General features: G+C 42.9%; 7 protein-coding genes across 8 annotated transcripts; 1 reads left to right on the forward strand and 6 right to left on the reverse strand.

Annotated features, from left to right (window-relative positions):
* Positions 1–884: 884 nt before the first annotated feature.
* Positions 885–1,933, reverse strand: LOC121053261 (RING-H2 finger protein ATL39-like). Its single transcript, XM_040519904.1, has one exon. It carries the CDS (start codon positions 1,730–1,732, stop codon positions 1,202–1,204), a length of 531 nt encoding a protein of 176 aa, XP_040375838.1. The 5' UTR covers positions 1,733–1,933; the 3' UTR covers positions 885–1,201.
* Positions 1,934–5,020: 3,087 nt separating this feature from the next.
* LOC121053328 (RING-H2 finger protein ATL66-like) lies at positions 5,021–5,739 on the reverse strand. The gene has a single exon (XM_040520212.1). It carries the CDS (start codon positions 5,737–5,739, stop codon positions 5,200–5,202), a length of 540 nt encoding a protein of 179 aa, XP_040376146.1. The 3' UTR covers positions 5,021–5,199.
* A 3,385-nt stretch (positions 5,740–9,124) lies between these two features.
* On the reverse strand, positions 9,125–10,087 carry LOC107305359 (RING-H2 finger protein ATL39-like). The gene has a single exon (XM_040520037.1). The coding sequence runs from the start codon at positions 10,052–10,054 to the stop codon at positions 9,380–9,382; it is 675 nt and encodes a 224-aa protein (XP_040375971.1). The 5' UTR covers positions 10,055–10,087; the 3' UTR covers positions 9,125–9,379.
* A 3,711-nt stretch (positions 10,088–13,798) lies between these two features.
* Positions 13,799–14,509, reverse strand: LOC107305376 (RING-H2 finger protein ATL39-like). Its single transcript, XM_040528421.1, has one exon. It carries the CDS (start codon positions 14,507–14,509, stop codon positions 13,799–13,801), a length of 711 nt encoding a protein of 236 aa, XP_040384355.1.
* A 6,033-nt stretch (positions 14,510–20,542) lies between these two features.
* LOC102709794 (developmental and secondary metabolism regulator VEL1-like) lies at positions 20,543–22,186 on the forward strand. Its single transcript, XM_006645566.1, has 2 exons — positions 20,543–21,020; positions 21,210–22,186. The coding sequence occupies exons 1-2, from the start codon at positions 20,543–20,545 to the stop codon at positions 22,184–22,186; spliced, it is 1,455 nt and encodes a 484-aa protein (XP_006645629.1).
* A 5,410-nt stretch (positions 22,187–27,596) lies between these two features.
* On the reverse strand, positions 27,597–28,716 carry LOC102710079 (RING-H2 finger protein ATL39-like). Its single transcript, XM_040519910.1, has one exon. It carries the CDS (start codon positions 28,633–28,635, stop codon positions 27,964–27,966), a length of 672 nt encoding a protein of 223 aa, XP_040375844.1. The 5' UTR covers positions 28,636–28,716; the 3' UTR covers positions 27,597–27,963.
* An 11,348-nt stretch (positions 28,717–40,064) lies between these two features.
* On the reverse strand, positions 40,065–42,890 carry LOC102710360 (transcription factor PCF5-like). 2 transcript variants are annotated; one of them, XM_040520147.1, is made up of 3 exons: positions 42,642–42,890; positions 40,723–42,508; positions 40,065–40,594 (listed from the first exon to the last, which is right to left on the reverse strand). In XM_040520147.1, the coding sequence occupies exon 2, from the start codon at positions 42,175–42,177 to the stop codon at positions 40,813–40,815; it is 1,365 nt and encodes a 454-aa protein (XP_040376081.1). In that variant the 5' UTR covers positions 42,178–42,508; positions 42,642–42,890; the 3' UTR covers positions 40,065–40,594; positions 40,723–40,812. The 2 variants fall into 2 exon arrangements, with proteins under 2 accessions (XP_040376081.1, XP_040376082.1); XM_040520148.1 differs by lacking the exon at positions 42,642–42,890 and having other exon boundaries at positions 40,723–42,628.
* Positions 42,891–50,944: the final 8,054 nt, after the last annotated feature.

Genomic DNA, 50,944 nt, shown 5'->3' on the forward strand with positions numbered 1-50,944 from the left:
AGCCGATGGAGGTGGAGAGAGAGGGAGGGGCAGAGGGCAGGAAAGGCTCGGCCACTTTTGCGAAAAGCGCCGCAAATAAAGAGGTCAGCGAGAGACGGACAGGCCCTCCCCTATGTGGTTTCCAGGTTCCAACCGCTCGTACAAACTCGCCAATCAGCCGGGCACCGCGCGCGCACTCGCACGCAGTAAAAAAAAGCACGAAAAGCTCGTTGTGAATGCACAGATTTTTTTTTCTCCCCTTTTTCCAAGGAACACGACCACTCCACTGAACAACGACGAGCAAGCGAGCGAGCGCTGAGTCGATCGGTTCCATACTTCCATTCCATTCATTCCGCTTTGCCTCTCGGAGCGGTGAAGGAAAGGAATCGCGGCGGCGCGCGGACGCGGTTTCGCTTGGAACTGGCACGCACGGAGAGATCGAATGCGAGCGGAGACCGAGAAGGGAAATAGTTTTTACCACACGGGTTTACATGTCATATAAATAGTCATAAAAAATATAAAAAAATTTAATAAGATAAATTAGTGTGATTTATATCACTCCACAAACATGCAAATTTAAATTCAACTTCTACATATTGTAGCAAAAATAACAAACAAAACTAAATATATGCATATTCATAATTGTTTTTGTTATTTTTGCTACAACTTGTAAAAGTTGAATTTAAACTTGCATGATATAACTTATATTAAACTATCTTGTTAAAATTTTTTTATAATTTTTTATATCTATTTAGATAGTATGCAAGATATCTCCGTATCAAGAGGGGTAGCTGACGGATGACGCTGGGGGGAGCGGAACCGTGCAACGGAAACGTTCGTTCGCGACCGCGGAAGTGGCCGCCACGGGACAAAAAGGTGTAAGGATGCGCGCCCGCCGTTGCGCGCGAGGACACGACTGCTGCTAGATCCAGCCCATTCGTTGAAGCGAAATTCAGCGCAGCTCAGCAAGGTTGGTGCGTGGGAAGAGCCGGAATTTTGTTGTCATATACTACTAGTAGCAGTACTACACTATAATCTCTCTGTACACGTACGTACGTACACGCACGAACCAATAAAATCTCAGTTGATTAACAGATTAAGCTGCCTCCTCTCTACATCGATCCTAGCTAGGTCTCTCACTCGAGTCACTGTATATTCCCTCAATCATGCGTTGACGGTTCCCGAGGCGGCGGTGCATCCGGAGGCACGGCGCCGGCGCGCGCTAGACAGGTGGAAGTGGCAGTGCCTCTGCCGCGGCCGGCGGCGTGTCGGTGGCGCCGGAGCTGGCCTTCTTGGCGGTGGCAGCCGCGGCGGGGCCTTCGACGGCGGCGCGGCACATGGGGCACGTGGAGTGCGCGCGCAGCCAGGCGTCGACGCACTCGGCGTGGAACAGGTGCTCGCACTTGGGCAGCTGCCGCACCTTCTCGCCGGTGTCCACCTGCCCGAGGCACACCGCGCAGTCCACCGGCGTTGGCGGCGCCGGCGCCGGGGCTTCGTACGCGAACGTCGGGAGCGCGGCGATCGCGGCGGCGCTCATGCCGTTGCTGTTCGACGCGGGCGCCTCTTCCGCGGACGCGACGCCGCCACCGCGCAGCTGGCGGCTCCGGCGGCGGCGGGTGCAGGTGTACCAGATGGCGAGGTAGACGAGGAAGGAGAGGATGCCGATGGTGAAGGAAAGCCCCATGAACAGCAGCCGCGCCCGGGTGCTGTACTTGGAGTTGTCTGCGAACAGCCACGAGTTGGGCGTGTTCATGTTAGAAGCCACAACGACCTCGAAACTCCTCCGGCGAAATGGCCCGCCTCTTTCTTGGCTTCTCACCGTCAGAAAGCAGCAGCAGCAGCAGGCAATCCTTGGTTTGTGCTCGGAAGCGGGAACTCCGGTGAAGTGGAGTGGAAGGCGAAGAAGCTGAGGGGTTTGGCGATCGAGTTGGCGGCCAAAGCAAGCAGTGTGGAGACGGACGGTTTCTTTGTGTTTGGGGTCGCGTTTGCTGGGGCGATATATAAAGGAGACGGACACCGGGGGTGAGGGGGTCACTGCGGATGGCAGCTTCAGCTGCACGGCGCGCCGGGGGGGTCGCAACTCGCAACAAAAGGTGACGTGAGGTCGGTGGGGCCGTGGGCAAGTGAGAGCGCGAGATATTTATGCGACGCCATCACGGTGGGCTGCTTTGCGCGATGCCCTTTTTGTGGGAGGATTGTATTTTTTTTTACTCCCTCTGTTTTATGTTTAACTATGCTATTTGCTATCTACATTTAATTATTTATCTTATCTACAATTTTATGTTATATATATAATAGATTCAAAGGTATACTTAAAAGTATCTTTAGTAACAAAATAAATCATAACAAGACAACTAATAATTATATGTCTTTTAATAAAACAAATGATCAAATATATATTCAAAAGTCAATTGTATTATTTCGTTGATAGACAATATATCTAATAATAACAAGATGTTTATGATGAATTTCTGAATTTCAAAATATATTGGTCTAGTCTTTTGAGATGCACATAGGAGTAAGATGTGCATGTGTTGTATCTATGGTGAATGAGTGTGTGGGTTTTATATCAGTGTATATGTTTGTTGTGTTTTGTATGGCTATTGTGATTTTTTTTGGTGGTCCCGAGACCACCAGGATCACCTCTATATCGGCCAGTGGCTAACTGTAGAAAGTATGGACTTTTATAATTTTATCTTTCGTTTTCTTTTATTGCAAGGATGTCATTCAAATAATAATTCTTATGGTAATTTCATAATTTTTTTAATGACAGTTTTGTAATAATGATTTAAATTGACGATAAATATGTAATTGTCCCTAAAAATATTGTCTAATCAATACTGGCGTTGAAAGTTATTTTTAAGAAAAAGTGTGGTATGAATGATCGCCACATCCCTTTGTTATTTCGAATGCACCCTTAGCTTAATCATTTTTTGCTGGCTGGAGCTGATCACCAAGGTTTGCACGTTGGAATCGGACACTGCATTCCTGCCAGTATGACCAATGTGTGATCTCTGTAGGAACTAGGAACAAGCCATCGTGAAACTATCATAAAAGTTGTCGATATTTTTGGCATTTCTCATTAAAAAAAATTAGCACTTTGGTGGTCATAATTTAACAAGCTGCATTATTTGTATCACGATAAGAAAGGTTCATTGCTTGCATCACTAAGCATTAGTGGAAGCTCTGCAATTTTAATATTCCAGTGCGCAGTCTCACTTAGTACGCTTTTTGGGCTTTAAACCTTTTTAGCACACAGAATTAACTAGCGAGCGCCGAGCGGTCAAGGATTGCATCACTGCAAGCAGATTTAGGAATCAGTAGTTGATTTTGAAGTACTATAAATCTCAATCTTGCTAACAAAAGGCAGCACTAAATCTCAATTTTGAAGTACTATATATCTCTCATCGAAACGGCAGAGCAGCAGTGCAGTGGCATTTTCACCCTGTTTCCAGTACTACCGAAGCGTCAAATCCCTAATGGTCATGTGTCTGCTGGTGACTACAAAATGGACAGTGATTGATTCAGATTTCAGTCTACTGTAGCTGTTAGGTGCAGCCGTGCAGCACCTGATGGCCCTGGATTGGCATCACTGACGACACGTAATCATCCGTGTGTCAAAAGGGTTCAGAAAAGGGCAGTCGGTATAGCTGGGAAACAGTTTTAACTACACGGGTGTATATACCCGTATGTTTGCATGCAATCTAAATAATTATTAAAAAAATATGAAAATATTTAATAAGATAAATTAATATGAGTTATATCACTCCACAATCATACAAGTTTAAATTTAACTTCTACAAGTTGTAGAAAAAAACAAACAAAACTGAAACTAAGTATACGTATATTCATAATTGTTTTTGTTATTTTTGCTATAACTTGTAGAAGTTGAATTTAAACTTGCATATTGGTGGAGTGAAATAACTCATATTTTTTTCATATTTTTCGATAACTATTTAGATGATATGCAAGTAACGGTATATCTACACCCGTATGCTAAAAAACTGCCTCCAGTATAGTCTTTGGTTTTACATCGACACGGGCTTGAGGCCAAGGAGCTCACGCAGACTTGACAATTGACAGGTTATAGAGTGCAGACGAGCAAAACTGACAGCTAGTATTCTGATGGTAATGCTTTCTTTGGATTCATGATAGCTCCATGAGACCATGATACATGCATGCCTGCTTCAGCTTTTAAGTGATTAAGAATGACACAGTGATGAACACATCTGTATCATCATGCGTTTAGTCCTGTCCTTTTCGGACGTTAGCATGGCAAGCACACTGATGTCGGGTGTGCATCGTAGTACTGTATTTGTTGAGTTCAGGATTCCTGTGGTTCTAATCAATTCAGTGAGATGCCTTTTGTTACTAAAAGAAGAGAATAAACTACTAGTAGCACGCAGTTTAACCACAAACACAGAGAAAAGAATGAAATGACTTGAAGGTACTTATAGGGAGGGTTTAGCGTCTCAGATACTATTGCAATATGCGTTCTTCTGGTACTCAGAGATTCAGATGCTGCACTAAATCTCTGCCCACAGGAAGATCTGCACTAAATTCTCTCCCAGCTAAATGAGCCAAACAAACAGAGGCCGGTAGGGCATGTTACTAGTAGAACAGTAGTAGGAAAAGCACTCGCAATCTTGAGCAATATGCAATGATTTGATGCTAAAGGTGAGGGTTAAGACCCCCTTCTTCTGAACCTGTCCCCAAATGTTCACCTTTTCTCGGTCAAAATCGCTTCTTTTCCTCAAAGAGAAGCAATGGATCGTGCACCCACGTCCCAGCTTTCCGCCCTCAGTTTCTGGTTCCGCCGATTCGTTTTGCGGGTTTGCGCACAGGCCGCCGGTTTGTGCCGTGTCGAAGTGGCGTGGCACGCTGCAGCTGAACGTTGACAGCACAAGTTGGGATGGATGCCACTGGGTACAGTGAGACACATATGGGCTTATTCATTAGAGGTTTCTGGGCCTTTAGGCTAAAACCAAACTAGGTTTTAATTACGTAAACGGGCCAAACAGTCCAGATATGCCTACTTGAATGGAAATATGGAATGGAATTAACAATGGCTAAATGAGAAAACATTTTCTGTACGTATACATCAGATTCGACACGATCAAATGAGAAAAAGAAAGAAAATTTGAGCTAGCACTAGAATGAACAGAAGGGATTCTGGAAGTGAGATTTCTCACCCCGCACGCTCTCGAGTCTCGCGTGAGATCAATTTGCGAGCACGTCACCGGGAGACACGTGCCTGGCCCGTGAAGCTGTCGGCCTCGCCGGCACAGGCACGTCCGCGCGGCACAAGGGGCACGTCGGCCGGAGGCGCAGCCAGGCGTCGACGCAGCGGGCGTGGAAGGCGTGCGGACAGCAGGGGAGCGCGCGCACCGTCTCCCCTTCCTCGACGGCGCCAAGGCACACCGCGCACTCCGCCGCCGCCACCGTGGCGCCGCCGGCACTACCTCCGTGGCGGCGCGAGAGCACGAAGCACGGCAGCCGCGCAATGGCGGCCGAGTCGAGGCCGCCCGACGACGATCCACCGCGCCGGTCGCCGCCACCGTCGCCCAAGCCCAGCCCGGCGCCGACCGCGGCCTGCAGCTCGCTCAGGCTGTCGAACAGGTGGTTCGCGTAGAGCACCGCGGCGTAGCGGAGGACGACGACGGCGATGGAGAACGCCACGAGCTCCAGCGCCAACCCATCGTACTCGCTGATCAGTGCGCCCACCGCGTCGACGCCAACGTCCACGGCCACCGTCGCCATCGCCAGCGCCTCGCCGCGGTACAGAGTATCGAGGTGTGCCGTGCGGTCTGCAGAAGCAGGGAGCTTTCACTGGGAGAAATGGAGAATTCTTGGAGCGCGCCTACGGAGATATCAGCGGTCGCCGCGCACGAATCGGGCGGGGCGGGCGCTGCTGTTTGGCCCGCGGATCGGGCAGGGCGGCGGCGGCGGCGCAGCTGGTTTCCGGCTCTGCCTTCGAGGGAGGCGACCACGCACGCCGAATAAAATACCACCACCACCACCTCTCCCGCTTGGGCGGCAAGCCGGCAACGACCCGGTTCTGGCGTCAAGCAACGGCAAGGCGGGTTGACGTCGAACTGTTCGGCCGTTGGCGCGGTTGGGCAGCCATGCCGTCACGGTGCCATGACGCTCGCTACCGGTGGCGGTGGTGCGTGCAAGTGCAACGGCGCGAGTAATGGCCGCATGGGGGGTGCACAGGACGGGACAGTGTGTAGAATCCAGTACCACTAGTCCAGTATGGGTCGTGCTAGCGTACTACCACTGGTTTGGTGGGGCCTTTGCCAGGGTGCGGCGAAAAACTCGGGAATCCTGATTAGTCCAAAGCACAATCACATGTGTAGTGGCGCTCGTCTATCTAGGGTATATCTGAAGAGCATAAAATATCTGTGTAGTATTTGGTTACAAAGTTATTTTTTTTAGTTTTTTTAAAAATTAGGTTTTCTAACTTATATTTTGTTTTCTAGATTCTGCAACTATAGAATCTTTCACCCTCATCTTTTATGCTTCTTCCCATGTTTACAAGCTAAAATTTAGATTTTTAATATTAAATTTATAGTTAATTTTGGATTTTTTTTTATCGAAGTTACATTTTCAATCTTAATTTTTGGATCACTAAGAACACATATATAAAAGTTTTACTCATAAAATATTTTTTATTTGTAAATATGTCGGTTGACTTTTTTAGGAAAAAACAAACAATAAGTGCCTTAGAATCTAAGTGAGAATCTAGACAATTTATTGAACTGAAGATTTTAGGAGAAAGTGTATCTATCAAAAACTCTCAAACGGGTCCAAGGTCCATTAGAGGATTAGGTCCCATGAGACCGGCTAAGTACTATTACATACGACTATAGCTCCTATGATAAGAGGGTGCCTCCTCAATCATCGCAATGAACAAAGCCTTAATTCGACACATGAAACGAATCTTTTCTCCAACTGTTTCAGTGTATTTTGATTATTCGCTATAGGATACTGGTATAGCTAGATCCACAAAACAAAAGTCATTTACGGTTTATAACTGAAGCAGTAATATCTTACTAACAAAAATTTACTCGAAAGCTTACATAGTAGAGTTATTTCATATTACTTGTACGCTTGAGTTTTGCTTACCATTTGAAGATCTATAGGAATGTGTCACAGTCAAAAATGTCGGTGCCAAGTAGACATTAAGATAATTTACTGGCTAACCCCGCTTTAACTTGGGCCGAATTCAGATACAGGCCCAGGCTTCGCTTAGCTTTGAGCTGTTACGTACGTTGCCTTGAAAGAAAGAAGTCTATCTGTTGTTCCCCAACTATGGGTCATGCGTTCTCAAAAAAAAAAAAAAAAATGGGTCATGCTCATTCGCATCCATCAATAGTAAATCCGGGATCGTCCACCAACTTAAAAACTAGTACTCCTCTGTCCCGAAATAAATTATTTTTTATTTTTCCGTGTCCAACGTTTAACCATTCGTCTTGTTTGAAAAATTTATATAAAAACTTAAAAAAATTAGTCACGCATAAAATACTATTTATGTTTTATCATCTAGTAAGAACAAAAATATTAATCGTAAAAATTTTTCAAATAAGACGATGGTCAAACGTTGGACACGGAAAAACAAAAAATGATCTTATTTCGGGATGGAGGTAATACAAAATTGAGTTACTTGGTAGTATTGAGAGAAGTTTCAGGCAAAATGACACATATATAGCTTGTTGACTTAGTATTTATCCTATGTGTATGCATATGTGGCATTTTAGTAAAAAAATAAAAAAAATCAAAAACAAGTGTGATATGCATGTAAGGATTCATGGAAAAAATTCCAACAAGACCATATGTTAGACACCTCCACCTCGCCCCTCCCTCTCTTTCCCCTATATCTCTCCTATTAGGAGAGGTACGCTAGCGGGTGTACCGTTGATGTCACCTTTTTATTGAGCAGTAGCAACGAGGGCCAATACCGATAGGTGCCACGTTTAACATTTCTCCTCTTTCTCCTTCCATCCAGTATGCTGTCATCGTCCCCTCCCCCTTTATCATACCCACATCAAAGCTCAATCTTGATCTCATCGAGTTTAAGGCGACGATGCCCCTTCCTCGCATCTATGGGCTAGCGAGGAGTACCATTTTAGCAGAGCAATGGAGCCAAGGGAAGGAGATGTGTTGATGATGATGAGAAGGCAACCGACTCGCACCTCGACGACACTAGCCTCTAACCTCAAGAGTAGCTAGTCGGCACCCACTTCACTACACTAGCTCCTCCAAAGAAGCAACTAACACCTATCTAGATGTCCTTAGGCTCTCCTCTATTATTACAAGCCATTTCGGTCCATCCTCGCCTGCTCCCAACGTACGTGACCGTTCGCCTCTCCACCTCGAGCACTCCTGCCCCACTAGGCCTCTCTTTGCCACTTGTAGATGTCATCGACTCCTCTCTATTGTGCTAAAAGTCACTGCCACTCCAACGTCACCTCCATGCATCGCCGCTCTTTGGTTTGGTTGCTGTGTTCCCCCACTTGTTTGGTCACTGGTGGAGAGAAAAGGGTGTATGAAGAGAAGATGAAGACGATGACAGGTGGGCCCATTGTTTTTTCTAAGGAATTTATATATAGGTCCTACTTATTTTTGAATTTTAATTTTAACTTTCTCAAATTAGAATGATATGGAATTGCCACTTAGACGCGATGTCACACAAGATCAGGTCAAATTGCCACATAAACATCACAACATCCAACTTCCCTCCCAAAACTAGTTTCTAGGGATGTAAATTTATCCACTTTTAGCAACTAAGAGAACCTTTGTATCTGGTATTGCAATTGACGAAGGAATGAATCTTGGCTCCTATTCGATGGATATAAAGTTAACTTTTTCCCTGAAAATCTATTCAATTCTGGCCGGCTTACGGCCGGTAAGCATGTATAAGCTTAAGCCTACTTTGATCAAGCCTGTATCATATTACAGCTTCACTGATCCATTCAAGACTTTCTGACTATTCACTTAAAAATTTTAGATCATTCGTCTTATTCTAAAATTTAGTGTAAATATAAAAATTTATAAGTAATACATAAACTACTTGTAATAATAAAAAAAATAATAAACAAAATAAATAATACTTTCAATTTTTTTAATATAACGAGCAGTCAAATATTATAAACAGAAAGTCAAAATTTCTTATGATCTAGGATGAAGAGAGTAGTATATACTTATGCTTCTATTTACATATTACAAAAATGCAAATTCTAAACAGAATCAAACTATCGTTTTCTTCTTTTCTAACGACCGCTTGCGTACAATCAAACGGTTCAAAAATCCCCTCCTTAATGGGGCGCAAAAAAACTACACAAAACTACCGAAAGGAAAAGGAAAAGATTCAAAGTGCAAACGCGAACGCGTTACGCTGTTATTGCGCCTCCACGTCCCTCTCGCCATTCTCCAACATGGCCGCCGCCGGCGACGGCGGCGCAGCCTCAGCCTCAGCCCTCTCCGCACACCTCCCGTCGTGCAGAGGCTCGACCACCAGTACCACCACCTCCCCCCGGCACACGGGGCAGGTGGTGTGCCCGACGAGCCACTTGTCGACGCATCCCCGGTGGAAGAGGTGCATGCACCTGGGCAGCTGCCTCGCCACCTCGCCGTCGGCCATCACGCAGAGGCATATCGCGCACTCCCACCGGTCGCACTCGTCGCCGGTGCTGCGGTACTCGAACTTGGGCAGCGCGGCGATGCCGTCCTCGCCGAGGCCACCCGGCGGCCGTTTCTTCGTAACGCTCACAACCGCCGCTGCCGCCGCGGCCGCCGCGGCGGCCACCACCGTGACACGGTTCGCGGCGCGGCGCATGAGGTAGCACCGTATCACGCAGAGCACGAACAGGATGACGAGCAGCGAGGCGAAGGAGATGGCGAGCACCTCGAGGTAGGAGGTGGTGGAGCAGCACGCGTGCGGGTTGCTGCCGCGGCCGCCGCCGCCGCGGTAGGACAGCCGGGACAGCGCGAAGCATGACTGGTCGACGGGGAGGCAGCCGGTGGTCTGCTCGTGCAGGCCGGCCTTGGCGGTGGCGTCGTCGTCGTTGCTCATGGCATGCAGCCGCGCGCGCGGGAGATTGGTGGATCGAGTGCGCGTGGCCGGGGCAGAGAGCGATCGAGCGTGTGATAAATAGGTGCGTGCCTTTTTCTGGGGTTTTAAGTTTGTGGTGATGGGAGCAACCTGCGGGGAGGATGAGACAGAATTAGCTTGGCGAGTGATTGATACTAGTGGCTATACTAAATATGAACGTGTGAATCGTGCTTTCACTTTGCTTCCGTAATCCGTTGTGCCACTGGTATATTCTTTCCGTGGAGGCTATGTACTCGTGATGGATTCTTATCCCTCTAATAAAATCGAGTATGTGTTTTTATTATTATATGGATGTTAATATTGTGAGCAATTTTATCGTTCTTGAATATAGATTAAGAGTACCAAAATTTAGTGTAAACTTTGGATTCTTATCCCTCTAATAAAATCGAAGTCTGTGTTTTTATTATTACATCGATGTTAATATTGTGAGCAATTTTATCGTTCTTGAATATGGACCAAGAGGTATCAAAATTTTAGTGTAAACTTTGGTACCTCCTAATACCTAAGGTGACAAGATGTACTAAGATTTAGAAGAAAAAAGTGATATCTCCTTATACCTTATTAAGAACTGTAAAATTGCTTTAATATTGTATAGTAGTAAAAGTTATGGTCCGCTTAGGTTCAATACTACAATAATTGAGTATCTTTTAGTAATTTCAATGACACGTCAATTATTAAGTTTATATATAGGTATTTACAGTCCTTGTAACCAAGTAATGCACACAACCTTATACATTAAGGAGCAAACATGGGTCGCGCTTGTTAGACATTCGGGGACTACATGAACAACGTTTTTTTTGGCTAAAGCTGGCAATAATGTGGGCATGTGGCTAGGTGTTAGAAGTATGAGAGACAACATAATATGTATGCGGGAGATGGAAATATAAAGTATAACCTACCCAAAAAAAAATGTCCATCCTTTGTCCATTGCGAGCTATCATATGATTAAAAATTGATGTGGGGCTTATTCTCGCCGACAATAATAGCACTATAACTCAGAGGTTATTTATTATCCTATCATGTTTTTTATCTAACACCGTCAATTTTTGGGTCTACGATTGACCATTCGTTAAAAAAATTTGTAATTATTAATTATTTTATTGTGATTTTTATTACTAAAGAAATTTTAAAAATGACTTATAATTTTATATATTAGCATAAATTTTTTGAATAAGATGAACAACCAAATGAATCGAAGGGAGTATTGTGCTCCCATAATGTATCTTATATGGCAATGAGGACGTATTTAATGTCTATTGTCGCTTTTTCGTTACATTGTGATTCTTAACTCAATGTTGAGGTGGAAAGTGCCACAAGATTTACGTGGAATGTCCAATGAGAAATTATTTTCCCCTATGAAAACTGCATCCCTCACTTCTTGCATGTCAAAGAAAAAACTTAATACGTAAAAATAATTAGATAGATCAATAAATTTGGTAAATTCCCTCTATACCCCTGGAAACTCACTCAATCCCTTCTATACCCTTGAAACTTACTCAATCCCGTTTATACCCTTCAAAATTTCAACATGATCCCTTCCATATCCCCGCCGTTAAATTTTTCTTCATTTCACTATTAAGTTCATGACAAATGTCTTTAATGCCCTTGAGTTTGAATATAAACTTGAGAAATAATTGAAAAAATCATTTGAGTGCATAATATGTTCATTTTATGTAACTAATGAGACTCAATAATTAGTATAGAAAATTTTGACATAAATTTTACAAACAAAAAATATAATAAATTATTTTTTATATGAAATTTAATAGGACAATAGATTTTTTTTCTAGGGCACTCTAAAAAAATATTGTGAGCATTGGTAGTCCTATGTTCATATGACGCTCCTCATTTTTCATGATTTTTAAAAAAAAATAAAAACATATTTTTATTTTATTATCTAAAAATAAATTTTGTCATAAATAATGAATCACACAAGAAACTCATAACTATTAATACTCATGCAATAAACTTTTACATTTTAAATAATGTAATTCATCAACTTCTATACTCATCCAAAGGGTAAAATGGTTAATTTTATAGAAATTAGATGGTCAACTAACGGTCAACTGATGGCAGGGGCATGGAAGGGATCAAAATCAAATTTTGGGGGTATATAAGGAAGCAAACAAAATTCAGGGGCATAGAAAGGATTAGCTAAAATTTTAGGGGTACATAAGGGATTATCCCATAAATAATATACTACACGTTCGGACATGCAATAAGTTTTGGTTGTGCATTTCAATTCTCAAAAACTATTATATTTTAGGACATAGGTCATCACTCTACAAATATGTACGTTTAAATTCAACTTATAACATGGAAAAAATGCTTGTCATACTACACGTTACTCAAAACCATATTTTGTTATTTTTGTTTTTATTTATAAGGTGAATATAATCATGCATGTTTGTTGGATAATTTATTAATTACATATTAATCTATGCTTTTAAATAATTTAATTTCGTATAACCTTTTGCATGATATGCATGCAATGCACAAGGAGACGTTTCTTTGACGAATAAAACTGCATCATGCACTCTGATGACCAGATAATTTTTTAGAAAGAAGAAAAATACATGATGATGAGAATGAAACGGAGAGGGTAGGAAGAGTACACAACCTTTTCTAATTTGATAACTTAAGTTGAAGTTAGCAAGGCATGTTTCACCACTCCATATGTTTCAAGGTGGTAATTGAGCTAATTAATTTAAGTGAATAATTTTGACACTCCAAGATCTTGTTTCGAATAATTTTAAAATGGAGGTCTCTCCCTAGATCTCTCTCTCTCTCTCTCTCTCATGTATATATATACATATACATATGATAACTATATACTTCGAAGTTGTAAATATTATATTTTTATCTAATCCCTGCAGACTTAACTCGAAAAACAAATTATTGATTACTGTTGGTTTTTTAGGAGTTTTCTTGTTTAATATATTGGGCGAAACCTTTGTCCACCAAAACAGCAATTTCTTTTTTCATTTGAAAGATATATACCATATGAAAGCATCATAAATTCAAATACTTCAGATGAATGTGCCCACAGATGAGTTAACAAAATCATTTTGCAGCTAGAAATGCCTCGTGGATGTGCGACATGCTTGATAGCTGAGCATCAATATAGTTTTGCTAGTGGTGCCATAAAGAAATTTGCATGACTTGGTCTTACAATACTACAAGTTACAAACACCTTTTATTTACCGGAATATATTGGAGAGTTTTCAAAGAGGATAAAACAACGTGTACGTGTCGTGGTTTCAAGTTAACTGATTTCTTCTTTGGTCAACTATGTCTAAAAAAAATATTTCAGCCTTGGTCAGGATGAAAAACGAAATGTAAATGCACGTACGTGCTGCCGTGTGAACACCTTCTAGAGTTTTACTGTTTATCCTGTTTGGATCACATTCGATGGAATCTCAATCTGATGGACGGATAATTCAACCGATCGATCCGCATGCACTTCCTCTCCAAATGACTCCAGGCCCATTTCTTGACGTGTGTTTATAGGGTTGAATGTGCACGTATGTGTATAGATTTGCTGTATTTTGAAAAAAAAAATTCAAAATTTGTAAACCTGAAATTTAATCAGAATTCATGAATTCTATGTGTTCGCAATAAATGAATATACAGATCCTGCCAGTGGAGTATGTAGGTGATATGTTAATCAATATGTCATGTGCGGGGCTCACCGGAAAACAACAGCTACTTCCTCTCCAAGTCCGTTTCATGACCAGACGCCAGCACATCGAGCTGCTCCGGTGGCGCCGACGCGGCACACGACGCCGACGACGCGCCCACCATTTCACCCTCCAGCATCTCCACCGGCACGACGACGGAGATAGCCACGCGCGGCGTGACGACGTCGGAGGACGTCTCCTCCTCCGCTATGCGCGCCGCGGCTATGTCGTCGTCGGCAAGCTCGTCGGCCGGCTCGGCCTTCCCACGGCAGACCGGGCACGAGGCGCGGGACGAGAGCCACAGGTCGATGCACTCCACGTGGAACATGTGCCTGCACAGCGGGATCTCCCTGACCGCCTCCCCCTCCTCGACGGCGTTGAGGCAGACCGCGCACTCGGCCGGCGCCACCGAAGCCTCGCCGCCCTGGGCGGCTGCTCGAACGTAAGGGAACGACGGGATGCGCGCGATGGCGGCGGCGTCTAGGCCGAACCTGAGCGGCGTCCGCCGTTGCTGCTGCTGCTGCTGCTGCTGCTCCAGCTCTTCCAGGAAGAAGGCACGGTCGCGGCGACGGCGGCCGAGGTGGATGGTCCGGAGGCAGAGGAACATGGTGACGAGGAAGAAGCTCAAGGCGAACGACGCGGCCAAGGCGCCGAACAGCGTCGTGGTGCTGCAGCACCCGGAGGCGCCGGCGGCCGCCTCTGCTCCCGGCAAGTACATCGTGCTGTTTGACGACATGCTGGACGGGTCGTGGAGGGGAAGGAATTTGTGACACCGTTCACTACTAACGAACCGTATATAACGCAGGGGTTTGGTTTCTTTTCTGCTTAAAAAACGACATCGTGGCAGCATCAGACGGTCAAGATCTGTCAATTCTTGGCTGATTTCCGGGTATAGAAGATTGTGATTTGTGCTCCGGAAAATTCCGTGGAACGTTTTTAAATTCTTGCAGAGATGCCCCTCGCTCGTTGCCCACATGTCATTTTTGTCACATTGATGTTGATATATTTATAAAATAGTACATCACATATTAATGTATCTTATCAAATATTTGAAATAATTATGTTTTTTTATCATGTTTTGATGTCTAGAGCTTTTTTCCCATCCTTGAGAAGGTACCATGAGATAATACTGTTTTCTATGTAAAATTTGGTACCTTCTGGTATCTAAGAGCATCTCAACAGCTTATCTATCTCATCTTCTATCCTGAAAATAGAGGATGCAGACTACAAATTGAGCTCCAACATAACGGCTATCCTATCATCTATTTTTACATGTCATCCATATTAGGAGAGAGAACCTTCATATTTGTATGGTCTCTCTCCATCCTCCAAAGAGATATAAAGGATGTCATATATGGATGATCTAGTGGAGTACACAGAGATATAAAGGATGAAATTAGTTTAGATGATCATCCAAATGAAGATATGAATGACCAAATTTAGATGAGTTGTTGGGTACCAAATTTTACATAGAAAACAGTGGTACTTCCTTAAGAGCATCTCCAAAAGCTTACTAAAATTTGACTCCCAATAATCTTGTATTGGGGGCATCCTAAAAGTTTTTAGGCCTAAAGACCAACCCCTTCTCCAACAATGCCCCTGTTTTTTATGCCAATATTTTAGTTGTTGGGATCCGTCGTTTCCTTGATTCAGAAATTACAAGTGGAGTGGTAAAAAGATTGGAGAATAGTTTAAATTCTTCTGTCACAAATAAATATGTTAAAAAACTAAAGAGTTCTCTCTTCAGAACAAAAATAACAAAGCAAAGAAGAGAGTCAAAGAAGTTCCTAATTATGGTATGTGTGTGATTGTTCAGCCGATCATGGTGATTGGTTCAAAAAAATGTGCTTATCTAAGACTAGATTTTAAATAATTAAAGCAAAGCAAATTTTAAGGTATTCAGTGGCAACAGAATTTCAGATAGTTGTATTACAGTAGTCTTCTCATATCATATGATAGAAGTTAAAAATGGTGATGATCTGTGCACGTGGAGACGTGATTGGGAATGCCAAGCCTACACCCATATTTGGCTTCATTTGGCTTCAGTTTTGGGAGCAGTACAAGTTTGGGAGTTGTTTTGGAAAGTTGTTGGAGCCTGATTTTTATCCTTCACTCCCAAATTTTAGTTTCAGGAGTGTTTTTAGACATCTCTTGGAGATGCTCTAAGGATAGAAAAATTGCTCATGAATTTAACCTTGTTTGCTCATTTGACCCTTTCCTTCTTTTCAAAGATAAAGTTGTTGTCCAACCCTATTCCGTAAAGTCAAATTAACAATGTTAAACTCAAGGTCAGAATACTATTTATACAATTACTTTTTTTACCATACTTTTTCAAAGTTTTGTTTGTGCCAAGATTTGTACTAAATTTATCAAGGTTCAATCAAAAAATTGTCTAATTTGTTAAATAAACAAAATCTTAAGTAAATAGGGTAAAAAAGGCTAGGGCAGAAGTGACATTTTGGTCCTTATTTTAACACCGTTAACATGACTTCACGAGATAGATGATAGTTTTATTTTCAGAAAGTGGGGTCAAATAAGAAAATTTAGGTAAACATGGCCAAATTAGTAGTTATACATCAAAATATGGTAAAAAAAACAATTGCCTCTAATTATTTCTATAACTAAATATGATAACATATAAATGAGGAGAGCACATCCTCTCCTCTCGAAAGATTGAAACACATCCTCTGGGAATAATACGATAGGAGACAAGGGATGAAAGGATGCCATGAAAAAATGTCTACTTTTGTCTCTATTAACTATCATGCAAGTTTGGTTATGCTCTTTCGACGTTAAAACCTGGTAATTTACCTCACTCAACATTGACAACAGTTTCATCATGTATGACACTTATGTGATATAGATATTGACTTGGTCTTCTGCCTATATGGCGCTTACGTGTCATTGCAACAAAAAACGATTGAACCCAAAAGTTAGTGGCTCCCACTCTTATTCCTCCTTTCATCCATCTCTACCACATTGCCTCACACTGTAACCATCTCATGGAGGAGATCACCTAGTGAAAGGTCTGAGACAACTTTGACAGACAACGAAGAGTTCACTGGGTAGAGCGTTAGGCCTGAGACAAAGGAATATCACGTCCAAGCTAGGGACAGTGCTCCACAAGGCCATGAAGATAATGGATGTGACGATGGTGGAGATATGACAAGGGGATCCTAGCGCCAACGGTTCATCGGCCTCCTTGAGCTCTAACCCGGTGATGGCCTCGGCCTCCTCGCACCTTGGCCGCCATTGCTACTCTTCTTGGGTGGTGGTGAGGCGAGTAGAGGGTGTTGCCACCCCTTTGGGTACTCATCACTTCAACACATTAGTAGTATTAGGACATGAGTTCTTCAAGGGTGTCGCTGGTCACTGGCTTTTAGGATTGAATTCCCCCATTTGCCATCATGGCAACATGGTGATTTTCCTCATCCACACCACTGTACAAGTGTGGTAATCTGCTCATTGGAGCTGCGATTCCCCACCACCACGGGGCTCAGGGCGCCAGGAGGAAGAAGTTGTCGCTTGCTGCTGCCATTGCTTGAGCTCGAGTTCCACATCCACATTGCCCCCAACGATTGTGTCCGACTGTGGATGCTAGTGATTGATCTTGCCAAGATCAAATCTGGTGGGGGGGGGTGGAAGTAGATCCAGGTGATAAGCGACACCGACATCTTGTAGGCAGTGGCACTTCGCATAGAGATGGGATCTAGTGCCAAACAGCATTCACCACGGTGTGTCAAGCTCACATATCTGATCTGTCCTTTTTTTTTAAAAAAAAACATTATTCCTGCAGATATATGGATCCTAGCGACATAGTGCTAGCTGATATAATTACGTGGCAATATCTCAATCCTTTTTGACTGACATAGATCCAAAGTATGTCAAAACAACTAACGGAGAAAAAACATACGGTGTCAATAGTTCAGACAGAATTCATATGTGTTTTTGTTATTGAAAAAACAAAAATCAAACTCGCACGATAATTGACGGAGGCAAGTGGACATTTTCCACAATCAACGTACTGCAAATTAAGATCAATCCGAAATAACGACGTGTGCCAAGCTGACGCGTTAGATTGGGCGCATTCACTGGGGACGGTAGGGGCTAATCTTTACCTTTTTTTCGTGTCCTTATCAAACTGATAATGATATATATTTTGCTAAAAAGTTTATATGAAGTTATTTATAAATTTAAATTAATTCATTTTTCAAGTTTGTAATAGTTAATATTTAATTATATTCCAATGATATTCCTCGTTTGCATGCACTGTTTAGTACAACTCCTATAGTTCTCTCGAACACGCCCATTGACACCTACGGTTTGGACCAGTTCGGTTATGTTTCGTTTGCTTGTGCCAAATCCAAATTTCGCGTGAGGTCTCATTGGGCGCACGTATGTTTTAGTCCAGTTTGCGTTCACGTGGGCCCATCCAATGGGTGCTCCATGCCACGATGGAGTTTGGACCGGTGCCTAATTAGTGGGACCCCAAGGGTAGTTCGGTTGTACTTATCATTTGTCCGTACTAATGTGACACCGACAATCTAGTCCCACTTATTAGCTGCAAATCAGGCTTCACCTTTTACTTAGATTGATAGAGAAGCGAGGAATGATCAACTCTGTTACTTGTTTCCATTTTAGTATCATTCACAGTTTGTTGATTCTCGTTACCTTTTTTTTCTGGTGTAAAACTAAATACATAAATAAATGAGAAGAAATAATAAACGAGTTACATTTGTTTGTTTGCTACTGATTTTACGCGTATTTTTTTACCGCGTATGGCTACTGATTCATAACCGGCAATTGATGCCATTTTTCCAGTACAACGTATGTGAAATTGTAAAATAATAATAAATATTATCATCAAAAGAGGAAGGAAAGTAACGGTAAACTATTACCCCCCAAAAATGGGTAAAGCCAGAAAAATTACGGTGCAGTGCTGCATGCAAACGTTTCTACTGTGCGTAATTAACTAGTAACTGCCACAAACTGCTGACTTACGTTGCAAAGGTTGCAGCGGTTCACCGGAAGATAAAGATGAGTTAGTTTTGCCGGCTAAAATTTATCTAGAATGCATGTGACACATTGGAACCAGATAGAATGGAATGTGGATTCGGCCTATTTTGTATTGCTTGTGGGGAAATCCTCTTGCATGAAAATCTTGTGTATTGAATGGGAACAAAATAGGATTTAGGATATGTTTGGAAGTAAATAGAGGTACTAGAAGAATTATTAAGGTTCATAATGTTGGAGTTATGTTGATATTCCAAAACCCACATTTAGATGGGCAAATATGGATAATTTTGAACTATTAGAAAATGTTGTTAGAAAACCATAAAACTTCAAATATCATCGCTTTGCATTGGAATAACTTTGATGCCACATTTTTAAATGATGTTAGGGCGCGCACTACATTATGTTAGAGTGGGACACTAACTATAGTTAAACTATTGGTTATAATTAAGAAACCGCCAACTTTTCACGTAACGGACAATTGTAAATAAATAGTCATGGACACTTCGATCAAATAATGGTATGTCTCCTTCCGGGAAACCCTAACATCAATAGACGAACTTAGAACTTATAAACAGGAACTGCGGTTTCATGTTGATTTCTTGGCGGAACTAGAGTTTTCTTATCACACTTGGTTGATTCACCCTATGATAAAATTGAGTGGCTTTAATGTGCTAAAAAACAGTGGGGGACAAACATGATCATGTTTTCATTTGAGCTTACACATAATACTATTATAGTTCATGAGAATGTCACTGACAATATGGACCCACCACACCCATCCAGAACAAGGCCCATCTGTCAGTGACAATGGGTAGGTTTTTTATTATTTTGCATGTTTATCAAATACATTGGATAAAACCTTCTTATTATAACATCCCACATTTTCCCTATATAAGCAGGGTATCTCCCCTCTTTGATCTTCATCGAGTTCATTTTTGCTAGCCACATATCTCTTGAGAAATCATTTAGTAGTTTCCTCCATCTCCTGTTGGATGCTTGTCTCACCATGAGTCCATGAATGGCCTCCAGCAAAGTAGCTAGCAAGATTTTTGTAGTTGTCACTTAATGGATTTCATTCTCCATCAGAGAACTCTGTAAATCTCTACGCTGGTAAGTGCATTCCATTCTCCATTAGAAGATCATATATGCCTTCTTCACCATGAATCTATGCATAGCTGTATATATGAAACACAGTTTCTTTTTATAAAAATGGTAGATGCATCTTATTATGTATTTGGCTATTTGGGACGTAGTCAATCACTTAACCTTAAAAGCAATTAGATCTAGAATATTTAAGTTGGATCTAACTATATTTTCTTCAAGATCTAGCTATTTTTACAGATCTAGCTGTATTTATTTTTAGGACAACTCTTCAGTGTATTTTACTGATAGTATTATAATACCAGTAGAAAAAGAGTTTTTTTTTGTAATTTGTTAATTACTTGATTAGCAGTATTTAGTAATTTTATTTTTTTGCAATAAAGATCACAACAAAACAAAAGGATGATATTACCCCTTTAAATTTCTAATACGCCTAATACTGGTAGTATAATTTAATCATAGTCATCCGATAAAAATAGATCAACGGTATGGATTAAATTCTACTACCAGTAAATTGCACCGGAGTAAGCCCCTTATTTTTATAACAATCCTCTCATTTAATTTCCATTAATTTCAGGGTACTTTCTTACAGTATATCCAGTGGCAGACTAAACTCTTTCCATATAAATCACCATCGACCCAAGCCCCAAGCATGCCGAGGGCGAGGAGGGCGAGGAGGACGGGCTCGGCGTACGTAGACGACGAGAGGGAGCGCGACATCACCTTCTTCAAGCGGCGGAACGGGCTGTTCAAGGGCGCCAGCGACCTCTCCATCCTCACCGGCGCGAGCGTCGCGGTGGTCCTGGAGGACCAGAACCGTGGTAAGTTCCACTCGCTCGGGACCCCGCTTGTGCAGACCGTCGTCGATGCCGCGCTCTCTCGCGACATGGAGCCGACGGAGCCGTTCGCCGGCGAGCAGCTGAAGGGGAGGCTCGTGCCGCTGGAGAGGGAGCTGGCGAGGCTGAAGGATGTAGCTGCCATCAAGGAGGAGGAGACGCGGGCGTCCAAAGCTCGGTACAATGAGGCCAAGAAGGAGGAGGAGGACGACGATGAGCGGGACGCGCTGTTGAAGAAGCTGTTCTTCTCCAAGCAGTACAACCTCAGCTTGGATGAGATGAACGAGCTGTACGGTACGCTGGTACAGATCCAGAAGGAACTCCGCGTGCGGCTGCCTCCGTTACGTCGCCGTGCCGGCGAGTCGTCGATCCAGGGTTCTAGCGTGCCACCACCTCCACCTCCACCTCCGCCGCCGCCGCAGCAGCAGCAGCTGCCTCAGTGGCCGAATCTGCTTGGTCCACATAACCAGCTGCTTCCTGTAGAGCCACCGCCATTTGTTGCTGATCAGGCACCTCCACCTCCACCTCCAGCAGCAGGAGGGTCACTGTGGATTCCTGAGCTGCCTCCACCTCCACCGGCGGGGTCGCCATGGGCTCGTGTGTTGCCGTTGCAACCACCACGGTTTTCGGAGATGGAGCCAATTTTCCATGCATCACAGCAAGCACCGGCACAGGACAACACACAGCTTGCGCCACTGCCTCCTGTGGCGGCTCCATTGCCGCAGCATCCATTTCTACTTTCTGATCATGCACCGGCTCTCGGTCCTGTGCCGGCATCGGTGCCATTGCAGATGCCCGTGGAAGCTCACTTTCCACTGGAGTCTCCTTTGTTCCACTTCCACGAGACGTTTCTAGTGCCTGAGCAAGCACAGGGGCTTGCTCCTCTGCCGGCGCCATTGCAGATGCCCATGGAAGCTCACATGCCAATGGAGGATCCACTGTTCCAAGAACCATTTCTAGTGCCTGATCAAGCACCTGTGCTTTCTCCTCTGCCGATGCCATTGCAGATGCCAGTGGAAGCTCACATGCCACTGGAGGCTCCATGGTTCCAAGAACCAATCATAGTGCCAGATCAAGCGCCGATGCTTTCTCCTCTACCGGCGCCATTGCAGATGCCTGTGGACGCTCACTTCCCGCTTGCAGCAGAAGCAGTTCAGCAGCAGACCCAAGGCTATGAAAACTATGACTTCATGTTTGATAATGCGGGGCTCTCGCAGCCGCTGGTCGCCGGCGCCGGCAACGATGGCGATGCAGCTATGGGCAACGACAACCCGTTGGGCTACCAACAGTGGGCCGCGTCTCCTCTCTATGATGGACAGATCTACTTCGGCACCGGGGTTGATGACATGGGCATTATTGTTGGTGATCACGGTGGTGTTCTTGAAGCTGATATGGTAGAGGGCGGGCATGCGTCTTCCTCCGGCGGGGGAGACGACATTGCTGGTGGTGCATGGTTCTGAAGAACTAGCTTGGAAACTGGAACCCATGCATCTTGTTAGATAGCCATTTGGAAAATGCTGATGCGTCTCGATAGTTGAGCTTATTTAGTTAGGTCTCTTGGAGGCAATATCATATTTCTTCGAGGCAATGAATGATATTACATGTTCGTGTTTGTGCTGAATTTTAGACTTTTGTCAAAGTGTGTGGCCGCGTGTGCTTAATGACTGAATCTCTTTTTTTCCATTTGCGATAATAAGAATGAGTATGCATGTTAGGATACCCTATAAGCAGGCGGGAACTGAACCGGTACTCGTCTCGTCTCTAGAAATCATTTTATTTAAGAACCATAATATAAATTGAGTATTAAAAATCTGTCGTCAACGCTCAATATTAAGAGAAAGCAATTCATTATCAATTGCTACCCATGTTCAATAATTCAAGACTTGCATTATCTATTCATAATGTAAGACTTTTATCTAGATTCATATAGATGTTAATGAATCTAGCTAGACATATGCATATAAATAATATATATCGATATATAAATGAATATATATAGCCAAAACATCTTATAATATAAAATATAGGGAGTACTGTATATAACGCTCAGTTGCACTTATGAACTATTGTAATAAGAAATTTAGTTATGATCAGTATAGAAACCAACCAAAATGCAAGTTGTGAGTTAAGATCACGGCATTGTATCTTTTACTCTTAGATTACATCCTTTGAGCTGAGTAGATGTTCACAATGGCATGTCGGATCCCTCATAGTTTTCTCAGTGCTCACAGTAGGAAAATTAACCGGTGTAAGTTAATTGCAAGGTGGTTGTTCTAGGAGTACAGACAAAAATCCCAAGCTTGGTTCGAGCTCACATAGCTCGGTTTGGGCTCACTAAGCTCATGTTTTAGCTCGTCTCTCTAACAAAGTTGAGCCAAAACAATGTTCTTACAAGGTGTGGCTGTGTATTTTGTATTGTACTCTTTTTTAGAACTTGTATTATACATCTATATTTATATAAAATCTCAACGATTTTTAGTAATGATTTTGTTGAGGATAATGCTAGTTGATTCGAAGAATTTCTTACATGCTAGTGTAAGATCATAGTCATGATCTATATTTTGTGATGAACAATTGGCTTGTAAATTGATAGAATTTGGTTTGAAAACGATTGTGGTGTTGGTGTGAGTGTGTGTGACTAATGTGCGTTAGGTTGCGATATCTGTGCCCGGAAACAATTTGTTTGTCTCTATGTGTGCAGGTGACTTGGGGGTCAACTGGGATCAATGGCGAGAACCATGATAGGTTCAGGGAGGAACTGAGGTCTGGATGATTGGGATGGACCATGACTAAGTTCAGGGAGAATCCGAGGTCTAGATGGTCAGGATGCCACGTGACATGGTTGGATAGAGTCATAATTCTCGGAGGTCAATATCGATCAACGGCGATGGGATCGTGACTAAGCTCAGAGAGGAGTTGAGGTCCGGACGATCCAAAATACCAGGTGACGATATTGAATACGAGGGGTCATATGGCAGATGGATACTGTATGGGGATGGATATGTAACGGGGTTCACAAGTTGTGCGTGGAGACGGAAGAAATTTGGAGAGGTATATATATCATAGCTACAGTACGGCGAGGTACTGTAGCATGCATATATGTGTCCGTACGGCAGTAGCATGCAGCACGTTGCTTTGGTTGCGTACGGGAGCAGCTAGCTCGTTTTGATTCAACGTGCATGTCCAGGTCGTACATGCATGGATATCAGTCCGAGTTGTGCACGTGGGTAGCATGGTTGGAGACTTGGAGTCCAGGCACGAGATGGTTTCGGTTTGGTTTCTGCCGGCACGGCCCCGCGGCCGAATTCGGTTAATTAATTGTTTCGTTGGATCCTATTCTTATTTGAAAATAGATTATTTTTTTTATAAATAGGTATCGAGGGGTATGTTTTCGGTGTGTTTTTTTTGTGAGATTTAGTTGTTGATTTTAGATCAACAATTTTGAGAGTGCTGTTGGTGCACTTTGTAAATACCAGTTGAAGCGATAAAGTTCAGATCATTCAATCTACATTTTGTGCTTTTATCTACTAGTGATTTTCTGCATCCGACGATCTGATCAGCGGCACAGGAGCGGCGCGATTAAGTTAATCTCAGAAGCGGCATAAACAGATTGGCGACGGCATAGAAGCGGTGTCATAGGTAATATCAGGAACGACGTAACCAAAGGTAATTTTTTATTTTCACTAAAAGATTTTTAGGTTTTGGTTCTACCTACCATTCACCCCCCTCTGGTAGACATGGTTAACTCTGTTTCGATCCTACAGCCAAGACCTAATTTAGTACTGTATATATAAATCCAATATATACACTACAAAATAACCTTAGGTAATAAATGCTGCTACTTACAATACAACACATTTAACATTGTGGAGTCAGGCCACAAGTCTCATGTAACAAAAGTAGACCTTAAGCTTAAGATGTGGCAACAAAGCTATAAAATACAATACTTTTATTATGGATGGGGATTTTTTTTCACTCACGCGAACGGGCACAATGGTTAGGAGGGATCTATATTTTCTTTTCTTTCGTGGCAGCTTGCGGGTCTCAGCTTATTTCCATCAAACAAGCGTACCATTTTAGAGATTGCCTTAACTATTGCTTCCTATACGTGGGCCCACTCTTATTGTACATTTTAACTTATATATTGGCCTTGCCCTAAGTAACTGACTAATGCCGCGTTCGGCGATAATAAAAGTAGGGGTTAGTTATTCGGCGTGAAAAACGTAATAATAAATTAGTACATGATTATTATTAATTATAAAAAAATTATGAAATAGATTAATATGATTTTTAAAGCAACTTTTCTATAGAAAATTTTCGTAAAAAATACTCCGTTTATCAGTTCAGGAAACGTGTGTGTAGAAAACGAGAGAATATGGGGGTAGGGTAAGACCCTGTTCGGATACTATATGACTTTTTTTAGTCCCTATCACATCGAATGTTTAGACATTAATTAGAAGTATTAAATATAGACTATTAATAAAACCCACATTATACTCTGGACTATTTCGCGAGACGAATCTATTAAGCCTAATTAGTCCATGATTAGCGAATGTGATGCTACAGTAAACATTTGCTAATCGTGGCTTAATTAGGCTTAAAAAATTTGTTTAATGAAATAGTCTTTATTTATACAATTAGTTTTATTATCAATCTATATTTAATACTCTTAATTAACGTCCAAACATTCGATGTGACAATGGACTACGAAAAAGTCTCTGGATCCAAACACCATCTATGTATGCCGAATGTGGCCTAAATATGCAGTGAACATACATTTTTGAAAAAAAATAGGAAATATTCTGCAGTGAACAGAACGGTTGAAAGAGGCTCCGCAATTAAACTTTATTATCTTGCTTGAACATTAAAGTTTGTCCTTGTTGGTCTCGTGCATGAAGAAATAGTACTGCAAGTGAGCGTGGGTGTGTGTTGTGTAAAAAGGAAATGGCTATACACACTATGAATACGTACGATGATAGTGCGATGCCAAGCGGTGGCGTCAAACGCACCGTCCCCCGCTGTTTCAAACTGACACCCACCATCGCAACTTCGAAACAGAACATCGACGACGCTATTTTATTATATGAAAACCGTGCGATAAAAAAAATACACCATTCAAAATCCAAAAAAGGAGACACCCCAACACTAGACCATCACCCAATGTCCAAAGCTTCTTTGATAAATCTTAGGAGTTGATGCAGTTGTCCACAGGGGCAAAAAAAAAATGCATTTTGCTCATTCCCTATAGTATGGTCCCCTTCCTAATTATATTAGAAAGGGGTTGGAGTAAATCCACTATTTAGAGCAGGTACAATATCAGACTATAAATATATTTTAATAAGATAAGATAGGAGAGAGAAGAGCAGTGGGCTACAGATTTATATTCAGCTACAGCACGGACTCCAAAACACAGTGTGTGTATGATATGTGGAACATGGTAATATATATTACGGATTCCAAAACACAGTGTGTGTATGATATGTGGAACATGGTAGTATATTCTTAGTAAATAGCTATTGTATAAATTGACTATTAGATTGGTTATAGATGATTTAGAGCTTGTAGTTAGCTATACTATTGAACTTGTGTTTAGGGAGGCGGTATGGTACAACGTGTTCAAGGCCGTAACATGTAGGGATATTAGCTTCAAATGGATTTGCTCAACATATTGCATCTATGGCCTTCAATTATCCACCAGGGCTTTGGCTTGCAACCAATAATGAAGCGTGAGCTTTACCCTTTATATGACAACCACCAGCATACCTTGCTTCGCTGCACTACAATGATATCCATATGTATGCCTTGCTCCACTGCAGCAGACATTCCTTGCTCTGCCCAACAACCACACACACATAGTGTTGTGCCATAGCCCTAACCGACCAGACTTGCTTCACTGCCACCTAATTGTCACATTTCTAATCCAAATTGGGAGTAAGGATGGGAGTTGGAGGGTTTTATTGTAGTGAGGGGGGCTAAATGCAAGATATTTGCACTCATGGACCGACACGTTCGCTCCAAAGATACGTCAACGGTGTTATGAACTTTGGGTGACACATTAAACCAAAATTACAAGCCTAATGTGCACCTTAGATGGACAAGTGATATCTCACTCCAAATTTAGGGACCATTCATGTATATTACTATATGTTTTGTTTTGATCTATTTTTTTTACTTATGTTTTGTTTTGATCTATTTTTTTTACTCATGTATACTTCTTTAAACATGAGTTTCTTGCCATTTGCTTGTTGACTTATCAACCACATATAAAATTTAAAGTTTGACACTTATTTTTAGTGTTGTTTCTTTTTTTTATTATAGTCTATTCTTCACTCTTAAGTTTGAACCGTAAATAAGACATAAGAACTTGTTCGCATGTGTTATCTATATCCCTAAACTCTTAAAATGCATTTCTGGGTTTTAGATATTGCTAAAGTGTGTCATTACAATCCCAAATTACCACGACCCCCCAGGATCCTACATGACGACCATGTGGCATGGAAAAAGTACAATGATAAATGGACCCACTTGAGAATTTTAATTTTCTTCTTTTCTCCCTTTTTTTTCTTGTTTTCTTTAGTGACAGAGAGCATGCAGGGTTAGAATAAGGCCGATGGCTGAAAGGCAAAGGGTGAGACTATCCGCGGCAAGAGCTTGAGGTCCCATGGTCGAGGATGAGCTCAACTACTGTGGCGGCATCCTCCTCTGTTGTTCTTCCTCGTAGCACCATCTCTCTCTTAGCAAGACTTATGTTATAACCCCGCTTTATAGGATCCTAAGAGGTCGTGGCAATATAGAATTAGATTGACGCACTTCAGCAAGTTCACTTCACTCTAAAATATAATAACAATTCAATTCCAATAGAAATTCCAACGTAAAACTCTCAATGATTAAATTCAACACAAAACAAGAACCCTAGGCCATAAACTAAAATAGGAGTACCCAAAGAAACGAGTGCATGACAACTACCATGCCTCAGTCGTATTTGCATTAATAATCGAATTAACACCCCTGAGTAATTAAACTAACCCGTAAAAAGAAGCTGCGCGATATATATACAACATCTGCAATTTTCCGTGAATGCAATCAAAAGTATTGTAGTGGTTGTCTCCTGTGCTAGACACATGGGAATGAAATCAATAAAGAATCACACATCACACGGTGTTTCACAAACTACGCTTGGTAGAGCTCCCTACTATCAAAAGTTCCTGATCACAATATATTCCTCACTGCACTGCAGCTAGGAGGGTCCCGGTTGACCGGTCAGCACCGTCGAGCCGCGCGCGACCCTGTCGCCGCCGGCATCGTTAGTGCCGCCGTGTATGGTCACGACCACGGTGATTCCTCCTGTACCGAGCGACGACGACGTGGTCGGTGTCGCCGCCGCCGCCTGCACCCTTGACTTGGGAACCTCCGCCTCGGCCCGGCAGAGAGGGCACGTCGTCCTGGAGCGCAGCCACGCGTCGACGCACTCCACGTGGAAGACGTGGCCGCAGTTGGGCAGCTCCCGCACCTTCTCGCCGTCCGCGAGCTCCGACAGGCACACGGCGCAGTCGGCGGCGGCGGCCGGGGCGCGGCGGTCGGAGCCCTCGCCGGCGCCGCCGTTCCTCCTCACGTACGCGGTGACCGGCAGCGCGGCGAGCGCGGACGCGTCCAGCCCGCGGCGGCCGCTCATGCCGAACGAGTTCAGCGACCGGAAGATGCCTCCGGCGAGGCCGCGCCGCCCCCCGCCCACGCGGGGCCGCACCACGAGGTAGTACAGCAAGACGCGGGTGACGGCGAAGATCACCGCGATCACGAAGAGGATGACGACGGCCGTGAGCAGCACGCGCCCGCTGAAATTGTAGCTCTGCTGCTGGCTCCACGCGTCGTCCGCCCTCGGCGCCGGCGGCGCGGCCGTCGTCTCCGACATGGCTGCACCCAAGCTAATTAACTATCACTAACCTAACTAACTTGCAAAGAGCAGAAGTGGAGACCAAGAGCAACACCTCGCCGCCGGTTTAATCTTGCACCGGATAAGCTAAGTAAGAGAGCTTGGGTTGTTGGGCAAGAAGACGAGCAGGTCAACATACGGATTGTGTCACCATCAATCATCACAGCGAGTCGCCGAAGACAACATGGCAATTGCTACTTGCTTGCCCTGTTCAACGTTTTTAGTCTAGAGAATTATGGTCATTACTCATTAGGTCTGGATCTGCAGATTTTTCATTCGATGAACATACGGTTAATGTTGAAACTCACACGATATTTAATTCAAGTGTGTACTTGCTGGGATGAGACGTCGCTGTTGCTGTAATTACGTACCTGCGTCAAGGAACGTGACAGGAAGGTTCAAGGATGGATGGATGAGTCAAAAACACATCTGCCGACTGATGTGTAGTGGGCTAGACGGGCCGCCGATTGGGCTTCGCAGGCAAAAACCTGCGTGCGAAGTGGGCTGGCACTGCGGCCCGTGCAAGGCGACTCCATTGGGCTGATTAAGTGTGCAAGCACAGCCGCGTACAAGCCCACGGATGAACGGTTGGGGGCCGAGGCGCTTTGGAGAGCCGCTGCGGCGGGCGGAGGCGGACCGCAACGGGATTTTCGCCGCCGGCTGGGTCCTCCCGGTCCCACCTCTTCTTCCCCGGCGTTTCCACGAGAGTTGGGCGTGTGTGGAGTGGGGATTTGTTGGGGGTTTTTTTATTCTTGCATTGTTTTGTGTTTCAAATAGTTAAATTAATTGTTATATTCTATGGGATTTAATGTGTAACCGTGCTATGTATACGGCTATGCTTATCTAACCCATGTTAGATTAGAAATGGTAGAGCAGTTAGAGGTTAATAACACAGTCTACCTAGGTCGTGTTGGTGCGTTATATAAGATTCAGATATTCTAGTTGAATGTGTTTTCTTTAATGTGCTAAAACAGGTTGCTAGATTGTGTTTGAACGGTGACATGTGATGTCCATACGGAATATAAGTTTCTTAAGGAGTTGGATCTAAGTAAGTAAATGCCCTCTAATTTTCATCCAATGAGTAGCTTTAATATATAATGTACGTCTAACTTTTTTTCACAACAATAAAGCTTTTGTCTGTCTATTATCTTTAGCGTAGAGGTTTATATATATACCTCATATGCCTCGAGCTTGCATCAAAATTAATATTTACATGCACAAACATTACAACACAATTCTTTAACAACTTAAGGAATTGCATATCATAAGGTGTTTAGAAAATAGTAAGTCTATTTGATCCTTATCTGATTTTTATCCGTCAACTATATATATATATATATATATATCCTAGCTCTTGGACATGATCCTTCATCTATGATATTTTATAAGTTCATGTGAAAACTAGTACATGAACTTATAAAATGTTTACTTTCGATGCACGAACGTGTTTTGTGTGTGTGAACTAAGGCCAAACATGACAAATCTTGCTAGGTTATGTGATAGAATACAATATGTAAACATGTATGTGAGTAGGATATAACATATACATAATACAAGCATTTCCTTATTAAAACAGAGAGTATGGCATGCCGATTGCACAAACTGTACATAAAAAAATGAATACAAAACCAAGGGGAATGATGTAGGAATTTGAAAATGAAGGTCAAAGTAGAAATCGAATATAAGGTTATTTGCAAATATAGAATGTCCCTTACCCTCCTCAACTTTCATTTTACATTCTAATCAACGTCCAATTAGATAACATTAACCCTCTACAAGCCATCGAACCCTTGCCAGAGAAACCTGTGAAGGCACAGGTCATTGAGCAGAGGCATCGTCCTGCCATATCGCGTGCCCTCCTTGGTCCTGTATTCGCTTGTGGCGGCAATGACTCATATAGACAGTAGGGAAGATCGTGTAGCACCGAATACAACAGTGTAAAGGGGGTCACCGTTAAGGAGATGTCGAGCTCCTTGCTAGTTCAACGCTCCTCTAGGGTGAGCTTCTCCCACATCCCCGCTAGATTTGCATGGCATCGTCGAGAGGTCGCCATCAAGGAGCTGCCAGGCTCCTCTCCCATCTAAACATGACATTAACGAGTCCCTTCCTATTCTCTTGACTCGTACTCACAGGAGGTCGTCAACCTCGCCCTGCATCGATCTGCACTTTGGACCTTGCCCCACCTTGATTAGCGCATCGATGAGGATGCGGAGGACAACAATAGCTGACGGTGGCCTACTAGGGTTGCGGGCATCATCACCAGATCAAACAACGGTAGCAACGAGCTTGGATGAGGGAGGAGATGTGGCAGTGATTGTCCCAATTGGTTGTGGCTCCAGCGCCCCCCAACCTCCTCGCAATCAAGATTGTCATCAATTGTCGCAGATCAACTTGGTAGAGATGAGGGGAGAGCTCATCGTCTAGAGTGAGAGGTCGCTAGAGGGGAGAAGGAAAGGTTCGGAAAAGTAAGGGGAGGTGAAAGAGGAGTGGTTTTATATGAAAAGTCTGGTTTGGGGTGTTCAATATAAATTGAAGAAAAAATACTAAGAATGAAACATAAAACATCAAGGGCTGATGTGAATAAAAACACATGCGAGGCCGCTACACCGTAGAAAAAATATATTTAGAGTTGTTGTCTTAGTCTACATTATATTTTTAAGATCACTCAAAATTATATATGCACTATGAATGCCCTCGGACGTTTATCGTACATAGGGAAACTATATGGTGCTCCGAAATGAATGAGCCTTTAATTCTCTTACTTTATAAGAGATGAGAGAGAAATAATAGCTTACCAAGGGTAATAAGGGTAAAATACATTGCATGCAAACACAGAAAGAAAGAATGTAATTAAGTGAAAGAGTAATCACCATTTAATTGTATTAAACTCATGAGGACAGTAATAATCGTAATGATTAAATAAAAATTAATTTATTCGAGACGTACACATGTTCCAAATTTTCTCTTCTAGAAGGATTTGAATAAAATGGTGACTCATGTAGATGGTAGATTCAAGTTTAAAACTATGAAAATAAATGTGTTCAACCAAAAGAATAACCAGATATTTTAAATTTTAAACTCCACATAACATTATTGATTATTTTCGCTTCGGCTAATCTCAAACTTATTCTTAAATTTAATCAAGTGACTACTTCATGTTTCGTGAACCAAATATTCTTGTTCGACCTGCTATGAATATTTTAAATTCAAACTTTATATTCAAAAGAATGTGAAATTTTGAATTTTGATTACAAATATGTATAATAGGGATATAAATCTCTACAAAACATTTGAATAGTGATGTAACAGTTTGATATGGTTTTTAAAAAAAAATTGTATGCAAGTGAATGCATCGTGATTATAGGATCCTAATCAAGTGGCATGTTTCCTTGCCATTAATTTTCCCTCTTACCTCTAGAGTGGTAAGCGGAGCACTCTAAAACTGCTCTCGTACATTAGAAACTGAGCTCCTGCCTCACCAATTTTTCACCCGTCCAAACTTTCCCCATCATCTCACCTTTTTTTTTAACAGAGAGACGAGCGACAAGTCAGATATTAATCACACTGCAGCTCGCGTAGTACTGTACGACTTCTCCCTCACTCGCTCCCTCCCTCTCTTTCAACTGCGCATCTTTTTTACTCTGATGCCCGGCCGGCCGTTGTCCGTTGATGCAGCGCGGCGCAGCAGCGACGGCCGGCCCTCCTGCCCCCGCCCTGCGGCTCTCCTGTGTCGCTGGCCGTGTAACTGTGCCGGTGTCGTGATACTTCTTGTCGCGGCGAGAGTTAAGGCGTCGTCGTCCCGTTGCTCCCCTGTGACAATGCATGACAGCGATCGAGGTCCCCGGGGCTACAAAAATATGCATCTTGCTGTCAACCGAAAGCCATGCTAAATTGTACCTGCCTGCCTGCTGCTAGGAGGGAACCATGTCCTTGATGACGAGCCACCACGCATGATTGATTATGATTTGGCACGCTACTACGACACTCAAACTGGTACTGTATCTGTTCTATAATAACTTTATTTTTTGATTTTTGTATCCAATGTTTGATCATTTTTTTTATTTAAAAATTGTATAAAAAAACTTTAAAAAATAAGTCACGTATAAAGTATTATTCATGTTTTATCATCTAGTAACAATAAAAATATTAATCACAAAAAGATTTTAAAAAGACGAAGTCAAAGTATTATATCTAAAAACTAAAAAATAAACTTATTTTGAGACGTACTACTCCGTCCCAAAAAAAAAATTCCTGGGTTCTCTGGTTTGAGTATTTGACCAACGGTCTTATTTGAAAATTTTATTAAAAAAATTTAAAAAAAATATCACATGTAAAATACTATTCATATTTTATCATGTAATAATAATAAAAATATTAATCATAAAAAATTTTAAATAAGACGAAGAGTCAAAAATTCTATTCAAAAAACTCAGAAATTCATTTATTTTGGTACAGAGGTTGAATGTAGTAGGAAGCAAAGATGGACGGACGACGGGGACCTGTCAGTCGGATGCATGGAAGCATAGATGCCAAAAAAAGCTTGGGTCCCATTGCCCCATGTAACCCTGCAGGTTGAGTTTTTGCCTGCAGATCTGATGAAATGGGCTTTGTTTCAAAATTTTATTTTTTACCAAAGTGTCAAATGGTAGATTCCGCCTCGCTTCTTTAGGGGGACAGGAAGCACATTTCAGCCATTTATTTTCTCTCTTTTTTGCAGGATTCTTCAGATTAAGTGGAGCTGCACTTTGTTAGCTTTATAGCTGAGTACGTACGTTCTCTCGGAGAAAAAGTTGGACACAAATTGTGTGATAAAGTGAACATATATGTAGGTAGGTCGATAACGTCTTAAAGCGAAAGAATGGCATCCAACTTCTTTTTGCGCAGGTGCTTGTGGTGTGGAAGCAGCAAGCAAAAAGAACTAGCGTACGTACTGTGTTTTTGCTAGATATGCTACATACCTTTCTGCTCTACCCAATGCCGACTAGTATGACCTGTCGACCATAGTTGATTATTGTAAATTGATCAGTAAAACATCGACTAAATTACTATTTTCATTTATCAAATTCGCCACATGTGTTTATTTGAAGGTTTGTGCTCAAACTCTTCGATGTTGTGTCTTTTTGAACTCTAAAGAGATAATCAGATATAATCAGATAAGAGCTCAAGACATAGGGGAAGAGGGGTTCTAAAAAGGCACCTACAACACGTACCCGCAGGTAGTGGTAACCATGAGTGTTGGCGTTAATGAGGAGAACTGCCAACTAACAATGATTCTAAATTTTTGAAAACTGAAATCAGTAGGAGAACTGCCAACTCTATTTCATATAAGAAGTAAAAATTAGACAGAATTACAAGAAAAAAATCATAGCTGGTACAACAACACAACACACGAAACAATACTTCACTCAGCTCTACTATCTAACAACTAAAACAATGGGAGAACTCAATACAAGGCATCGATACCAAATTAGTCATGAAAGAAGGCCCAACAGCTAAAACTTCACAAAATGTGTATTATCGTTGTCAAGTTTGTCCCCTAGTGACACAACAGTTTTGACTTCATTGGGATCACGTCATAATTGCCAAAGATATCATCAAACCGAACAAACAACATAGAATCCGCACGAAGGACCTTAGCCATGCCACCGAAGTGTGCCCCAAGTTACACATGATGCTACTGACATTTCTAGTTAATGGCATTAACATTAAGATAAATGTGCTACAAATATAATTCATCACGCAAATACATGTATTTATACCTTTTACACCCATATTCATCAAACAAATTATAAAAAAATCCACAAAAAGGTAGGCTCGCGAGCTATACGAGAGATCGCCTAAAGGTGCAACCACGCAAGCTTGGAACCTTGGACTTATATATGCTTAGGCCGGGTCAGCTCATGTAGAGCTCCAGACAAGCTTGAATTGAGCTTAGGATGAGCTCAAGACAAGCTTGAATTGATCCTGGGATGAGCCGAGGGCCGAGCTACTTGCGAGCCTAGGGCTAGGTTTTTTTAACAGCCTTATTTCCCGTGACCACAGCCATGGATTTCTCACAATTTTTCTTAGCAAGTTGCGATCCTTAGACAGTCTCTTGAAATAAGCTACCCGAACATAATCATGGAAACATACTATACACATTTAAGACTTTTGTTCCTGCGTGGCCTAGACGTACACATACCCCAGCTGCTCAGACGAATAACATGAGGCAATCTTGTGTGTGTGTGTGTGGAGCTGTGGTGTCAGCATGTCTGCATGCCTGCCATGCGATGCATGTGACTGTGTGGGATGGCAGCTGTCAGCGCACAGCCCTACACTACATATGAGCACTTGGAGTAAGACAGCACGGACCGAGCCTGACCCGGCCTGCTGTCCTCCGATCGGTGCGTGCATGCAATAATCTCATCTGTTTCCAGTGCCCCGTCGCCATCCATAGACGGATCGGTACGTACGTGCAGCTAGCTATCTAGTAACTCTGTCCTACAATAACATTATTTTTTATTTATCTGTGTCCAACGTTTAACCATTCGTCTTATTTGATAAATTTATTAAAAACTTAAAAAAATAATCACGCATAAATTACTATTTATATTTTATCATCTAATAAGAATAAAAATATTAATCGCAAAAAAAAATCAAAACAGTGTATCATAAAACTAAAAAATAATCTTATTTTAGAAAGGAGATAGTAGCTATCATCGAGATCTCCTTCCCGGCCACCGGCGCAACGCTGCGTGCGCCGGCCTTGGTGCTGGCTCTTGGCCGGCATCGTCTTGTACCAGCGCTAGCTCGACCATATCGATCTCCGGCACGTTGCAGCTCGGCTGTCGCTCACGATGCATGCCGGCGGCGGCGGTCCATCGCGCCGGCCGGCCAGCAGGATCTCTGCCGGCGAGACGACGGGTGAAGGGCCATCCATGATCCATCCCCGCATTTATCGCGGCATCGTACGAAACTCCGCTGCGGGGGTGTTGGTAGCGAGCGATGGCGATAAGGGCGGGGCCACCACGGCGAGCGTACGCGCGCGCGCGCGAGCCGGCAGCGCAGCGCTGCAGGGTGGTGGGGGGCCGCATTATTTATATTTTATAGTCTCATGTGCTTCGCCCACGTCCCGGTCAGTCGGTCGGTCGATCGATAGATCTGTGCAGCTAGCCCGCGCCCTGACGACCGAGCGAGCCGCCGGCCTCTCGTCCATGGCGCGGCCGGCGGCCATCATTGTGTCGGATCGAGCTGCCTGCGCGCGCGCGCGCGGCTGCCGTGATATATGGCGGCAGCGGCATCGTCGATCGCTGTCGATCTGATCTGTCCATCGATCGGGAAAGCCTTGGGTCGTTGTGCTCGATCGCTTTCCCGTGGCTGCGTACATCGCGCGTCGGGGTGGGGTGCCGGGGGGGCCTGTGCGGTGCGTCCTTTTTTTTCTGTGTGTGTTGATAAACTTGAAGGGATCGAACTGCTCCCGGATCTGAGGAGCTGTTCACTTCAGCTACAGTCGCCGGCCGGTCGCGGCAGCTTTATACCCGGTTTGCTGCCTGTTGCCAGCATGTGTCCTCTACAGACACTAGAACAAACGTTTGGAGCGATTAAACATCTTATAGAGCGTTGTAATGATCGATGTCAAGGGCATCAAACACCGGCCTTCTCCATAGCATGCATGGGCTCGGATATCCGGTAAATTAACAAACACGAGCGTATAGTGTACATTCCTAAAACTAGTTATAATCTACTGGAGTACATTGTTAGGCCCCCAAAACTTTTCTTAACCTTCCCTTTGTAATAGATATTACTCTCCCAATCTAAAGATATAAGCATTTGAATCCTATCTCAAAAAATAAGCAATTCTAGCATTATTCTCGGTACCAATTTATCTTATCAATCACTTCTTATTCAAGATTCTTCATATTTTATCCCTCATCTACTCTCCTACCTTTAATTATTACTCATTATTAAATAACACTATGGTCTTTTATTTTTAACCTTAATCACTACTAAACAACCCAAAATACTTATATTTTGGGACAGAGGAAGTAGACTTTGGAGCCTGCACACACCAACGGTTATCTTTGTCGTCTCTTCTCAGAAACACATTTCCATTTTACCAGTGTTAATTTTTCTCTTTCTGAAAACTTTATATAACCTACAAACTATGCTGGCCTAAAGTAGATCTCTAGAAGTTACAGTGAACTAACCAAATTAATGTTGTGCTTATTTGGACGGATGATTAATATATTTGCTTAGCTGGTTTGTTAGATTTAAGGTGGATCTACATTAGAACATGGGTGCAGAATGTACACCCAAAGTTTTTGGAGGAAAAAAAGGAGTATATAGCATATACACTAGGCATCAATACAATAGTTGAGCCTAAATACCAATTTACACACAGAAAACTTCAATTCTGTCTCATTAACGTGGCATATGAGACCGTTTCTTTACCTCTGTACGCCCATCTTGGAAATTTTGCCTCCGCAACTGGTTAGATTGCTTCTATGAATAGTGATTGTGGTGACTCTAAATTATTGCCCAAATGGTTGGGAAGCTCAAAATCCAAAAAAACAGCTGCTGACAGGCCAACTGGTGAGAATCTAATAAAGTTAAGAAACCTACTTCCAGTTTATTTTCTAGATTCATATAATTTGGGTGATAATTTGGATTTTTTTTACTAGAGATTCTAGGAGAAACTGTAGTTGCTACACTAGAAGTTCTCCAAATAGGACCTTAGATAGAGCTCAAGTTATATAGGCTTTAGCAGTGTAATGACTAATGAGCAACACTTGCTACATGTGCTCTCTTGCAATGATGTCTCATAATTTTGTGGATTTGTCTGTCGCTATTATTCTAGTATCCTAGTATATCTAGAATAACCTACAGTGCTCCCCTCATTTTAAGAATCTAGATGGAGCATACGTAGTACTTACTCCAGTTTCTTAAAATGATCAAAATTGTCAATTAGTTGAGAATGGAGGGAGTATTATTTTAGACTTTTTGGTACTAGTTTCATAATCATATCAACCAGCCTTACCATTAAATCATCATTTATTTGTTTTGATCTAGCAAATCCCTACAAAGAACAATGCCATATATTGATAATCTAATATTAGAACGGGTCTGTTTTTCTACCACGAGAAGAAAGGATGATGAATCATACACCTCATGGTCAAGGTAAAATATGAATTTATTTTTTTATGCTACTTATGACACCAAATTAAGTACAAACACAAGCACCATATAACATACAACATTTTTCGAGTGTGAGAATTTAAGATAGGCTAGATAGATTTGTCATATATACTACCTTGTAAGTCTTTCTATCTTGCCTAAATTCATTGATTGATGAATGTATATAATTTATATATGAGTCTAGATTCATTAGCATCCATATGAATCTAAGCAATGCTAGAAAAACTTACATTGAAAGACAGAGGGAGTAGTATATAATGATTTGGGGATTGGCCTAGAGAACAGATGCATCAATCAATTGCCAATCATTTGTGTAGTATTGTAGTATTTACACAATAGCCATAATATCACATCAATGAGAAGAACGCTAAGATCATTACCGCAACAAACACATTTTTACACCAATAGTAGTTTATCATCTGATTTTAGCAAAACTTGACTTACCTCACCTAATGTAGTAAATTGATGATTGATTGCATACCAACTATACTATAACGACCTTCATAAACACGTATGTTTCAAGTGTGGTACATTTATTGCCTTTACTACACACAAAGTGCCAAAAGGAGTGTCCAAAAAGAGTTTCAAAGTACTATATAAGTCTTCAAAAAAGGTACTCCATATACTTACTCTTTTATTTGATCTTTTTTTTTAAGCAACAACTGCAATGTATAATTTTCATACATACAGCTTCCATTAGGTGTACACACATTGATATTCAAAGAGTGCTTGCACAAATATGGAGCTTCAAGTAAAAATGAAAAGCCGTGGGTAGTAAATCTATCATAAGAATCAAGCAACACGGTGTTGACATGCTTTAGAAGAGATCTTCAAGTACACATTCGTACTGATGTAAACCTTATACTTTGTGGGAGTTCTCTAATTAATAAACCCAAGTTTAAGAAAAGCTATAGCCTTGCCTTTACCATACCACTACTGCAAATCCTAATACTATTATGTTCTGCTTCCGCACTTTCAGCTAAAAGAACACATTGGGTGCTGAAAACTAACTGATATATAGTACTTACAGTACATGTTTGCCACAAACAAAATCAAATTTGCACCTAGTCGTGCTCATATCACAGCCAAAATATCTTCCACATGCATGTCATGAAGCATATATGGCAGGTAGGGAGTAGTAGTAGCAAATAAAGGAGGCCAGGCTAAAGCCTGTAAAGTATGGCAGCATGCATGCATGGTTGTGATAACAACTTGTACAATTAGTAGTAGTAGTAGAAGAAGTATGAGTATAGTGCGTGTATACAGTGTTAGTCCTATCATTGCTCATTGCCTCACTTCCATCTTGCAAGCAAAGCAGTCATTTATGGCGAGTTTGGTGACCCATAGGCCATAGGGCCTACCTGGAGAGTTTAAGTTTGTAAGAAGCAGTTACTTGGTAAGCTAATTTTTGAGAATCTATAAAAGCTTCTAAATCTAATTTCTCCAGCTTCTGGTTTTTTAATTTATTTTTCAGAATTTGTGACTACAGATTCTCAAAAGTTATAAACCGTTTCAGGACCCAGCGTAGCATGCAGCTTGGCGAGCTGCACAAATCATGGTATGCAACTATAGCATGCCAAGCTCTCATCTTCCCCTCCCCCACAACTAATTACCCAGCCTTAAAGTCACAGTACACAAGCTAAGGTAGTGTCCATGTGGAAGCCAATCAGAGAACAGAGCAGAAGTGAGCAATCATGGCCGGCCCCTCATCCCTCTCTCTTCACTGGCATCTGTCACAGAGTGCTGCATCAGTGAGTGCAGGCAGCAGGCCAATGCCCGAAGAGCCTGAGGTAAAATGGTTAAAAAGAGGCTTGTACTGTGCCACTGGTGGCAATGCAACATACTAAATGTCACACACACACACACACAAAAAACCTTTTCCTTGTGGCATTCTTGCCTTGCCCAGTGATAGGGTGGATAGGAGGCAGCATGGCACGGTGCAAAGGAAAGCTGCGGCTGCCTGCTGCTGCTGATGCAGAAGCAGGGAAAGAGACCCAACCAATCACATGGATGGCGGAGAGGAAAATGCAGCTGTGTGAGGTGTGGGAGGCCATAGGGGGAGGTGATGCAAATTTTTTTTCCAAAGCTTAAAGCATGCATTAAATCCAAACCCTTTTGGTTGTTTTGAGGAAGGTCTGAGGGCCAGCAGCATTGTCATGCAGCTCTTTTCTCAGTTCCAAACAAGACTTTAAAAAGGAGAAACAAACCCAAGATAAAATAAGGTTTGGCTGGAGATATATACTTGGATAGCATAAAGAAAAACACTTCGGGGGAAGATTTGCCACAGTAAACAAAAGAACCTCAAGTTTTGGGAAAAAGATGAAAGATATAGGCTCCTCTCCCAATCCATCATCCACTTATCAGTTTTGAGAACAACATCGATCTAGCAGCAACTGCTCCTGAACCCACAGGAGGAACCAAAAGCATGTCCATGCATCAACAACAAAAGAGTAAAAGAAACAAAACAAAGTAAAGCAAAGCAAGCTCTCGAACCTACATTGATCAACAACTACACCTAGCGCAAACGCAACACACGGGGGCTAGCTAAGCTAAGCCGAAGCTCTTGCCATGGTGTGCTGCGTTCTCACAAGCCTAATTTTCTAAGAAGCTCCGAGTGAATTCTTGAAGCAAAAACCAATGACACGCGCAGCAGCAGAAGAGATGGAAAACCAACCAACCAGCCAGCCGATAAAGTAGCATCAGTAGTGCACTTTGTGCTAGCTCGCTCCAAACTTTTTCTCCTCCCGGATGCAATGGCCAATTCCTGTCAAGAACAGCAGCAGCAGCAGCAGATTGATCAGCTGTGTATAAATTCTGAACTAATGCAGCATTGGAAAGTGAAGAATTTAAGCAGGTTAGCCGTGTGGCCATGAGAATTCTTCGGTTTCTCACCGTGATGGAAAGTGGAGGAGCTAGCTGATGTATGTGCGTGGTGCTCATGGTGTGGTTGGTGGTGAAGTCATCTGCCCTCCACTGCTGCGGTCAGTGGTGAGAAGCTGAGGAGACAGACGACGGCGGCGGCTTATCGCCATTGCCGCCGCCGCCGCCGTTGTGCTCCTCGTCGCCCTGTATCCTTGCGGGGAGGCGGAAACCGGAGAAGCTGACGCCGGGAGCGAACCCGATGGCCGCCGACACGGAGGGGCTCAGCCCTCCTTGGTGGTGGCTCATCTGGTTGTCGGCTTCGACGGTCTCCGGCCATCCTCGCTCGGAGGGCTGGTTACTGGACTGAAGGGGTCCCCTCTGGAAGAAGAACTGGCTCTGGCCACCGAGCGCCGCCGCCTGCATATGCGCCGCTTGCTGCGACACGTTGAACAGGTAGGCGCCGGTGCTCCCGCCACCACCGCCGCCGCCGCCAGGGTCGGGCACGTTCCACGGCACCATGCGCTGGTTCTGCGCCTGCTCGGCCCACATGGCGCCGCTGCCGAACGAGTAATTGGCGGCGCCGGAGAAGAGAGCCTGCTGCGTGGTGCCATTGCCGCCGCCATGGCCCTGCGACCGATGCTGCTGGTGGTGGTGAAACATGGGGTCGGGTAAGGACTGCAGCGACAGCCGGAGCTCTTGGCTCTGGCTGCCGGTGCGGGACAGGAGGTCAGGTGTGTAGCTCTGGAAACCCATGGCCGACGACTGCGCCCCCGCGGTGGACGACGACGCCTCCCCGCCTGCGGTGCCACCCATGGGGAAGAACGACTTGATCGTGTCGGCTATGGCGTCCGAGTCGAGCGACGGAGGGAGGAAGCTGGTCCCGCCGCTGCCCCCGCCGGCGAAGTCGAACGCTGTGTGCGCGACGGTGATGGCCTGCGCCTGGTCGTCGGAGTTCTCGGGGGAGTCGGGGTGGGTCGAGGAGGACGGCGGCGCGGCGGCATTGCCGGCGGCGGCCGTGGGCTGCCACGCCGGCAGCACGTCGAGCTTGTCGATGGCGTCCTTAGCGTTCTTGATGAGCCAGTCCACCGCCTTGCTGGGCCGGTCGTACCCAAGCCGGTCCTGCACGTCGTAGAACTGGATGGCGGTGTGGGCCGACAGCCGCACGCGGCGGTCGCGCGGCCCGCGCGCCGTGCAGACCTTGCTGTGCCGGTCCTTGCGCCCTGTCGACCGCACAATGTGCCCGCCCTGCACCGCCACGATCTCCCCGCCGCCGCCGCCCCTCGACCGCGTGGTTGTCGCGGGAACAATCTCGCCGCCGCCACCGCCTCCTCCGCGCCCCCTCGTGTGGGACGCGACGGTGGCCTGTGGCTGCGTGGCCTGCGCGGTGAACTGGTGCAGCGGGTGGTGGTGGCCGACGCCGCCTCCGAAGGACAGGAGCTGCGTCTGGAACCCGTGGTGGTGGTGGGACTGGCCGGCGTCGCCCATGGGCGCGAGAAGGGCATACTCGGCGGACGAGCCCGACTGCCTCACCGACGCCGCCTGGAGGTGCTGGAGGTGGAAGACGGGGACAGGCGGCGGTTCTTGCTCCTGCGCCCCCTGGTGGAGCTGCAGAAGCCGGTGGTCGTGCTGCTGCTGCTGCTGCTGCTCATCTGCTTCCTCCTGCCCGCCTCCACCTCCTCCTCCTCCTCCTCCGGCGTCTCCTCCGTGCGTAACCCGGTGGTGGTGCCTCGGATCCAGATCCCCCGCCTTCTTCCCCGCCGCTACTGGTGCTGCTCCGGCTCCAATGCGCGTCCATCCACCTCGCCGGATCCCATAACTAAGTCGACAAGAAACACAAAAACCATCAAAAGAATCAACAACGCGAGCACCAACTCGTCGTAGGCTGCATGAGAAAGAAAGAAAGAAGAAGAAGAAGAAGCACAAAGAGGAAGTGGTGGCCAGGGACTGACCCAGGAGAGGAGGGGGTGGGGGGGACTAAACTAGACGCAATCCCATGGATTGGACATCACATTTTAGCAAGGGGCCGGGGCACGCCAAAGCTTTCGCTTGCTCCTCCTCTCTCTCTCTCCCCTCGGCTGCGTCGTCTGCGAGCAGGAGGCACAAGGGAGGCAACAAGACAGGATGATAAGAGTAGGATTTGTGCTTTAGTGAGAAGAGAGAGAGAGTGTGTGTGTGTTTTGCTTTACTGCTGCTGCTGATGGCTGCTGCTCTCCGTGAATGTGTGTGTATGTGTGTGTATAAGAACAGCTCATATATTCAATCCTTCATCCTAGAAATAGAGTAAAAGTTGAGCTCGAACAGAACGTCTATCTCATCATCTATTTTTAGATGTCATCTATATTAGAAAAGAGAAATTCTATATTTAGATGTTATCTCTCCAAACCTCCAAATAGATATAGAGGATACCATAAATAGATGATCTGCTGGAGTACAAAGGGATATGAAAGATGAAAGTATTTTAAATGATCATCCAAATGAAGATATGGATAACTAAATTTAGATAAGATGTTGGGGATGCTCTAAGATTCAGCTGAGCTTGGATGGAGACTGGAGCCCAAGGAGAAGGTGAGGTGGTGATTGGTAAGCCAAGGAGTGTGACTGTGCATTTGCAAACGAAAAATAATTTATAAATATTTTTTTTATCAATACATTCTTAGCGATTTAAAAGTTAAGATTAAAAAATAACCTTGGTAAAAAATGCTCAAAATCAATTTTAAATTTAAGGTTGAAAAATTAACTTTTGGTTTATAAATAGAAGCGAAAAGATGGGCGTGTGATTTGTGAATTGGATTTCGGAGGGGATGGACGATCGATGATGCTGGGGATTGTGGGTTATGCGTGCGTGGATGATTATGACATATGTTGTATTATTAAAGAAACAGTAGACACTGAATCACGATCATAACTCGAACACACACCACTGCACGAACACACGTGTACATTTCTTTGAAAAAAAAAAAACCGGAGGCGCGCCTCCCTCCTCTACTAGGTGGAGAAGAAAGCATATATCGATAGCTCTATAGCTACTCTATTTTGGTAGATGTTTCTATATTTTTGTATAAATTTTAAACAAATTTGAAGTAGTTTGATTCGCGACAAAATCAAAACATCCTACGCTATCCGTGCCTGTTATCCTAATCCCGGCATTGATGAGAGGCTATCCGTTCCGGTTGTCATACAAATTGGTACTTGTAATTGAGCAACTGCACAAGCAAATAAGATGCCAACCGGAGCTTTTCAAGGGTATATGCCGATGGATAATGATTTTTCTTTATACAAAGTTGAGAGTTGCAATATAATTTTAAATGCAAGTCCTTTAACATGATATACTTGTTTCTTTATAGATTGATGGTGTGTTTTATTTGTAGCCCCACCTTGCTAAAGGAGGGTTTTTGCAAAATGTGGCGTCATTGTCCAAACTTGCCTAAGTTTGATCCAGAACAAAATTTGGGCATAGGAACAAGACCAAGTTATTTTTAGTTTGTTTGATGACAAGAACATATAACCGGATAAGGGACCAAGATGGTGCCCGTAGATTTTTTTTTAAAAAAAAAAAACACCCATTAAGGGCTTACACAAGAAGGGGGAGGCATAAGAAAATAATTATAACTTGAGATAAATTAATGTGTTACCCTGTCTAGTCACCAAAACATGTCTAAGCTCTGAAGATAGATCCTTACTTTAGACTCATCTACATATAGTACAGATGTAAACTTGTATTTTCCTAATTCTTCTGATTAGTTAGAATGCATAATTTCCATGGCAGCTATGGGTAAGCTGCACATCTTAAAAGGGAAGAATGCTAAAAACATAGTTAGGCTATATAAGAGAGTGAAAAGGACACTTATAATGCAGTACGATGGCCCTCAAGAAGTCTGGTGGTGAGACAGGATGATCATTACTAAGAGCAGTTAACCAGCTATCCAATCATGCCGAGCCCACACATGTGGTGAAGTTAGATAACCTGCTAGACATGAGCAGAGTTTGGAAATGACATGCACAGTGTGGAGTACAATTAGGAATGGAAGGAAATTTCATGAGACAGTGCTAGTCATTTTGAGGTCATTTCTTGCATGTCCAATATATAGTCATTAGAAAATTTGAAAAAAAAACAAGATATATAATATATGAGATATATCACTTCACAAACATGCAAGTTCAAATTTGACATTTATAAATTGTAACAAAAATAAAAAAATTAATTATGAATGTGCGCATACTAGTTTCAGTTTAATTTATTTTTTGGTTAAAAATAACTTGTAGAAGTCGAATACTCAAATATGACCTTTCATATACGTGGAGTGATATATCTTATATTATCCATCTTGTTAATGTTTTAGTCATAAATTATTTTTTTGATTTGGTTCATTTTTCCATTTACGTTCTTTATTTTAGTTTTTAATTTAGTATCAACATTATTTATCAAAAATCAAGAATCAAGGCTATATTGCAAGTTAACTCTTAAGAATTAATACTTGTGCATCATGTTAGTGATATTTATCTGTATCGCCTTAGGATGTGTTTGGTTGGATAGGATATGGCGGCCCATTTTTTATAGGTGTTTGGTTGGTGGGTGGGAGTGGGATAGGGTGGCCCGAAGGGGAATATTTCCCCCCACATATCGGATGGATGTATCCGGCTGATTTGCCCGGATTTGGGCGCCCGAGCAAGCGGCCTGAGTCGGGCGAGCGGTCGCGTCACCGCATGGATAGAGCTGGCCGGTGCCCGGCGACATCTACGTGTTGCGGTCGGGAGGAGGAAGCAGTGGAGAGGGATGGTGCAGGCGACAAGCGCGGTGGTGACGGCGATGTCGATGCGTGCTCAGCGACAACGACGACGACAACATGCTGCATCGGTGGGAGGAGGGAGAAGCGACGAGCCGGTGGGAGGAGGGAGCAGTGGAGAGCCGGCGAGAGGAGGCAGTGGTGGAGGAGGCGAGAGGCGGCGGCCGGTGGCGAGGAGCCCCAGGCGGCCTAGATCCAGCCACTGTTTTCTTTTTTCTTTTTCTATGGGTATTTATAATGGAGATAGTAGTGTAAATTGTTAGAAATTTTATGATTTGCATTGTGTATTAATTTGATAGGGTTATACTCACCATCTCAAGTGAGAGGTGGCCACACCTATAAATTCATCCTACTCCCTCCAACCAAACAAATAATTGGATCACCAAATCCATCTTCATCCCTACAACCAAACAAAAGACTGAATTGTCATATTCGCTCAACCAAACAAAAAACTGGATCGTCATATCCAACGAAACTGTCATATCTTATTCAACCTTGACTGGGAACCAAACACACCCTTAAAGTATAACTGACTATACTGACTATATCAATACATCATATATACATGACAAGTAAAAATATTTAGTCTAAAGGATTCACGGCGCCGAGTTTATCTAACGCCCTCATGACTATATAACCTGCCCTATCCAGCTCCCCTTCTCCGTTCCGTTGCCGTACCGTCCAGCCGCAGCCGCGCGCGAGATACGTTGAACACCAACTCTGTGCAAACGCAATCAATACATCTGGGAGAGGATTTTAAACTAGGAGATGTTCCCTTATTTATTATATGCTAACCAAATAGTTATCAAAAAATTTAAAAAATTTTGTGAACATACATTAATATAAGATATATCACTACACAATATGTAAGTTTAAATATGACTTCTACAATCCATAACAAAAAATAATAAATTGAACTCTGAATAGTATACCTACACTCACAGTCATATTTGTTATTTTTGTTATGAATTATAAAAGTCATATTTGAACTTGCATATTTGCATAGTGATATATCTTATATTAATCTACCTTCATAATTTTTTTCAAATATTTTAGTGACTATTTGGATAGCATGCAATAGACAAGAGAATATCTCTCGAGGGTTTACAATATTTTTTCAATACATCTCTCTCGCTGTCTCACGCATGTACACACAATCGCTCTCCCCCTTCTCTGCCAATGCATGTGTGCAGTGCTGTCCCTGTGGCCAGTGTGATATCTTTCAACTTTTGGCCTCCTCCGGGGGCAGCCTTTAATTGCTTTGGCGAAAGAGACGCGGCCTTTTGATCCCACACACCCACACACATGGCCGATCCACGAACAGAAGATGCACTTGCTGTCTTGCTTCCTCGATGACACAAACGCGGCACAATGCCAAAATGTGTGGCTGCCTAATTAAACATGGGCGATTTGTGATTACTGTACTAAACAATTGGATCAGGAGCTCGCTAAACAGTAGTACTTGCTAAGTAGGGTTTGCTGCAGCAGCAGCAGCATGCATGCATGCAGGCGTGCTTCCCTTCTGTATCGTGTTATCTCTCCTCCTCCTCCTCCTCCTCCTCCTCTCCGGGCAGACAAGGGAAATTCCAGTGGAATGAAAAACGCAGCATTAAAATCCCAACACCCTGTCCGTGCCACATGATCGAGATGGTCATTGCTGCTGCGGCTGGCTGTTGCATTGGGATATCTGTCTGAATGTTTACGGGTCCGGCTGGTTCAGTGGCTCACGTGATGGCTGGCTGTGTCCAGAAACTCGTATACTACTCGATCCAGCAGTAGTATTTTCTTTTTTTCTTTTTACTCGCAGTGATACTCTGTATTATCCAACTTGATCTGAGACGAGTGTCTTGGCAAACCGGGGTGATGCTCAGCTCAAGTCTGTAAGATAACTCGTACTCCTACATGGACAAGCTTATTTACTTGGGAGTAATTCTTGGGAAAGAAAAGTAGTGGAGTGGTACTGCAAACACTGTTGTGACATTTTTGCAAAGGACAATTCATTGCCACGGAATTTCTGTCGAGCAGGTGAAAAAAAAGTTCAGTACTGCCAATCAGTCAAACAACAAACAGTGCACTAACTACGTAGTACAGCTGGAGTTAATCGCACCTAATTACAGAGGCAATCAATTCTTCCAAGGAAGAAATGGAAGAAGGAAAAGGCAGTACTACTGCCAGACTACGAGCTGTTTGTTTCTAGGATGCTAAAGTTTAGCCTCTAACCACATCGGATATTTCGATATTTATTATAAATAGTAAATATAGGCTATTAATAAAACTCATCCATAATCTTGGGCTAATTCGCGAGACGAATCTAATGAGCCTAATTAATCTATAACTAACCTATGTGATGCTACAGTAAACATTTGCTAATTATAGATTAATTAGGCTCAAAAAATTCGTCTCGCGAATTAACACTTATTTATAAAATTAATTTTTTTATTAATATATATTTAATATTTTAAATTAGTGTTCAAATATCCGATGTGACGCACTGTTACTCCATCATGATGTGATACGATACGGCCTTGCCATAGCTCCTCTTTTTCTTAAGGATGCGTCATGTCAAATCGATTTGATTAGTTGACCGGTTTTTGATTTGGGGATTCGATTTGACGGGGTTGGACTGGACCGGCCGGCTGGGCGTCCGGATTCTGCACCGGTCGGTGGCGCACCCAACAGAATCCGGCCAGTACAGCCGCACGCTGGCAGGAGCCTCCTTTTCCTTCTCTTGTCACCTTCCCCCTCTCTCTTTTTTTCTCCTTTCATGGTTCGGCAACACCTGCCTGCGCAGTGCACTGTACACTTGCCAATTTCATGGCTTGTGTGTATGGACCAGGGCACTGTTTAGAGTCATTTTGAATAGCAAATGATAAGTTTTGGTGATAAAAGTTGTCATTATATTTTTTAAGTTGGTGTTTAGTGGTATGTAAAAGTTACCATTTTTCTGCAAAAGTGAGGGGTGGTCTACATCCCTATACACTTTTAGGCGAAATTTGCTAGTCCAGACTGCTAAACGCCAAATACAGTGTTATCATTTTCTTACCCTAGTGTTTAGATCTATTTTGTCAAAAAGTGCTTCAAAATAACAAAACTTTTGTTATTTTGAAGGATCTAAATAGGCCTAGATCAATGAAAATGATGCATATGAAAAAAAAAATTCAGGTATGATCTGGGGGTATATTGTGTCTTTGTTGATTGCAGTGGAAAGGTTAATTAGTGACAAATAATAAATGGCCACTTTCGTAAGTTGTTAAGCCAAGAAATCCCAATAGCATGGGCCGGGCATCAGAGAATGGAGCATATAGGTATACCTTGATAAGATGTACGGTGTATATATGACTAAAATATTTGGGTTGATTCGTGGATGCTTGATTTATGTTATTCATACGATATAATTTGAATATTTCAGCCTTATCGATTCTCTTATACTTATCGTAAATTGTAATGACTTATTAATAATTAAAAATAGTTTTGGATAAAATTTTTATATATTTGTCCTTAGTGATTTAAAAGAAATATATCAAGAAAAAAACCAAAAATCAAAGTTAAGTTTATAATTCATAGTTTTTAACTCTGCTTATAAGCAAAAGAGAAATAAATTTATCTTCCTCTGTTCCTACCAATTAATGTCGTACCAAGCCGAAGGAGGCGAGCCTGGTATGGTCTAAATATGGTTGATGTGGACTACTAGATATACTATCTATCATTGGACTATGACAATAAAACGGAAAATTTTGGTGAAAACTTCTGGCTACTGAATTCATTTATCCTGTACACACATCGGAGATGTTGTTGTGTGCCCGTTGCATAAAACCAACCAGGACCATAAAAAAACGAGTGGATGCCGACATTCGAAAAGAAGTGTAATATTTTACACATGGACGTCACATTAAACAAAGGAAGCTTTCAGCTCCATGCAAATTGGCCACATGAACAGTAGCATGCTAGCTTAATTTAGTCATCTCGACTGGGCCTGCTAAGCAAGACGTACGTACTCTCCGCGAACCGTGGTCGCTAGCTATTTGGGATTTTTCTTATGAAGCGTGAGATTTGAGGTTGACCGAAAACCATTTGTTTAGTTGTGTGTAGATCCATTTGCGTCGATCCTTGCATGGAGAAATGGTTGTTAATTACTGATCGTGCGTTCAATAAAATTCTTTTGTGGTTGATCAGAAGTAGGCCGTCTGGCCGTGACTCGTGAAGCTCCGGATTAATTTGTTAGTGGGCATATATATAGTGAACTTTGTGCGCAATGATATTAATAATTCTTTGGTGACACAAAAAAATTGGTGAACCAATTTTCATGGCCCAATAATAATGTTATTTACTCAAAAAAGAGGATTTGATTAATTGGGTCCGATTTATATTTCATATATCTAGGTTTATATATAGTCATTTTTTGTGCATATTAAAAGTTCCGGCTTGGAAAATATCATAAAGCATTTTTTCACTCGTCGGGTATTCCTATGTTCATATGAGATCAAGTCTAATATAAATTGAGATGACCAATATTCGTAGCTGGTATATTTGAGCATATTTCTATTCATTGTGTTGGACCCTTTTTTTAAATAGGATAAGGCTCGGCCTCTACATTTAGTGAATGCACGTAAACACTGATGGGATACCTGGGTTTTTTGCGATTACTTATGATCGAATTTGGGTGGGCTTAATGTACAACGTTATGGCAATCAACTGAGAGCAACGTCCAATTCGAATTAATAGAAGCCTTGAAATGAGTCACTACAATTGTGTTTGAGGCACAGAAAATATCACATTAACAGTGAAAAAGATATATGTGTGCACTATTGATCGTGGTGGGGTCCAAATTATAATGGCGAAGATTGAATTAGGGCCTACACATAAGATTCGGAGACAGGCGATAGCTTATCACCACTGAGCCGTTGCCCAGTTTTTACAATCTCGGAGGCTGATGGATACAGGGCAAAATATCACGGAAAACTGCTGCATAGTGCCGAACATGCTTGACGCAAGCGGCAGGCCGCCGTTGAAGTAAAAACAAGCGCGCGCGCACACACACACCTTGATGCGAGGATGCACTATGTGACGACGGTACAGTGCTGCTGCTGACATCGCTTGGACTCACGGGAGGGTCTGTGACAAAGTCCTCTCTCTCCCCCCTTTCCCCCCTAGGACAAAACCTTTTCGATCTCTTCCATGCATGCATGATGTATCAAAGCCCATATAGTATATGTGTAGCTCCAGAACTTAGCCCCACAAACGTTCCCCAGCTCCAATCTAGAGTGTAGAGAGAGTAGAGACGAAGGCTCCCATCGTTTCGTTTTTTGGAGGAATAAGTAAAAACACGTTTTTGCAAATGAAAAATAATTTACAGATAAAACTTTTATATACGTGTCTATAGCGACTCAAAAGCGAAATGTGTAAAAGAAACCATAATGAAAAAACCACAAAATCAAGTTCAAAATTAAGTTTTAAAATTTAAATTTTGG

Source organism: Oryza brachyantha, chromosome 1 (assembly GCF_000231095.2).
Source record: "Oryza brachyantha chromosome 1, ObraRS2, whole genome shotgun sequence".
Lineage (NCBI taxonomy): Eukaryota > Viridiplantae > Streptophyta > Magnoliopsida > Poales > Poaceae > Oryza > Oryza brachyantha.

Excerpts from the sequence above, each read along its gene's own strand:
- LOC102710079 (XM_040519910.1), bottom strand. The coding sequence starts at position 28,635 with ATGTCGGAGACGACGGCCGCGCCGCCGGCGCCGAGGGCGGACGACGCG.
- LOC107305376 (XM_040528421.1), bottom strand. The coding sequence starts at position 14,509 with ATGTCGTCAAACAGCACGATGTACTTGCCGGGAGCAGAGGCGGCCGCC.
- LOC102709794 (XM_006645566.1), top strand. The coding sequence starts at position 20,543 with ATGCCGAGGGCGAGGAGGGCGAGGAGGACGGGCTCGGCGTACGTAGAC. Across the intron at positions 21,021-21,209 it reads TGAGATGAACGAGCTGTACG|AGCCACCGCCATTTGTTGCT; the intron begins GTACGCTGGTAC and ends TGCTTCCTGTAG.
- LOC102710360 (XM_040520147.1), bottom strand. The coding sequence starts at position 42,177 with ATGGGCGACGCCGGCCAGTCCCACCACCACCACGGGTTCCAGACGCAG.
- LOC121053261 (XM_040519904.1), bottom strand. The coding sequence starts at position 1,732 with ATGAACACGCCCAACTCGTGGCTGTTCGCAGACAACTCCAAGTACAGC.
- LOC121053328 (XM_040520212.1), bottom strand. The coding sequence starts at position 5,739 with ATGGCGACGGTGGCCGTGGACGTTGGCGTCGACGCGGTGGGCGCACTG.
- LOC107305359 (XM_040520037.1), bottom strand. The coding sequence starts at position 10,054 with ATGAGCAACGACGACGACGCCACCGCCAAGGCCGGCCTGCACGAGCAG.